At 55.5% G+C, this 60,948-nt stretch overlaps 1 protein-coding gene across 3 annotated transcripts; it reads right to left on the minus strand.

Moving 5' to 3' along the window:
- Positions 1 to 15,579: 15,579 nt before the first annotated feature.
- On the minus strand, positions 15,580 to 60,141 carry SDC3 (syndecan 3). 3 transcript variants are annotated; one of them, XR_004981523.2, is made up of 6 exons: positions 59,931 to 60,141; positions 26,262 to 26,379; positions 25,060 to 25,712; positions 23,242 to 23,512; positions 21,917 to 22,317; positions 15,580 to 21,812 (listed from the first exon to the last, which is right to left on the minus strand). XR_004981523.2 is itself a non-coding variant. In XM_036396896.2 (5 exons), the coding sequence occupies exons 1-5, from the start codon at positions 60,018 to 60,020 to the stop codon at positions 22,151 to 22,153; spliced, it is 1,299 nt and encodes a 432-aa protein (XP_036252789.1). In that variant the 5' UTR covers positions 60,021 to 60,141; the 3' UTR covers positions 15,580 to 22,150. The 3 variants fall into 3 exon arrangements, 1 of the variants encoding a protein (XP_036252789.1); XR_008508787.1 differs by having other exon boundaries at positions 15,580 to 21,729; positions 21,834 to 22,317; XM_036396896.2 differs by having other exon boundaries at positions 15,580 to 22,317.
- Positions 60,142 to 60,948: the final 807 nt, after the last annotated feature.

Consider the following 60,948-nt stretch of genomic DNA (forward strand, 5'->3'; position numbering starts at 1 on the left):
TTAGTTTGGATCCATTTCCCTTCTCCTCTCACTCTCCTGAAGACCCTTCAGAGCAGCCAGAATTCCAGAGGTCACAGCCCCGCTGACCCCACAGCTCAGCCAATCGTGCCACCAGCAGTGAGAGCATTTTATTGGGAACCCCAAACCATTATTGGGAACCCCAAACCATTATTGGGAACCCCAAACCTTTATTGGGAACTCCAGACCTTTGTCAGGAACTCCAAAATTTTATCGGGAACCCCAAACTTTTATTAGGAACTCCAAAACTTTGTTGGGAACCCTAAAACTTTATCAGTAACTCCAAACCTTTATTGGGAGCTCCAAACCTTTATCGGGAGCTCCAAAACATTATTAGGAACTCCAAAATTTTATTGGGAACCCCAAACCTTCATTGGGAACTCCAAAACTTTATTGGGAACGCCAAATAAGCCCTCTCCAGCCCACATTCCCTGCCTTGAGGGATGGCTGCTCTTCCCTGGATCCTGGAGTGGAGCAGGATGAGCTCAGGCAGCCCTGCCAGCCCCACCCTCCCTGGACCCAAGCGGGATGAACCCCCCAGGTGTCACTTCTTGGGGGAATTTGCTCCTGGACAATGTTCCTAAAAGCAAAATCCCCCTCCCAGGGGGTTCACAGCCAATCCCACCCTCTTGAGCCTGTCGCAGTCATATTTTCTGAAAAATCCCCTTGCCCAGGATTCTTCTCCTGGGAAGCTGAGAAGCCTCAGAGAAAAGGAAAACAATTCTTCTCTCATTTGCTTCTCCTGTGCTGTGCTCATGTGGAATGTGTTTGGAGATTTTTTACCCACAGGGAATTGTTCCATTGGATTCTGCTGGGAGTTGTTTTCACTCTTTGGCCAATCAGGGCCAAGCTGTGTTGGACTGGAGAGAGTCACGAGTTTTCATTATTATCTTTTTAGCATTCTGTAAGGATCCTTTCTGTATTCTTTAGTATAGTTAGTATAGCATTCTCTAATATAATATAGTAACAAAAAATAATAAATCAGCCTTCTGAGAACATGGAGTCAGATTCCTCATTCCTTCCTGCCAGGGGCACTCCAGAAATACAGTACTGAGCCCCCTGAGCCTCCCTCCAGCCAAACTCTTGGAGCTGCAGGAAAAGGGAAAACCAAAACAACTTCCCAAAGCTGTGTTGGGAAGCAGGAGATTCTCATAAATCCTTGGCTCCACATCCCTGGATATGTGGGGGTTCTGTCACTTTTCCAGGAGGGATTTCAGCCTGTCCAAGCCCACAGAAGCACAGCCCACATTGCCTCTTAAATCCTGGAGTTAGAGGAATGACCACTTTTCCAGCAGATCCTATCAAAAAATATGGGGAAAAGGGAGGGAAAAAGACAAATATCCCTCAGGAAAAGGTGATTTTTCTACCACACACACAGGAGGGCCCCTCCAGGGATGGGGCAGCAATGGAAACATCACCTTTGGACAGGACTCTTTATCTGCTGCCCAATTAAATCCATGGCCTATTCAGTTAGGGAGGCAGAGCCAGGGCCGGTGTCTCCAGGGGGGTTTCCTGGGAAGCAGGGCTGGTCTTGGGAGAGGCAGGGAAGATCAATTCCAGGCTGCAGGCATGCTGAAGGATTTGGCAGGAGGGCACACACAAGAGGTTTCCCCATGGGAAAATATCAGGATTGTGCAAAGATGAACTGGGCCAGCTTTTAAATGGATTTCTTTTCAGAGCAGAGAGAAATAAGTGTGGTTATTGATGGTTCTGCCCCAAAACAGGACACAAAATTCCTGATGTGCTTAAAGCAGGAGGGGAAATGTTGGGATGAGGAGGAATATCCTGTCAGGTGGAATCTGGGACAAGGTTTGGAATATTTGGTGAATCCTTGGGAGAAGGATTTTTTTTACTTGCACCTTCCAGCAGCACCCACTGGGAGGAAAAACAGGAGCAGCCCCCAGGTCCCACCTCTGGAAAATACTTTGGATTCAGGAGGTCCTTCCACAGGGACAAATATCTCAATGTTATAACAGCCAAGGAACGCTGAGGAGCTACAGCAGTGAAAATAAAATAAAATAAAATAAAATAAAATAAAATAAAATAAAATAAAATAAAATAAAATAAAATAAAATAAAATAAAATAAAATAAAATAAAATAAAATAAAATAAAATAAAATAAAATAAAACCAGGGGCAAAAAAAAATGGGGGCAAATAAAATAAACTAGGGGCAAAAAGAAAAAATCTTACCAGAAGGAAAAGTACAGAGGAAAATGCTTTGAACTCCTCTGGATGGATAAATCCTTCCATGGGGAGAAATATCCCCATGTAACACAAGCCAAGGAATGCTGAGGAGCTGGGGCAGAGTGGGAAACAAATAAATTCATCCAGGGGCAAAAAAAAGAAAAATCTGCCCCAGCAGGAAAAGCACGGAGAAAAATGCTTTGCTGCCTGCAAATCCGAGCAGCCTCTGGGAGAAAGCAGCAGAATTTATCTTTATTTTGGAGATAAAAACAAGGCTAAAATTGCTGTTGAACGTGATCCAAAAAGGCAGATAATGCCCAGATTGCATCTCCAAAGTTTTATAGCCTTAAGCTGGAGGAGAAAGAGAAGGGGGAGCTCCTGGGGAGGGAGATTTGGGTTCCAGGGAGGCAGATTTGGGTTCAAGAGATGCAGATTTGGGTTCCAGAGATGCAGATTTGGGTTCAAGAGATGCAGATTTGGGTTCCAGGGAGGCAGATTTGGGTTCAAGAGATGCAGATTTGGGTTCCAAGGGAGGCAGATTTGGGTTCAAGAGATGCAGATTTGGGTTCCAGGGAGGCAGATTTGGGTTCAAGAGATGCAGATTTGGGTTCCAAGGGAGGCAGATTTGGGTTCTGGGAAGGGATATTTGGGATCCATGGAGGCATATTTGTGTTCCAGGGAAGCAGATTTGGGTTCCAGGGAGGGAGATTTGGGGGTCAGGGAGGACGATTTGGGTTTAAGGGATGGAGATCTGGGTACAATGGAGGGAGATTTGGGTTCCAGGGAGGCAGACTTGGGTTCCAGGGCTGCCCAGAGCCGCATGGAGCCGACTCCAATCTCGGGGATTTTTAATGTGCAGATTGACCGGGGCTCAGTGAGGAGTTTAAGGAATCTGGGAAAAGAAAGTCTGGAGTAATTGAAACTGGCTGCAAGCAAAGGCAGCAGAAGGTCAGGGGCTGAACGTGGGCAAAAAGAGCTGGGGAGGGGCTGGAAAGGGGCTGGGTTTGTGCAGGGCCAGAGGATTTCCTGATGATATTTCCTGGTTTTATTCCCTGTTTGTATTCCCTATTTTATTCCTTATTTGGTGTTTATTCCCTGTTTTTATTCCCTGCATTTCAACCTGCTGCCTCCCCCTAAACCACAGCGGGTGTGTGGGGGATGCTCAGCCCACTCCAATCTGAGATTGCCGGGTTTTCCTCTCCTCCCAAGATCCATGAGATGCTCTGGGCTGTGAGAGGGGAGGGATCCTGTCCCACACAGGCAGTGAGGTGATGCATGATTCACAGAGATGGATTCTGATGGATTCTCCTGGAAGAAAATCCAAATCTCAGCTTCATCCCCTTTGCCCAGCCCAGAGGAGCAGTTAAGGGAACACTTAACCTGCACTGATCTGGGGGATTCCACACTCAGCCCCATTTAAACTCCTTTTTAAATGCTGTTTAATGGTGTTGGCTTTGGTGTTTCTCAGAGCCTGGCATGACAGAAACCATTTGGGAAAATTATTTTTGAGAGTTTCCCCCTGCTTTTTGTGGAGGTGGAGTGTGAAGTTTCCCAGCACTAAGCTCTCTGGTGACCTGCTGGTGACAGAGCAGGGAACAGAAGCACTTAGGAGTGAGATTGAATCACCCAGAACTGAGCAGCCAGGAGTGATCCCAGCTCCAGGCCCAGCTGTGCATCCAAGCCCACATCTGGAAGAGCTCTGCACCTCTTCTGAGGAACCAGAAGTGGCCATGGGACACCTTGGCCACAGAAAGGCAGATTTAATCCAGACTTGACATTAAACCAGCCTGAGCTCAGCCCGTCCAGAAGCCAAATAACAACCCAGTGATTGGGATCATCCTTTGAGCTCAGAGCAGCACCAGGTTCCCAGTGCAAGGACATTCAGAGGTGCCAAATCCTTCAGCTCAGCATCCTCAGACCCTCCCCAGGCCAAACCTGGAGCTGTTTCACCTCCCAGAGCTCCCAGTTAATTCCCAGCAGCTCTGGGATCCTCCAGGTTTGGTTTTACAAACTGAACCCATCTCAGGCTGAAAGATTTACCTGAGGGTGTGTGTGTGTGTGTGTTCTACCTCCAGCTGTCAGAGCTGGGCAGTTCTCTGCTGTTCTTGGGGCAGTTTTCTTGATCTCTCCCCCAGCCAATCCTCCCTGCAGGAGATCTCTGCTGTCCATGGCCACTGAGTGTCCCTGCAGGGCTGATCCAATTCCAGCATCCCATGGGGAGATGCTGCGCCCAGGGCAGGAGCCAAGCATTCCTACCTGGATCCAATGTGAGCCTGGCACAGCACAGCAGCCTTTGCCCAGGGCATTGCCAGAGGAGCAGCTTCTGCTGCCCTGCATGGCCAGAGGGAGCCCAGGCCCATCTCCAGCAGCCCTGGAGCTGCAGAGGAAAACTCCCCCCTTGTGCAGGATCCCTGCTCCAGCAGAGCCACAGCTGGCACTGCAGGAGGGCTGAGCCCCCATGGGATGGGGCTGTGCCACCCCCTGACCCACAGCGTGCCAGGGCCTGCTCTCACTCTGCCAGGGTTGCTTTGTACTCTTGCGTTTGGATTTTTAATTTCCTAGTACAGAACTGTTATTCCTGCTCCCATATCTTTGCCTGAGAGCCCCTTAATTTCAAGATTATAATAATTCAGAGGGAGGGGGTTTGCATTTTCCATTTCAGGGGAGGCTCCTGCCCTCCTCAGCAGACACCTGGCTGTTCAAACCAAGACAGAACCCCAGAAGGTAAGGACTGACCCCTTGGAATTTTACCTCACCAAAGCTGAGCCGCTTTCCCTGAGCTCTTACCGCAGCTTTTAACCCAGGATACCTCAATCCAAGGAGGAAACCCTTGGACAAATGAGAGCTGATGGAAACAGAGGCTTCGCCAGGCAGATTCGGGTGTTACAAAGAGGGGCAGCACCTCCACCCACCCCATAAAATCCCCGTTTCTATGGATTTCTTTGTGCTCAGCCACCGGCACTTGGGAGCCACCTCTGAGCATTAAAATCCCAATTTGTTCCAGGCCCAGCAGGCACGGGAATGCCTCATCCTCTTCTGCAGCACCCCAGGATGCTCTGAGAATGAGCCAGGAGCTGTTCCCAATTCCAGGAGCGCCAATTCCCAGCTGAGCCCTCCAGGAGCAATGCTGGGAGCTGCTGGAATCACATCCCAGGATCTGCATGGGGAAGGATGACTGGGAAGCTGGGATGTTTTCTGTGGATGTGAGAGGCTGCTCAGAGAGAGAGAAAGTGCGATAAGTTTTCCCAGAATTGGCCTGGGAAGCTTTAGGGAACTGGAGATAAACAATGCTAGACAATTATTTAAAACAACCTGCAGGTGGAGTTTTTCTAATATCTGCTTTGCTGTTTTTCTCATAAGGTTGTTTAAAAAGGGGTGTCTTGGTAATTAGCTAATCAAGTGAAATGTATTGATTAAATGACCAATCAGGTCCTGCAGCAAACCTGTAGCAAGCTAAGATATAAAAGAAGAGAGGATGAAATAAATGAGGCTTTTGCCACTTTGCCTTCTGATCTGGCTCTGTGCTACCTCTGTCTCAATGGTGACAGTTTTTCATCCCCTGGGTGCTGCTGATGCCATCAGGTGGCATCTCCAGGCTCTGGCTGGCAGAGGGTTGGCAAACCGAGCTCACTCCCTTTTCCAGGATCTCTCTTTGGTTTTCAGAGGTGTGACCCTAAACTTAAACCAAGCAGTTGATTGATTCATTCCTTGAGAAGGGCTTGTGTCTACATATTTTAATATTCTTTAATGAAGTTAATGTTATAAATATGTCATGAAATAAAACATATGGAAAAGCAAATTCCATCTATCGATTTTTGTCTTATTTCTTACCCTTGTCCTATAAAAATTGAAATCGTATTTTGTAAATTCACTGAGTGTTGTAAAACTCAAAAGGCACTATGTATTTACAGAATCAATATCTTAACATTTCCCATGTCTTTGTTTGATAGAAATGATCACACTAACACAGGTGTGTCTTGGTTTGAACAGCCAGGTGTCTGCTGAGGAGGGCAGGAGTATCCCCCAAAATGGAAAATGCAAACCCCCTCCCTCTGAATTGTTGGCATTAAGGGGCTCTCAGGCAAAGATGTGGGAGCAGGAATAACAGTTCTTTATTAGGAAAGAAAATAAAAATAAAATCCAAATGCAAGAGTACAAAGCAACCGTGGCAGAGTGAGAGCAGGCCCTGGCACGCTGTGGGTCAGGGGGTGGCACAGCCCCATCCCATGGGGGCTCAGCCCTCCTGCAGTGCCAGCTGTGGCTCTGCTGGAGCAGGGATCCTGCACAAGGGGGGAGTTTTCCTCTGCAGCTCCAGGGCTGCTGGAGATGGGCCTGGGCTCCCTCTGGCCATGCAGGGCAGCAGAAGCTGCTCCTCTGGCAATGCCCTGGGCAAAGGCTGCTGTGCTGTGCCAGGCTCACATTGGATCCAGGTAGGAATGCTTGGCTCCTGCCCTGGGCGCAGCATCTCCCCATGGGATGCTGGAATTGGATCAGCCCTGCAGGGACACTCAGTGGCCATGGACAGCAGAGATCTCCTGCAGGGAGGATTGGCTGGGGGAGAGATCAAGAAAACTGCCCCAAGAACAGCAGAGAACTGCCCAGCTCTGACACATGGGGACAGGACACGCACACACACACACCCAGGTAAATCTCTCAGTCTAAAACAATGTAGAAATGTCCCCATCAGCACCGGGCTGCCTCAGTCTGTTCATTTGTGCAGCCACTGGAGGAGTCTGGCTCAGACCTCGGGTGGTTTGCAGAACTCCAGTGGGTGCCACTTGCTGCTTCCCAAGTCAATGATGCTTTGAAGAACCAAATTCACCTCCAGCAAAGCTTTAGGCTTTCTGTGGCTCTGCTCCAACTCGTGCTGGCTTGCAAGGATTTGATAAAACTGTTACAGTGGCATGTAATGGTCTGGTAACACTTGAGATGTGGGGGTTAGAAATTAATTTAGGTGAGGAGTTAATTGAGTTTGCGTTGAATGGGGGCTCTCAGAGCTGTCCCTGCCACCATCCCACTGCCCGGGCTGGATGAGTCTCTTCCTGCGCCATCACCGAGGCTCAGCTCCAGCTGGGAGCGCCGGCATCAAAGGCAGAGCAGCGCCGGCTGCACTTGAAAGGCGAAATCGCTGGGAAAACCCCAACCCCCCTTGCCGGGAGCAGCCCCGACCCCATCCAGCCGCAGCGCTGGCACTTCAGACGGAGCCACACCGCCCTTGGCTGCTGCCCTTCCATGCGGGGCCCTTCCCGAGGCTCTCCCGGCCCCACAGAGCTCCCTTTGTGCCGGGAATGCAATGGGATCAGCCCGGACCCGGCGGGAGCCTCTCCGGGATCCCTTAAACCCCCGGGGCTCAGCCCCGCTCCCAGGGGGTTCCATGGGCGGGGAGGTGCCAGAGGAGCTGGGAATGTCGGGTTTGGGATCCCCCGTCCCCCGCAGGTTTTGCCCCGCAGCATTTCCCTGCTGCTGCTTTCCCGGCCCTCTCCCGGACACCCCAACTCCTGGGAAAACCCCATTTCCTGCGCTTCCCTGATCCATCTGCATTCCAGAGGGAGCTGTGAGCCCAGCCCCTGCACCCTTGGCCTGCCCAGTGCCCGAAACTCCCTGGTGTGGGATCCTCATGGGGTGGTTTGGGTTGGAAGGACCCTAAAGCCCACCCCATTGCCGAGGGCAGGGACCTCCCACTATCCCAGGCTGCTCCGAGCCCCATCCGAGCTGCCTTGGACAATTCCAGAGGCATCCACAGCTTCTCTGGGCACCCCGTGCCAGGGCCTCAGCACCTGCTGTGCCCCTGATCCTTTTTATATCATCCCACATCATTAGCTGCATGGATAAGGAATGTGGTAGGGTTGGATTTGGGGTCGATTCCCTGTTTTTCCCTTGTTTTGCAGAGAAGTCAGGATGAGGCATGGCTGCATCTCCTCACCATCCTCCCTCACAAGCTGCTGGCAGAGTCCCTGCCGTGAGTTACATCCACATGGGGGGTTTTGGGACGGGAAATTCCACCTGGGATGTGGCTCCAAGATGTGTGGATCAGGAAGTGACTGAGGAATGGCCCCTTTGGGATCACAGGAACAGACTCCAAAGCAAATCCCTCTCCAAGGCTTGACATGAAAAGCGGCACTTTGGGGGCCTGGTGTTCAAAGCTGGTTTTTCCCCAGGATCCTGGCCAGGAATGAGAGGAATTCCATGTGGGTGGCAGGGATGTGGTGGGAATGGGAGCCAAATGTCTGGGAAGAGGCATCTCCCTCTGAGCATCCTTATTCCAAAGGGTTCCCGAGTCACTTGGTACTGGGGGATGAATCCAGGCAGAGCAGGAGCCATCCCTGCCATCCCAGTGGGATAAACCCAGGATTTACCCCACAGCCAGGAGTGCTTTGTGCCCTCCAGTGAGATAAATCCAGGATTTACCCAAAGGCCAGGAGCCATCGCTGCCAGCTCAAAGGGATAAATCCAGGATTTACCCCACAGCCAGGAGCCATCCCTGCCATCCCCATGGGATAAATCCAGGCTTTACCCCACAGACAGGAGCCATCCCTGCCATCCCAGTGGGATAAATCCAGGCTTTACCCTGCAGCCAGGAGCCATCCCTGCCATCCCAGTGGGATAAATCCAGGCTTTTCCCAGGAGCCATCCCTCCCATTCCTGTGGGATAAATCCAGGCTCCCCAGCAGATCCAGGAGCTGCCATCCCCGTGGCATTCCTAGAGCTGTTCCTGCAGGTCATTTCTGAAGAGAAATCAGGATCAGGCAGGGATCACTGGGTCCCTCTTGTTTTCCAAGCATCTCTTGTTTGGGAAGAACAGGGAAGATTTGATTCCATAGCAGCACCTCGAGCATCCCCTGCCAAAGGCAGGAAATCCCAGCCACGTGGAAAAGGCTCAAAAGCTTTTTGTTTTGTTGCTGGTGGGAGTCTTGTTCCCCCCAAGAAAAAAAAAATCAAGGAAGAGCCTCCTTTTATTTTCCAGAACTGCCCCAGATGTTGTGGTTTGGGAATTTTTTTTTTTCTTGTGGAAGTGCCTGGTTTGTGTCATGGTTGTTGGAACCTGCTCAGCTCACCCAGAGTGAGGCTCCAAAAATGTTCAAAGGGATCTGGAGAGCAGAGGGGGAAGGGAAGGGAAGGGAAGGGAAGGGAAGGGAAGGGAAGGGAAGGGAAGGGAAGGGAAGGGAAGGGAAGGGAAGGGAAGGGAAGGGAAGGGAAGGGAAGGGAAGGGAAGGGAAGGGAAGGGAAGGGAAGGGAAGGGAAGGGAAGGGAAGGGAAGGGAAGGGAAGGGAAGGGAAGGGAAGGGAAGGGGCACCTTCTATTGTCCCAGGTTGCTCCTGTTTATTCACCTGGAGAGGAGAAGGCTCCAGGGAGAGCTCAGAGCCCTTGCAGGGCCTGAAGGGGCTCCAGGAGAGCTGCAGAGGGACTGGGGCCAAGGATGGAGGGACAGGAGGCAGGGAATGGCTGCCAGTGGCAGAGGGCAGGGCTGGGTGGGATCTTGGGAATTGGGAATTGTTCCCTGGCAGGGTGGGCAGGGGCTGGGCTGGAATTGCCAGAGCAGCTGTGGCTGCCCCTGGAGCCCTGGCAGTGCCCAAGGCCAGGCTGGACATTGGGGCTGGCAGCACCTGGCACAGTGAGAGGTGGCCCTGCCATGGCTGGGGTGGCACTGGAGGGGCTTTGAGGTCCATTCCAACCCAAACCATTCTGGGATTTCATGCCACAGGAGAAGTGGCAGCAGCATGGAGAAGGATGTAAGGATCTGAATAAGGTTTTTTTCAGAGCAGACATGAAAGGTGAGATGGGAAGATTGTGATCCAAAATCCTTTTGGGTGGAGCAGGAGAACAAGGAACACACTCTGGACATCCCACAGCAATCAGGCCTTTGTGCTCCCTGCCCAAAGCACCCTCCAGGTTCTCCTATGGAGATGTGGAGACATCAGAACATCAGGTTTGGGACATCCCTCCCCAGGGCACCACTTCTGAGGTGACATCCACCCTTGTGCCAGGGAACAGGGACAGGAGCAGAGGGAACGGCCTTAGGCTGGGCCAGGGCAGGCTCAGGGTGGATTTTGGGAAGAATTCTCCATGGAAAGGGTGTCCAGGCAGGGCAGGAGTGGATCCCCATCCTGGAGGGGTTTAACAGCCCTGGGGATGTGACACTTGGGGACAGGAGCAGCGCTGGCCTTGGCAGGGTTACTGCTTGGACTCCCTGACCTTTTCCAAGCTGAAGGATTCTCTGATTCCAAAACACACAGGAAAGAAATCTCTGAAAACCAGCTTGTTTTGAGCTTTTTCACAGATTTTGGCTGCTCTTGCCTTGTTTTGCATTCCAAGGGTTGGGCCAGAGCCCCGGGAGTTCCCTGGGGGACAGTAAAGTGGATTCAGGCTGGAAGCTGAGCCCCACTGGGCACAGGACCGGGGGTTCCCAGCAGGAATTGACTCTGGACCACCCCTGCCAAGAGGAAACCTCAGCTCCAGCTCAGGAGCAGCAGAAGGAATCGTTCCCATCCCCATCTGCACCCCCAGCTGATGGCAGGAGGGAAAATATTGGATTAGGGGGATTGGAGAGAAATCCCTGTCTGGGCCTCAGTTTCCCAAAGAAACAGCTCAGCCCAAAAGCCTAAAACTCACAAAACCTCCTGGTTTCAGCAGGATTTTAGGATTTTGCAAATAAAAAATTCCCTCTCTGCCCAAATTCCTTGTTCCCCTCTTCCAGCTGCTCCCTGGGGCCGCCGCAGGTCCCTCCTGTGACCCAGGTGTGGCGATTTGTCACCGATTTGTCACCGATTTGTCACCGATTTGTCACCGCCCCGGCTGCTGGGAGCCCTGTCATTATCCAATTACCTGAAATCGCTTTGAGCCGCGGCCAAACCAAGGGAAAATGCAAATCAAGGTGTTAATTCCCGGCATCTAAAAATAGCCAGCAAAGCCGGGAATGTTTGCAGGAGACACAGGTGAGGGAATAAAGGGGGGGAAAGCACATTTCAAACAGGTTTGGTAGTTCAAATCCGAGCTGATTGCCTCCGGCATTGCTGCAGGATGCTCCAGACAGGGCAGGGGGAGGATCCTGATTCCTTCTCCTGCTGCCCCTCAAATTCCCTGTCCTGGTGGGGGATCCTGCCCGTTCCCAGGGCAGGGAATTCCCTGCCCCTCAAATTCCCTGTCCTGGTGGGGGATCCTGCCCGTTCCCAGGGCATTCTGTGGGAATCCATGGGGTTTTCAAAGGGATCAAATCCCTGATTTGTCGACTTTGAGCTGCAAGGCTGCAACACTCCTGGCAAACATCCCTCCTGCCCTGTGTGAGGAACATCCCGGGACTGTTTAATGTCGTGATGGGCAGCTGGAGGAGACATTTCCACACAGAGGCCTCATCTGACATCCCAAAATGAGCTCCTGCCCTGTTTAAAGGTTCTGGGAGGGGATGGGATCCAGCTGGATCCAGAGGGGTCTGACAGGTGGCTCAAGCACTTCCAAACTTCTCCAGGGGTGTTGTTTAAAGGGAATGCTGAGGATTTCTGGGGTGGGATGCAAGGATCACCCAGCAGCTCCTCCTGCCAGGTGAGTTTGGATCAGACCTGGAGAGATTCCCAGACTGTGAGAGAAGGGGAATGTCCCCTCTGTCATGAGGCTTTCCCAAAAATTCCAGGAATCACAGAATCCTGGAATGGTTTAGGCTGGAAGGAACCTGAAATCCCCTCCAGTGCCACCCCTGCCATGGCAGGGCCACCTCCCACTGTGCCAGGTGCTGCCAGCCCCAATGCCCAGCCTGGCCTTGGGCACTGCCAGGGCTCCAGGGGCAGCCACAGCTGCTCTGGGCACCCTGGCAGAGCCCAAACCTCTCCAACCAGGCCTTGCCAGGCTACAAACCCCTGTGGCAAATGGCACTGGGGGCACCTGGAACCATGCAGGAAATCATTCTTTCCTTTCCTTTCTCCATTTGCTGCAATGGTTTTTGCTGCTGGTTTCCATCCTGGATTGAGGAATGGGAATGCCAGAGTGGTTTGGGTGGGAAGGGATCTTCAATGCCAGCTCATTGCAGCCCAGGGCCACCTCCCACTGTGCCAGGTGCTGCCAGCCCCAATGCCCAGCCTGGCCTTGGGCATTGCCAGGGCTCCAGGGGCAGCCACAGCTGCTCTGGCAATTCCAGCCCAGCCCCTCCCCACCCTCACAGCCGGAATCTCTTCCCAGTATCCAACCCTGCTCCAGTTTAAAGCTCCCTGTGACTCAGTGGGCCGAATCCAGGGAGAAATCCCATGGCAGTGCCAGGAACCCCCATCCACGGTGGGAGCAGCTCAAGTTTCCCTCTGGAATTCATTGCCAGGGAGGAAATGGGCTGGGAGCTTTATCAGGAGCAGCTGTTCCCATTCCCCATTCCCAGAGATTCCGTGGGATGGGAGAGGGTTACAAAAAATGAGGGAGGCAGGATCTGCTCGGAAGGTTTGGATTTGATCTAAGTGGGAATTCTGCGATGGGTTTTGTCTTTATTAGAATTATAATTATCATTGTTTTGTTCCAGGCAGCAGCTCAGGCTCCCCATTATTTTTAATTGGCTTCTTTCCTCATTAGATGGAACACAGATTCATCAGCGGGCACAATTCCTCATGGAATGCAAACCCAGGCACCAAATGTCCGGGCTCCAGCAGTCCTGGATAAACACTGAGAATTTCTATAGTGGGAAATATTCCCTTAGGGAATTCTCTGTCCTGGGGATGTGGGACACGGGCGAGGTGTCCTGTCCCCGCACAGGGATGGATTCAGCCTCGGGGAAAACAATTGGAGGACAGGAAATAGGTGGGAATAGGAGGGACACAATTCCCAAAGGTGCATTCCCGATTGTCCTGGAGCAGGTAAAACCAGGGAATGTTGGCTCAGCTGCTGGAATAACCACGGGGGCTCAGGAAATGTTGGAATTCCTGGAGCACGAATTCTGCTCTTTGCTTCCAATCCTGAACAATGGCCCGAAACTCCTCGGAGTGCCCAGATATCCATCGCTCCCCCGGGCAGGACAAGGAGCTGCATCCGCCCATTCCCGCTGGGATTTCAGCGCTCTTTGTTCTCAAGGGCTTCCTGTCCTTGGAAAGCAGGGGAAAGGGGCCAGGAGCTAAAAAAAGGTGGGAAGAAACACGTGGAGGAGGCTCGGGGAGGAGGATTTGTGGAGCCGCGGAGGGTGGGGAAGAGGTGGGAATGAGGATGGGGAGGGGTTGTTTATGTCCAGGAACGCAGAGGGTTCTGAAATGGGATTTGGATTTTCCAGGAGGCAGGAGGGGACTCAGTGTGTCCATGGAGTGAGGCAGGAGCTTCTGGAATGAGGCCTGGGAGCAGCAGGTTGGCACATGGGATAAATCCCCTTCATTTGGGGTATCCAGAAAGGCTCAGGGAGGATTTGGGTCCCACTGAGGACCCTCCACAGCTCAGGGCTGGCACCTGAGGACCTTCCCAGCTGTGTGTCCCCAAGGTGGTCACCTGGCCACTCAGGTGTGGCTGTTCCCTAAAATCCCTGTCAGCCACCACAGGCTCGGTGCCTTCGGGCCGTTCATTTTCCAGGTGAAATCCCAATCCTGGTGTTATTTTTCTGTGCTTTGCTCACATCACAGAGATTTATAGAGGCTGATTCACAGGGTGCAAAAAAAATCCCAAATAAACCACATTTGGGGTTGTCCTGGTAAATCCTGGGGTCTGCAACAGCCCCGCAGGAATGGAAAATTCCTGTAAGAGCTGTTGGGGTGGAAAATAAATAAAAAATGGGGATTGGGATATAATCAGGGGCTGTTTCCAGCCTTCAGCCCGAATTCCAACACCTCAGGCAGGCAGTTGTTCATTTCTGCTCTGCCAAAGGCGGGAGCAGAGCACAGTGGGGTCATTATTGGGGCTGGGAGCCGGGATTAGGGCCCTTCCCACCGGGAATGTGGAGCTGCTGCTGCAGGCAGGGATTGCTGATGGAACTGCCCTGCTCTGGGAAATGGGCTGAAAAGGGAGGGATTTGGGGCCCTGGTGCTGTGGCCATCCAGGAGGGTTCCTGAGCTGCTTCCAGGAGATTTGTCCCTGCTGGGGGCTGAGGGTTGGGATATCCTGCTCCTGAACCCCTCAGGGGGTGAAGCATTGGAGCAGAGGTGCCTGAGGGAAGCAGGGTGATAAAAACCCATTCCCCAAGCCCAAAGAGAAGGATGTTCCCTGGATTTCAGGCCAGCAGGACATCACTGGGGCTGGGGAAATATTTCTTGGAGCCCCCTGGGCTTTGGCATTGGGGCTGGGGATGGCTCCAAGGGTGGTGTGGGGACACCCAAACCCTGCCTGCTGCTCCAGGGATGGATCCAGGGAGGTCTGGCTTGGCAGAAGCTGGATAAAGACATCCAGGGTGTCCTTAGGAGGCCAAGAGCAGCCCTAGAGATTTCTGGGGTGGGATGCAAGGATCACCCAGCAGCTCCTCCTGCCAGGTGAGTTTGGAACCATGGGATGGTTTGGGCTGGAAGGAACCTGAAATCCCCTCCAGTGCCACCCCTGCCATGGCAGGGCCACCTCCCACTGTGCCAGGTGCTGCCAGCCCCAATGCCCAGCCTGGCCTTGGGCACTGCCAGGGCTCCAGGGGCAGCCACAGCTGCTCTGGGCACCCTGGCAGAGCCCAAACCTCTCCAACCAGGCCTGGCCAGGCTACAAACCCCTGTGGCAAATGGCACTGGGGGCACCTGGAACCATCCAGGAAATCATTCTTTCCTTTCCTTTCTCCATTTGCTGCAATGGTTTTTGCTGCTGGTTTCTATCCTGGATTGAGGAATGGGAATGCCAGAGTGGTTTGGGTGGGAAGGGATCTTCAATGCCAGCTCATTGCAGCCCAGGGCCACCTCCCACTGTGCCAGGGGCTGCCAGCCCCAATGTCCAGCCTGGCCTTGGGCACTGCCAGGGCTCCAGGGGCAGCCACAGCTGCTCTGGCAATTCCAGCCCAGCCCCTGCCCACCCTGCCAGGGAACAATTCCCAATTCCCAAGATCCCATCCAGCCCTGCCCTCTGCCACTGGCAGCCATTCCCTGCCTCCTGTCCCTCCATCCTTGGCCCCAGTCCCTCTGCAGCTCTCCTGGAGCCCCTTCAGGCCCTGCAAGGGCTCTGAGCTCTCCCTGAGCCTTCTCCTCTCCAGGGCAGCATTTCCAGGCTGCACTGGGATGGTCCAGGCTGTGCTGGGATCATCAAGGGCTCCGGTGGGAGTATCCAGGGCTGTGCTGGGATGGCCCTGAGCTGTACTGGGATCATCCCTGGCTGTGCTGGAATGTTCCAGGCTCCTCAAGCATCACTGCAGTTGCCATGGAAACCATTCATTAACCCCACCCTGGTGGGCCCAGGATCAGGCAGAACCTTCTCCCTCCACTCCCGGAGCAGCACCAAGAACTCAGGCCAGACCCTGGGCAGACAATGTTTAAATGACTTTATTTTTTATCTTTTCCTCATTTTATAAATGGGCACAGCACAGAAATAATTAAAAAAAATAGACAGTACCATTACAGTGCTAGATCCATTGGCAAAGATTATTTTTAGAGTCTTTTTTTTTTTTGACATTATTTTTAAAGTTTTGGCCATTGAGTAAGAACAAAAACAATTAACAAACATTTTCTTTTCCTTTCCTTTTCGAAACAGACACTATGAAGCCATTTCAGTACTAAACTCTAGGAGAGTTATGTACATACAAAAAAAAGTTCTGTTTAAGATATGTCTCCTATTAAAAATATTTACATGCATTTTTTTTCCCTCCCGGATTCATTGAAAGCTCCAACATTTGTAGTGTTCCAGATCTTTGTTTTGTTCTCCTATAGGGATTGGAAATCAGCTCCAAAAAAAAGTGAAGTTGGAATTACTTCAATCTTCTGGAAAGGGAGATTTTTTTAATTTTATTTTTGGGATGTTTATCAATGGAATTTTTTTTTTCATTTTTTACAATTATTTTATTTTTAATTTATACAAGAAGGTTCGATGTTTATTTACAGAAGGAGCAGTGGGTGATGGTTTATCCTGGAGATGTGGTTGTGAGAGACAAGGGGGAGAATTTAAAAAGTTTTTCTATCAAACTGCAATGGATTCCTGTTTTTCGGGAGTCTGGTTTGATTGTCAGCTGGGCTGGGGTGACTTTGGCCAGGGGAGACCCTGAACGGGGGAAATTCCTGCAGGAAAAACCCCTGGAGCCCTGGAGGTCTTGGGAGAAGCGCTGGAGTGTGGGGTGTGAAAAAATCGGGGTTTTTTTACCCAAAAAATCAAAATAATGTGGGAAATAAACAGAGAAATAAAAAGTTGGGATCTGCAGACCCTCTGGGGCTCCTCTAAGAGAAGGGGGAGCTGCTGGCACAAGGACTGGGGAGGCTCCGGAGCTCGCGGGGCTTTGGATCCACCCCGGGATCCCAGCCCGGATCTGCTCCGGCCCTGCAGGGATAAAAGGCTCCTGATCCCACCTGGGAGATCCCAACCCACCGAGACCAGGACTGGGATTGGGACTGGGACTGGGATCGAGACTGGGTCTGGGATTGGGTTTGGGATTGGGTCTGGGACTGGGATCAGGGGGATGTGAAGGGCAGGAGGGGAGGGAGGAGCAGCAGGAATTGGGAGCGGTGGAATCCTGCATCCCTTGGGACAGGGAATGATGGGGAATCCCAAATCCTTTAGGACAAGGGTTGAGGCTGAATCCCACATTCCTTGGGACAGGAAATTCCATATCCCTTGGGCAGGGAATCCTGCATCCCTTGGGACAGGGAATGGTGGGAATCCCGCATCGTTTAGGACAGGGAATCCTGCATCCCTTGGGAGTGGGGCCAAGTCTGAATCTTACATCCCTTGGGACAGGGAAAGAGGGGGAATCCCAAATCCTTTAGGACAGGGGTCAAAGCTGAATCCCACATTCCTTGGGAGAGGAAATCCCACCTTCCTTGGGAGCAGGGCCAAGGCTGAATCCCGAATTCCTTGGGACAGGAAATCCCGCATCCCTTTGGCAGGGACTCCTGCATCCCTTGGGACAGGGAATGAGGCTGAATCCCACATTCCTTGGGACAGGGGCCAAGGGCTGCAGAGCCCAGCATGTGGTGCTGGAGGACAAATTCTCCTCCTTTTCCTCTTTTCCTCCTCCTTTTCCTCTTTTTCCTCCTTCTTTTGCCCCTCAGGAGCAGAGCCCCCCGTGCCCATCTATACATCTCTACATATACATTAATTACATACACACATTATATACACACACAGACACCCCCAGCCCTGCTCCTGGCACCCCAGGGAGCTCATTCCCACCAAACCTTTCTGGATTGAAAGCTCAGAGTTACTTCAGAGCCTGGCAGAAAACCTTGGAGCAAGGAAAAGGTCATGACAAGGGTGGTTATGGGAGGAAAAGGGAATTAAAAAATCCATTCCAGTTCTTGGCTGGTGGGTTTGTTCCTGTGGAAGGAACTGAGCTGGGGATTCACAGCACAGAGAGCTCGGAATGCTGGAGCTGGGGCAAAGGAACTCCCAGACAGGGATTGTTGGGGAATGGGGGAGGGAGAGGGGGAATTTGAGGCAGCCCAGCCCATCCTGGCAGTCACCCAGCCCGAGCCATCCCTGTCCCATCCCTTCCCTGCAGCTGGATCCCCCCAGCACAGCTCAATCTGGAAATGTCCAAAATCAGAGAGGTTTTTGGAGCTAAGGGACAACTCCATCCCAACAGGCACCTGGTGCTTTTCATGGAAAGATCCAAGATCAGAGAGATTTTTGGAGTAAAGGGACAAATCCCACCCTGCAAAACCCACCCGGGGCCAGGTCCTGCTGCTGCTGGGCCCCTTCCATGTCCTGCCCTTCCCAAACTCCCCATTCCAGCTCCGGTTTGGGCTCTCTGCTCTTCCCTTCCCTTTGGATGTGGCTTAGGAGTTCCTGGCTGTTCTGCTGGATACTCTCCACCGTTCTCCTGCTGCAATTCCAGCAGGGAGAGCCCCAAGGCTGGCACAGCTGGCAGAGCAGCCCACACCACCCTGCAATTCCAGAAACTCCTAAAATTATCCAGCTGGAACAGCCAAGGTTCTCCCTGCGGCTCCAGCACATCACACACACACAGAAACAGGCAGAAAAGAAGTGGAAAAGCCATGGAAAAATCCCTCAGGGAGCACAGCTGGAAGGACCAGCACATCTGGGCACTGCTCCAGCTGCTCCTGGCTGGGATCAGTGTGAGGGATGGGAATTTGGGCAGGGGAGGGTGCCAGACTCAGCTTTGGGAAGGGAAGATGCTGCAGACGTTTCCACTCGAGTTCATTTTCCCAAAAATCGGCTCTGGGGATGGCTCCTCCTGTGTGGAGCCTCCTCTCCTCTTCCCCATCTCTGTTCCCACCAGGAATCCCTGGAAAGCCCCGGAGCAGGAGTGGCTGCAGGAGGGCACCAGCCCTCGGGGTTCTATCCCTCCCTGTGGCTCTGCTCATGGAGAAATGGCTTTATCCAGGATTTTTTGGGGAGATGGACTTCCCCAAAAATTCCTGCCCATATTCAGCTCCATCCCAGCTCCTTGGAGGGAGGCACAGGCTCACATTCCCCAGAACAAGGCTTTTTTGTTCCCTTCAGACATCGACTCCAACAGCCCCCATGGAGCTGAGGTGACACCAGAGGCTGCGACATCACCGCACAACCACGAAAAGTTGGCTCCAAAACAAAAAACTCTCCTGGAGCTCACATCCCTCTCCTGGCGGAGAACAAAAGTGTGGAAGCAGGAGATAATGAATTGTTTCATCACTTCTGATTAGCAGTTTAGTTGCTTTCACCTTTTTTTGTTGTGTTTATCTCATATTTTAATTACTGCAGAAGCCCTGCCCAGGCTCCTCTCACCCTCCCACCTCCAGCTTCCCTCACTCCCGAAGCTGTGATGGATTTAAGTGCCGGGATTACAACCTAACACCAGCTGAGAGGGACGAGGTTAAGCTTGAGTGAGTAAAAAAATTGTATTATGGAACTTCAAACTATTAAATAGGAGGAAAAAATGGAATGAAGAAGATTAAGGAGGCATCTCTGAAAAGCAGCATTAAAAAGATTAAGCTGGGAGGGATTTTTATTTTTTTTTTTAAGCAAGCTCCAAAGATTAAATCCAGGTTTTCCCAAAAGATGGGGATTTTGGGTGACCTTGGTGACCTTGACTTGTGCCACTCCCCTTTATGTGATCCCAACAGGGCCAAAATCCTCAAATCATCAAATCCGGGAGTCCAAACTTCCCCTGGAGCAGCACAAAGTGGCTCTGGGTTGGCACCAGGCTCCTTCTGAGTGTGTTCCCTCCTTTGGAGCATCCTCATCCTTCATCCTTATCCTCATCCTCATCCTCATCCTCATCCTCCCTCTGGGATGGACACAGAAATGGTCACTCCCAGCACCACCACCCCAAACGTCCAACAGGGCCTTCTCCAAGCTCCAAGAACCCAAACCACGAGGATTTCGAGGCTGACAGCTCAAAAATGAGGATTTAGAGCTGACCCACGTGTGGGGCTCTGTTCCCTACCCCGAAGTAAAGCCAGGTCGTCATTTTGGGTTGTATCCCAGGGAAAAGCAGCCCAAAGCTCCCAACTTCCCAACTCAAAATCCCACCCAAGCATCCCAGTGCACTGAGAGATTCCAGGGATTTCATTTCCTTCCACACCTGTGTTACTGTGGGTGTACAGGAGTGGAGATATGTATTTATATATATTCAGAATATTCTTCTGGCCTCAAATCCCTTCCACAATGAAGCTCTTCCGTCCTGTAACCCCCACCAGGGCCATGAAACCCTAAATCCCCCAACCCTCTCAGGGGCCAAAGTGTCCCTGACTCTGTTAATTCACAAAGCAACGATTTTTTCCCCAGATTTTCCCATTTAAATTGTTCCAAGAGCAAATCAAAAGTCTCCATGGGACCCCATCAAGATCATGACCATTGTAACAACAAAACCCCACAAACAGGGCTCCAGCTAATTAAGAGCCACCTCATTGAACCACCTTAATTGAAATATCTTAATTAATTAATCTGCACCGTGGGCAGCCTCGGAGGGGACACCTGGGGGGCACCAGGGTTGGGTTCTCTCCAGCCCTGTGGGTTGTGCTGGGATTTAAACACCAGTGAAGGGAAACCATCAATCCTGGGGAATCAAAAAACAAAAGAAAACCATCAATCCTGGGTGTTTCCCTCAATTTGGGGATCTTTCCAATGATCCAACCAGCCAGCCCTGGGGCTGAGCCGTGGTTCTGCCTCCCCTTCCTCACCTCGGGGGAACCTTGAGGGGACAGGGATGGTCCCTGCTTGGATTTCCTCTCTTAGGCTGCATCCCATGCTCTGCAGGGCTCTGTTATCCCCTCTGGAAGAGCCAGGCACAGGATTCAGCTTCTCCAGTCCCAGCTCCTCCCAAAGGACTGTCCAGCAAAGCCGAGCTTTAGTGGTCACAGTGAAAACCCAGCACAAGCCAAGTCCTTTCCTGGCCAAACCCCTCAGCCAGATGTGGATCCAAGAGATTGCAGGGGTGATTGGATGGCAGCAGCCTGGGATGCCCCAGTGCAGCTCCACAAGCTCTCCAGAATGTTGATCCAAGGGATAATTCCCAGGGTTTGTATTTATTTCCTTTTCTCCCCACTCCAGGAGCAAATCCCAGGTATTCCAGCCCCTTGTGCTTTTCCCAAGGTTCCAGGAGCATTGGAGAGTCACGTTCTCTCTTCCAGCAGAAGGAGATTCCTGCAGAGCGACCAACCCCATTCCAAAGGAAAACCAAAAAATAAAGACGAGACAGAAGGAAGGAAATCTCCTTCCTTTATGGACAGAAAAAAAAGGGCAATAAATCCAAAGCAAACCCCCTGCACCCCAGGGCTGGCAGGAGGTGTCTGAATCCCAGAGTTCGTGGTGGTGGTGGTGGGAAAAGTCCAGTTGAGCTCCAGGCACTGTGGGCAGCCCATCCCGTGCTCTCCAGGGCATTCCCGGGCACGGCTGCCCTGGCATCGGCTCCTTGGCATCGGCTCCATGTCCCGTCCCTCCCGCCAGCAGAAAGGCCAGCGGTGCTCGGTGTCACCCAGGCGGTGCTCGCTGTGACCGCGGCGCACTCAGCGTCACCTCAGGGTGCTCGGTGTCACCTCAGGGTGCTCGTTGTGACCACAGCGCTTCTCAGTGTGACCGCAGCGCTGCTCAGTGTGACCTGGGTGCGTTCAGTGTCACCTCAGCACTGCTTGGTGTGACCTTGGTGGAGCTCAGTGTGACCTCAGTGCTGCTCGGTGTGACCACGGCACTGCTCAGTGTCACCTCAGGGTGCTCAGTGTGACCGTGGCACGCTCGGTGTCACCTCGGTGCTGCTTGGTGTGACCTTGGCAGAGTTTGGTGTGACCGCAGCACTGCTTGGTGTCACCTCGGTGCCACTTGGTGTGATGGCAGCACTGCTTGATGTGACATGGGCACTGCTCAACGTGACCTGGGCACACTCCATGTGACTGCTCGGTGTCACCTTGGGGTGCTTGGTGTCACCTCAGCGCTGCTCAGTGTGACCGTGGTGCTGCTTGGTGTCACCTTGGCACTGCTCGGTGTGACCTGGGCACACTCAGTGTGACCCCAGCAGTGCTCGGTGTCACCTCAGCGGTGCTCGGTGTCACCTTGGGGTGCTCGGCATGACCGTGGTGCTGCTCAGTGTGACCACAGCAATGCTCGGTGTCACCTTGGCAGTGCTCGGTGTCACCTTGGGGTGCTCGGCGTGACCGTGGTGCTGCTCAGCGTGACCACAGCAATGCTCGGTGTCACCTTGGCAGTGCTCAGTGTCACCTTGGCAGTGCTCGGTGTGACCGCAGTGCTGTTCCGGGCACCCCGTGCCCCCCATGCCAAGGATGCGTTTCCTCCTTCAGCCGCTGTGGGTTTTGCTTTTAAAAATTCACAGTCTGATCCCAAAAAAAGAGAGAGAGGAGGGAGGGGAGAGAGAGAGACTGGATGGAGGAGAGGAGGGGGAGGGTTTGGAGCAGGGAGGGAGGGAGGAAGCGTGAGGCACTCCGGGCTCTCCGTCTACGCGTAGAACTCCTCCTGCTTGTCGGGCTTCTGGTAGGTGACGTTGGCCTGCTTGGGCTCCTCCAGGGTGTAGCTGCCCTCGTCCTTCTTCTTCATGCGGTAGATGAGCAGCATCACCAGGAAGGCGGCGAAAAGGGCGCCCACCACGCCACCCACGATCACCGCTGCAACAACGCACAGGGACACGGCTGTCAGTGCCACCCACGGCTGTCAGTGCCACCCACGGCTGTCAGTGCCACCCAAGGCAATCAGTGCCACCCGCGGCCATCAGTGCCACCCATGACTGTCAGTGCCACCCAAGGCAATCAGTGCCACCCACGGCTGTCAGTGCCACCCACGGCTGTCAGTGCCACCCACGGCTGTCAGTGCCACCCAAGGCAATCAGTGCCACCCATGACTGTCAGTGCCACCCATGGCAATCAGTGCCACCCGCAGCCATCAGTGCCACCCATGACTGTCAGTGCCACCCGCGGCTGTCAGTGCCACCCAAGGCAATCAGTGCCACCCGCGGCCATCAGTGCCACCCATGACTGTCAGTGCCACCCATGGCCATCAGTGCCACCCCAGCTGTCAGTGCCACCCATAGCAATCAGTGCCACCCATGGCCATCAGTGCCACCCACAGCCGTCAGTGCCACCCATGGCCATCAGTGCCACCCCAGCTGTCAGTGCCACCCACAGCCATCAGTGCCACCCATGGCAATCAGTGCCATCTGTGACCATCAGTGCCACCCACAGCTGTCAGTGCCACCCACGGCCATCAATGCCACCCACGGCTGTCAGTGCCACCTGTGACCATCAATGCCACCCACGGCTGTCAATGTCACCCACAGCTGTCAGTGCCACCCCAGCTGTCAGTGCCACCCATGGCCATCAGTGCCACCCACGGCTGTCAGTGCAACCCCCCCCATCCATCAGTGCCACCTCTCTGACCATCAGCGCCACCACTGCCTCTCAGGGTCATCTCCAGTCACCAGTGACCCCTCCCGGCTATAAATGCCACCCCTGGTTGTCACTGCCATCCACGGCCATCAGTGCCACCCCTCTGGTCCTCAGTGTCACCTCCAAACCCCCAGTCCCATATCTCACCTATCAACACCTCTTTCCTCTCCAGGATGTTTTTCTGGGGCAGCTGAGCAGCCGAGTTGCCCGAGTCTATCGTGTTGTCCATCAGCCCTGTCTCCACTTTCCTGCCAGGCCCTGGCCCTGCTGGTGGTGTCACCACAGCCACCACCTCATTCCCGAGGTCGGGACGAGTTGTCTCCTCCTCCTCCCGGATCTCGAAGTCCCCGCTGGGGCCGCTGCTGGCCGGCACCTCTGGCTCCTTGTCGGGGGCTGCTGTCACCTCCCCTGGCTCCATCTGGGAGAAAGGACAAGATGGAGCAGGGGAGAAGGACCCAAGGGTGTCCGCCAGGAGGACATCATCAGACCAAGGACAGGGTGGGGGACATGGGGATGACATTGGGGTGTCCCTTCCCTGTGTCACTGCAGCTGTACCGCAGTGACAACGCAACCCCATGACTTGGTCACCAAATGGCTGAGGCCACCATGGCTGAGCTGGGCCATTCTCTGTCCCCATCCCAGGACCTGTTCCCTGTAGTTTCTGCTAAAGAGACCCCATTCCAGACCCTGCACCCTTACAGGGAAGGATTTCTCCCCAATATCCCATCCCAGACCCTGTGCTGGGCTCTGTCCCCAGAGCACAGGTTGGATGTCACCGCTGGAAGGTGACTCACTCCTAACAGGAGGTGACACAACCTCCATGCCACACCAGCACGGCAAGAGGAAGGATTGGATGCTGCTGGATGAGCTCCAGGGGTCCCTTCCCCCTTCCTTTCCCCCCCTCCTGCTGCACAGGGCGGGAGAGGAGGATGGGCCCCTGTCACCCAGGCCACAGGGCTGTCACCCGGGCCACAGGGCTGTCACCCAGCCCAGCTCCCTGCTGTCCCTGCCCGATTCCCTTGGCAAGGAGGAGGTCCCGGCCTCAAGGGTTGCCTGGGAATATGATTGATCCATGCCACCCCCTCCATCCCACCCCTGATCCATTCACTGCCTCCTGCACATCCCTCGGGACCAAATCCCCGGACCTTCCCCCATGTCCCTCGGCATCCACCAAACTGGAGCATCCCCGAGCCAAACCTCCCCCGGACCCCTCCCTGCTGGGGCGAACGGCTCCGTCCCGCCTGCCTCGGGCACAGAGCAGGATCCGGGACGAGCCAGGGTTCGGGACGAGCCGGGAGCCGTCTGGGGCGGGGGTGGGAGCCCTCTCCATGTCCCGCTGCCCCGGGGCCAGAGCACGGCTCAGCGCTTCCCACAAGCGAGCGGCCGCGTTTGTGACAGGGATTAATTGAAGGTCAGCGAGAGCCCCGAGCGCTCCGAGCACGCATTTGCAGGCGGAAAAGAGTGAGTAGTTTAGACAAATCACTCCACCTTTCAGTCAAAGCGGCTGCAAAGGGCCCCTGAGGGGCTCTGAATGCGAGATGGAGCTGAAATTCCTGCTCAGGACACCCGATGGGCTGGAAATGCACCATCAAGCGGTAATTGAGGAGAGTTTGGGACTCCCGGCGAGGGGCGGGAGCTGGGACATGACACCAAAGCCCGAGGACAGTCGCCGTGTCCCCGTGGGATGTGGCACCGCTGCCCTCCTGCCTGGGGAAGCCGCTCTGCAGAGGGCAGAGCGGGGTCACAGGGGTGGGTGGCACATCCCGGGTGCCCCAGGAGCCTGAACCCCTGCCCGGGCTGAGCTCCCCCTTCACCTCCTTCAGCTCTGGAAGAGCCCAGCCTGCCTCCACCTCCCTCAGAGCAAGTGCCAAGGATGGACGGACACCAAAGGCCTCCCGTGGCCACCACTTGGCTTCCAGGGAGCCCAGGAGCCCCGAGCAGGTGAGAAGGGCTCTGGCCTCCTACCTGGGAGGACTCTGTGGGCAGCAGCGTGGTGGCCATGGGTGGCAAAGCCGTGCTTTTCTCGGGAAGCTCTGCAGTCCTCGAGGTGCTGGGCTTTGGCAGGGCCCTGGGCTTGGCCGTGCTGGTGGGGACAAGGCGCGACGTGGCCACCTCTGTTGGCGTGCTGGTTTCGGGGACGGGCGTGGTGGGGGTCTCCAGGGTGGTGGCCCGGGTGGTGGCTGCCTTGGTGGCCAAGGGGGGCAGGAACCTCCGGATGGTGGTGGGCTTGGCTGTGGCCACGGTGGTGCTGCTTGTGGTGGTGGTGGCCTCCGTGGTGGTGGTGGTGGTGGTGGTGGTGGCCGTGGTGGTGGTGGTGGTGGCCATGGTGGTGGTGGTGGTGGTGGCCGTGGCGGTTGGGAGCTCGCTGGCCGTGGTGCTGCTGGTGGTGGTGGTGGCTTTCCAGCTGGGCACCACCGGTGCTTCTGTGGTCCTGGGGATGAGGAAGGCGCTGGTGGCCTGCCCGGGGGTGGTGTCCTGGGGGGTGGGGAACGGCTCCAGGGGCGTAGCCACGGGCTGGGCAGCGGTGACGGGCAGCGCGGCCGCCGTGGTGGGCAGGGTCACCAGCGTGTCCGTGGTCAGGCTCACGGCCGTGTCCAGCCCCGGCTCCGGCTCGAAATCTGAAACGGGGACAAGAGGGAGGAGTGAAGCTGCTGCTGATGCAATTCCCTGGCATCACCCCCAAAATCCGAGAGCACGGATGGTTCCAGGCTCAGCAGAAACCAAGGGCTGTGCCCGTGTGGTGGCCAAAGCCCTTTTTGGGGTCTGTGGAGGGGCCAGTCCTGCCCAGTAGGGCCAGAGGCTGAACTGGGACATGGAGGCACTGGAGCCCAACTTTCGGGACAGCTCCTATTGCTTTTGTCTCACAGGACAACTCCAGTGATGGATAAAGGGCAATTCCCTCCCTCACATCCCCACTCCAGCCTTCCAACCTCACAGTCAGCCAGACACCCTTCTCCAGAGCCCCCCAACCCCACAGCTGGCCAAGGACCTTCCCAGGAACTCCCCAACTCCACAGCCAGACAAGGACCTTCTCAGGAACTCCTCATTCCCACAGCCAGTTCCTTCCTGGGAACTCCCCAACCATCCAGGGACCAAGCTGGCCAAGAACCCTTCCCAGGAATCCCAGGAACCCCCCAGGCATCCAGGGAGCATTCCCAGTTACTCACAGCCCGAGCCAGAGCCGGAGTAGATGTCGTCCAGCTCATCCTCTCCAAAGGGGTCGTCGTCCCCGGAGCCCTCCAGGTCCACGGGCCGCTCGTAGTTCTCATTGCGCCAGCGCTGAGCCTGTGACCAGAGGGACACGTGAGTGGCTCCAGCCCCACCCAGGTGACACGCCAGCCACCCCCCATGGGAGGGGGCATGGGACAAGCCAGAACAAGGCAGCAGCAGCACAAACAGCCTCCAGCTGAACCACCCCGAATTGCAGCGTTTTCCCCCAAAACAACTCAGAGTGAGCTCACACTGACTCCAGCATTTCCCATGGACAAAAAGGCCTTTTTTAGGGGGAAACCCAGCAATTCATTTTGGAAGCTGTAAGAAAAATGCTTGGCTTGGTTCTCCAGCTGGCTGCTGTTCAGGCTCGATGATTTCCCTGTGAGTCCTGGCTCCGGTGTGACAGCAACACCTCATCAGCTGCCACAGCTTGGGAAGCCTCCAGAGGAAACAACACCAGACTTCAAATATTCCCCTGCCTCCCAGAGCTGCGAAAACACGGGGAGCCCTCGCTAGCAGCGCTCTTAAACATCTTGTTTTGCAGATCAAAGTGTCTCCTGTCGGCGTTGCACGGAAACGCTTTGACACCTCATTACAAGGCAAACAAGGCGGCTTTGATCTGCGAGATCGCATCGTATGTTTCAAGATGTAACGAGCCAGGTTCGAGCTTCAGTTTCAAATCAAGGCCTTGAAGGGTCCCTGTCTCTCTCGGAGCATTTTACCTCCCGAAAACAGCTCGAGGTTTCTTTGTTTTCGCTGTAGCTTGGAGCTTGAACAGTCAGACAGAGAAATTTGGGACCTGACTCGCGTTTTGTCCCCAAACATCCCTTCTCCCACCAGGAGGGAGAATCCAGCAGCTCAGGAAGGGCAGAGGGAGTTGAGATTTTAAGGGTCTGAGCTGTGTCTGGCTGGATCTGTTCCAGCTCTCCCCAGCAGCCACTGGATGTGTCCTGCCAGTCCCCAGCACCCCATGTGCTTCCCAAACCTCTGGGAATATTCAGCCTTTGCCCCCCAGCTGTGCCATCCTGGATTCCAACACCCTCTCACCAGCAGCTCACTGGAATTTGTGATCCAGCAGAACAAATCCTCAGGGATTTGGGAATTGCACAGCCCAAAAATATGAGACAGGTCACCAGAACTGATGGGAAAGCATGGAAAAATGCCAAGGATTGAGGGTGCAGGAAGAAACACTGGGAATCCCTCTCATTTGTCTTTTGATGTTTTTACCCCAGAAGGATCAAGGCTGCCCAAGAAATGAGGAGAGCCTGGCGCTCCCCAGCCCATCCCCATTCCCGAGGGTGGGATTTTCCCTGCATGACCCGCAAAGCCTCTCCCTGATGGGAGCCACATGGCCCTGCTCCCTTTGTTCCTCCTGAAATTGGAACCAGATGAGGCTGTTCCAGACTCTTGGCTCTGGGCTTGGAGCAGGAAATGGAAACAAAAATCCCAGCTTGGCTCAGCAATTCCCATCTGTCCAACAGCCATCTGTGCATCCATGCATCCACCTATCCCTCCATCCATCCATCCATCCATCCATCCATCCATCCATCCATCCATCCATTCCCCATCCATCCATCCATCATCCATCCATCCATCCATCCATCATCCATCCATCCATTCCCCATCCATCCATCCATCATCCATCCATCCATCCATCCATCCATCCATCCATCCATCCATCCATCCATCATCCATCATCCATCCATCATCCATCATCCATCCATCCATCATCCATCCATCCATCCATCCATCCATCCATCCATCCATCCATCCATCCATCATCCATCCATCATCCATCCATCCATTCATCCATCATCCATCCATCCATCCATCCATCCATCATCCATCCATCCATCCATCCATCCATCCATCCATCCATCCATCCATCCATCATCCATCCATCCATCCATCCATCCATCCATCCATCCATCCATCCATCCATTCCCCATCCATCCATCCATCCATCCATCCATCCATCCATCCATCCATCATCCATCCATCCATCCATCCATCCATCCATCCATCCATCCATCCATCCATCCATCCATCCATTCCCCATCCATCATCCATCCATCCATCCATCATCCATCCATCCATCCATCATCCATCATCCATCCATCCATCATCCATCCATCCATCCATCATCCATCATCCATCCATCATCCATCCATCCATTCATCCATCATCCATCCATCCATCCATCCATCCATCCATCCATCCATCCATCCATCCATCCACCCATTCCCCATCCATCCATCCATCCATCCATCCATCCATCCATCCATCCATCCATCCATCCATCCATCCACCCACCTTACCCTAAACCTGAACAAGCCCCAGCCAGGACCAGCACAAACCCCACAGCAGCCCCACAGGCAGGACCAGACCCGGGTGGACCCCACCAGCAGCACAGCCCCAGCCAAGCTCCACAAAGGCCTAAAGACTTGGGAACAATCTCCAGGTGTTCTGGTGCACAGGGACATTTGGGACACTGGGATGTTGCTCCTGAAGAAGCCCCCTCCCCACTCCATTCCCAAGGTGCTGACGTAACCCCCTCCCAGCTGCAACCCCGACAGTTTGAGGTCAGGCTCATGCCATAAATCTTGGGAGCAGTCGGGGTTTATTTGGATTTAGTGCTGCTGGGATCGTTAGTGTTCTGTGTGCCCTGGGCTGTGCCTGGCTCCCCCTTCCCGGGAATGAGGGGCTGCTCCTGGGGCTGCTCCCCTGGGAATGAGGGGCTGCTCCCCTTGGGAACAAGGGGCTGCCCCTGGGGCTGCTTCCCCCAGGAATAAGGGGCTGCTCCTCCAGGGACGAGGGGCTTCTCCTCCTGGTAACAAGAGGCTGCTCCCCCTGTCTGACCAGGATGGAGGGAAGGGAAGGCAGAGTTTGCCAGCCCAGGAAACCACAAATCACTCAGGACAGCAGCTCCCACCTCCCGACCTGGGGCTGCCTCCCCATCCATCACAGCCCCCATTCCTAATCCATCACAGGCCCCATTCCCAGTCCATCACAGCCCCCTCCCAATCCTTCCCAGCCCCCATTCCTAATCCATCTCAGCCCCCATTCCCAATCCATCCCAGCTCCCATTCCCAATCCATCTCAGCCCCCAAGCCAAGCCTCAGCTGCCTGGATTTGTCCCAAAAGAGAAACTTCCTCCAGACTTTATCCCTGCCCCAGGGTGCTCCATGGGGTCAGACCACGGCTGGAGGGACCCTTGGATGTGCCAGATCCATCCTGCAGCCCCTTATTCCCTGGGATGGTGGCAGGGACTGTCCCCACCCTGTGGCAGGAAGGGATGGAGTTGCTGCTCCAGAGAAAAAACCTTCTCCAGGGCATGGATCCCATGCCAGCCGAGGGCTGGGGGTGCCACACCAGCCATGTCCCCATCTCTATCAGTCCCCTGCCATGGCTGGGACAAGGGACAGGCTCACAGCATTCCAGGTGCCCCCAGCAGCCCTCTCAGGTGCTCAACCCAAAGCCGGGCCAGGCAGAGATTTCCTTGGGCCAGGGAGGAAATCCCAGTGCGCTGCTGGCCCTGGCTGTGCTCCCCGTGTCACCCCCTGCCCTGGTGGCACCAGGATGCCATTTATTAGCCAGCTCCAGCCAAGGGCCAGCAGCTCCATCCCTGCAATCCCAACTGCCCAGCTGACAGCTCTTGGCAGGGGTTCCTTCCCCAGCTCAGCGCTGCCTCATTAGGGAAATTAAACCCGGGATTGGGATCACGGCAGAGCTGCTGGAGGTGGGGGGATAAGGCTGTCCTGGGGGGATGCATCACTTCTGGACAAGGAATGGGAAGGTTTCTGTGCGCCCAGGGAGGAGCTGGCTGTGCCCAGGACTGTCCTGCAGCCAGGGAACTGCTCCTGTCACATCCCTGTGTCCCGTGAGCCGTCACTGGGGGCCAGGACCCGGCTCTGGCATCGCCCAGACCCCAAACAACGGCCCCGTTCCCGCTCCCCCAGGGTCCCCAAAGGTCACAGCTCTGCTGCTATAAAAACAAGCCCTGATGAAGAGCAGACTCCAGGGCAGGGCCAGAAAGTCACGTTTCACTGAAAGCTCCCTCATTGTGCTCTGAATGACCCCAAATACACGCCAGACACAAAGGGCTCGGATCTCAGCACTAACATGGGCACTACATCGAGCCAGGATAAGAAACACATCCCCACCCCATCCCAGAGGATCCTTTTCCACCTGAAAGGGGGGATAGGCAGGTGATGATTCCCACCCAGACACTCCCTGCCCCCTTCCATGCTTGGCTGGGCTGGCAGGGAGCGGCAGCCAAGGGACAAGGGACAGGCTCACAGCATTCCCCAGCAGCACAAACCCCACCCAAACCCCACACAGAGCCTTGGGAAGCCAGGGAGGGCTCGGAGCCCTTGGCCTGGCAGCATCTGAGCTGAGCAGGGGGACAGGGAGGCTGCAGCCCCTCTCCATTGTCTGTGCCACCACCCCACATGGACAGTGTCACCCCTCCCTCTCCTCTCCCCTTGGCAGCCTGGTGACACCATTTTACAGGTGAGAAATGTAAATCTGGGCTAAAGGGTCTCACTCAGCCCCTCCAGGGGCAGATCTCCAGAGGATTTGGGGGCTTAAAAAATGCAGAGCACAGAAGGGACCCTCCTGTCACCTTCAGGGTACCAAGATGGTCCTGCAGAACCCTCTGCAGCTCTGACACGTCCTGGAGGACAGTGAGCGCCTGGTTTGGAGTTTCTTAAATTCCTTGTACATCCCTTCTTCCCCAGGCAGGGAGGGTCAGGGAATTTTATCATTTAGGGCATTTTCCACTCCATGGAAGGGCTTTTGCAGAAACAGAGGATTTGGGGGCTTAAAAGAGGTGGAAACCACAGCACAGAAGGCTCCTGTCCCCTCCATGTGTGGCACAAGGATGTTCCTACAGACACCTCTTCATCTATGAACACATCCCAGGGGACAGGGAGCACCTGGTTTGGAGCTTCCTAAATTCCCTGTACATCCCTCCTTCCCTGGGCAGGCTGTTTTATTATTTAGGGCTTTTCCACTGCATGGGATTTAAACTCCCTAAACCTGCCCCAAAACAGATCCCAAAGCAGCTGCCATGGTAAAAGCTCTCAGAGCCGAGTGTTTGGCCTCGGGGGGAGGGAAACCTGGGCAATCAATCCATCTCCAAGCACCGGGAGAGGCCGGGAACCTCCCTGGGATGCTCTCGGGCCCTGCTGTGCCACTCGCCATCGCCACGGCAACGGTCGCCATGGCAACGCCTCCTCCATGGCGACGCATCCCGCCGGAGCCATGGGTGGTGTCCAGCAGCCCGACCCAGGGATGGAGGCTCCTTCCCGCGTGGGGGCATGAAATGGGGTCATGGGGTGGGGTAAGGGGGGAGCAGGGGGAGAGGAGGCACCTCCAGCTCCTGGGGGAGCTCTCCCAACGGGGAGAATCCTGATTTAATTCCGTGGATTCTGGGGAAGGTGGGAGCAGCAGCCCCAGCTCCCGCAGCCCTGACTGGGAGGGATCTGCTGCAGGTGGGAGGTGACAGGGACACCCCAACCCAGGGGTGTTGCCAGCCCTCCCGGCTGCAGGCAGAACCTCAGGAGTTCCTTCCTTGAGGGAATCAGAAAGGAAATCAGGATCTGGCTCTGGAATGTTCCTGAGGAGCTGGGAGCCAGGTTTGGGTTGTGCCTGGAGCTCTGGCTGAGGGGACAAGTCCAGGTGGCCAAGTCCCTTCCTGGCCAGGTTCCCTGGCAGCATCCACAAGCAGCTCCAGAGTGGTGAATCCCAGGAAAACATGGAATTCCAAGGAGCCCAGTCCAGGTCCAGCCTGGGCATCCTGAGGAGCCGACCCATCCCACAGCCCCTGGGACCACCAGTGGTTGGAGATGAGGAGGCTCCTGCTGTGAGAAGACCTGGAAGGGAGAGCTGGGGATGGAAGGGATTTTATTCCATGATAGGAATCCCTGTGTCCATCCAGCAGCCTCTGGAATATCTGGGATGTGTGTTGGGGCCAAGGCAGGAAGAGGGGAGCAGCCAGGTCCACATCCCAAAGGGGAAAGAGGGGAAAGGAAGATGGAATAAGGGTGAAAGCACCTGGAGAACAGGACAGGGCTGTGCAGGTGACACAAGGATCCATTTCCCATCCCATGAGGATCCATTTCCCATCCCACAGATCCCCATCCCTTGGTGCCATGTCCAGGTTCTCATCCCTGTATCCCATTCCTGCCCATCCCACTTCCAAAATGAACAGCAAAACCAAAAACCCAAAATCTCTGTGCTTGTTTGGATTCCAGCCCCAGAGAAGCTCTGGGAATCCCCAATCCATAGAAGTCTAGGAATCCCAGATCCAGACACAGCTCTGGGAAGCCCAAACCTGGAGAAGCTCTGGAAATCCCAAATCCAGAGAAACTCTGGGAATCCCAAATCCAGAGAAGCTCTGGGAATCCCAAACCTGGAGAAGCTTTGGGAATCCCAAACCTGGAGAAGCTTTGGGAATCCCAAATCCAGAGAAACTGTGGGAACCCCAAACCTGGAGAAGCTTTGGGAATCCCAAATCCAGAGAAGATCTGGGAAGCCCAGATATAAAAGAGCCCCGGGAATCCCAAATCCAGAGGAGCTCTGGGAAGCCCAAATCCCATTCCAGCAGCTCTGAGTGCCATGGGGGCACTGGGACAGGACAAGGTGGAAGGAGATTGGCCCTGCCAGGACGGAGCCAATGGATCAGCAGCACCCCAGGCTGTTCTTCCCAGGGAAATGACAGATCTGAGGACTTTGGAAAGCTTGGAATGGCACAGCCAGGGCAGGAATCAGTCAGGAGCAGGAAGATTCTTTCTCCAGGAAAATGCTTCTACACTGAGAATATATCACGGGGCAAATGTTGATTCTTTGAATATTTTCTATGGGATATTTTCAATTAATCAGCCCTCAAAAGTCCTTTTCTGGTGTTTTATACTGAAAACCTCAATAACTCATCCTAGCAAGCAATTTAGGGATACTATAAACAGCTGGAATAATACAAGCTCCACAAAAAGCTGGAATGAAAACATCGTTCCTGAAGTTTAAAAAACTCCACGATTCTTTTCCCACTCCAAAACATCGCTGAATTTCCACTCCCTGATCCAAGGCTGGAAGCTAAAAATAAACCTGTTGGAAAGCTGCTCTGGGCGGGAACCTGGGAAAAGACCACCATGGGATTGGGGACCACCACGGGATTGGGGACCACCACGGGATTGGGGACCACCAGAGCTGCTTGGGATGGAGATCCCCAAGGCAGAGCCCAGGAGGATGGGCTGGAATTTGGGATGCAGGATGTTGGAAAAGCAGTGTGGGTGCCCATCCCAGTGGAGATTCCACTCCCAAGATGTGACATGGGCTCAGCCAGCACCAGCCCCTTGTTTTGTGTCCCTTCATTGTTCCTCAGATTAATTAAAACCCCAATTAAGAGCTCCCCAAAGCCCAGCACATTTGGATTTAATTGGCCACTCATTTTCTACAAGGAAAATAATCATTAATGTTGATGGAGGAGCTGCAATTATCCCAGATTTGTATGGATTCTCCACTGCCAATGAAAGGAGCCAGGCACATCCCAAAAATGGACATGGATGCTCCCGAGTTTCATCATCCCTCAGGGAAAACCAGCTCCACCCATTCCTGCCCAGCTCCATCCATTCCTGCCTCTTCTCCATCCATTCCTGTCCCATTCCTGCCCCTGTTCCATCCATTCCTGCCCTATATTCCTGCCCCTCCTCCATGCCTGCTCCTGTTCTATCCATCCCTCCCCCTGTTCCATCCTTTCCTGCCCCAGCTCCATCCATTCCTGCCCCAGCTCCATCCATTCCATTCCTTGTTCCATCCATTCCTGCCCCATTCCATCCATCTCTGCCCCTTTTCCATCCATTCCTGCCTCTTCTCCATCCATTCCTGCTTCTCCATCCTTTCCGGCCCCTGTTCCATCCATTCCTGCTCAGTTCCATCTATTCCTGCCCCTGTTCCATTCCATTCCGTTCCATTCCATTCCATTCCATTCCATTCCATTCCATTCCATTCCATTCCATTCCATTCCATTCCATTCCATGCCATTCCATTCCATTCCTGCCCCTGTTCCATCCATCCCTGCCCCTGTTCCCTCCATTCCTTCCTTCCCGGCTCTCCCAGCCTCCATCCCAGCTGGAATTCCCCTCCTCCTCATTAGGGAATTGTTTTAATTTGCTCTGCTCCATAATCCTATTGCAGCTTAACGTGCACAACTGTCCTGGGCTTTTCTCACCTCCACCAAGGCTCATTCCAGAGCTCCCTCAGCTTCCCAAAGAGCTCCAAAATAGGAATTTCTTTATGTCTGTCCATTTATTTCCTTCTCGGAGTGCTTGGCACAGGGATGGGCACTGCCTGTTAAACCCTGATGCTTCAGGGTGGTTCTGGTTCCATTTAGGGATTCCCTCATTCCCTGTTTGCCTTCCAGCTCCTCCAGGAGCCGAGGGGATCCACTCCTGTGCTCCCTACCCAAGGAGAGGGAGTTTGGCCAAGAAAAATGGGTTTTCATGGGGTTTTTTAATTGAAATTTTTGAAATTCAGAGCACTGAGGGAGAGCACACGTGCCCAGGGGGAAAGAAGAAATCACTGCATGCCTCAGTTTACCTGCCTGCAAAAAGCTGCAAATGATCCAGGAACAGGGAGCGGCTCCTGTCCCATTCCAGGGGTGCTGGGGACACTTTTCAATAGGGACATCCACGTCCCATCCACGTTTCCCTGCTTTCCCTTCCCCCAGATATTCCTGGGATTGGATATGCACCTGCTTCCTTTTTGTGATGATTTTTTTATTATTTTCCCTTTATTTTTAATGTTCCTTTTCCATTCCAGGAAAACAAAAAATTATCACTTTTCAGTTTTAGACTCCAGAACCTCTTGGTACTTCCCATCAAGGAGACAGAGAAAAAAAAGTTCATTCCCAGCCCTCCTGAGTGGGAAGAAAACCTCAGAAATTTGCACCTGAAAACCTCAAAACCAGAAACCAAAAAACCCCAAAATTCCAGAGCTTTTCAGCAACACCTGACGAACTCCGTGGGAAGATTTGCACACTCAGAAAAAGAAAAAATAAATATTTTCCCATAAAAAGGAACCTGAGAAGGATGAGCTGTGGGGAAGCACTTGCTGGGGAGCAGCCTCCTGTCTCCTAATTAATCCCAAAATTATCCCTGAGAGGATTTTGGTGACCTGAATAAATTATTCCCATTTTCAGGACATTTTCATTCGCTGCCCCCTGCCCATTGCCCAGCACAGGAAGGTGAAAAATCAACATTTTGATATTTTTCTGCATCCCCAAGGCACAGCTGATCCCCGGGGATGGATCCCTGGAATTCCAGGCTCCCAAATCCAGCAGCACGAGCCCTGCTGGGATCCGGGAGGGGTTTGGTGACAGCTGCAGCTCCCGGGAGCACCCAAATCTCCCAGCAGATGGTTGGGCTGATTACAGAGCCAGGGTCACTCCGGGGCGCTTCCGAGGGACAGGAAATATTCCCTCTCCCAGCCTCGCATCACGAAGGGGCTTTTTTCCCCTTTTCCACCACTTTTTGCCCATTTTCAGCCACTTTTTCTGATGGCTCCGTTATTTTTCCACCACATTTTGCCCATTTTCAGCCACTTTTTGTCCATTTTCCACCATTTTTGCCCCTTTCCACCATTTTTCCTATTTCTCACCACTTTTTGTCATTTCCCACCTCTTTTTGCCCGTTTTCCACCGCTTTTTCACCTTTCCACCATTTTTGCCCCTTTCAACCATTTTTGCCCCTTTCCACCATTTTTGCCCCTTTCAACCATTTTTGCCCCTTTCCACCATTTTTCCTATTTCCACCATTTTTCCTATTTCCCACCACTTTTTGTCATTTCCCACCTCTTTTTGCCCATTTTCCACTGCTTTTTCACCTTTCCACCATTTTTGCCCCTTTCCACCATTTTTGCCCCTTTCCACCATTTTTCTTATTTCCCACCACTTTTTGTCATTTCCCACCTCTTTTTGCCCATTTTCCACTGCTTTTTCACCTTTCCACCATTTTTGCCCCTTTCAACCAGTTTTGCCCCCTTTCCACCATATGTTACCATTTTCCACCATTTTTGCCCCTTTTCTGTCACTTTTTGCCCCTTTCCACCATTTTTCCTATTTCCCACCACTTTTTGCCCATTTTTCACCATTTTTACCCATTTTTCACCACTTTTTCACCTTTCCACCATTTTTGCCCCTTTCAACCATTTTTTTTCCTATTTTCCCCCACTTTTTGCCCATTTTTCACTATTTTCACCCCTTTTCCACCACTTTTTTTCCCTTTTCCACCATTTTTCCCATTTTCCACCATTTTTGCCCATTTTCCACAGCTTTTTGCCAACAGGATCCTACTTTTTCCCTCCAACAGCTGAGAAAACACCAACACCCAGGAGCTCCATGGAAAAATCCTCTCCAGGCTCAGTTTTCCCTTCCAACCCCAGCAGCAGGAAAAATGGGGAGGGAAACATTGGGAAGGAGCTTCTTTTTGCCCATTTCAACCAATGTTTGCCCCTTTTCTACCATTTTTTCCCGTTTTCCACCATTTTTCCCATTTTTCATCACTTTTTCACCTTTGCTCCAACGTCTGCCCCTTTTCCACCATTTTTCATCCTTTCTGTCACTTTTTACCCCTTATTTCCACCACTATTTTCCTTCCATTTCCACCAATTTTTTCCCTCATTTCCCACCACTTTTTGCCCTTTCCCCACCATTCTTCCCATTTTCCATCACTTTTTGCTTCTTTCCCACAACTTTTTGCCAACAGGATCCCATTTTTTCCCTCCAACAGCCGAGGAAACACCAACACCCAGGAGCTCCATGGAAAAATCCTCTCCAGGCTCAGTTTTCCCTTCCAACCCCAGCAGCAGGAAAATGGGAAGGGAAACATTGGGAAGGAGCTTCTTTTTGCCTATTTCAACCAATGTTTCTCCATTTTAAACATTTTTTCCCTTTTCCCGCCACTTTTTGCCCCTTTTCCACCATTTTTGCCCATTTTTCGTCACTTTTTGCCCATCTTCCACCACTTTTTGCCCCTTTCCCACTTTTTTTGCCCCTTTCCACCATTTTTGTCGATTTCCACCGCTTTTTTCCCATTTTCCACTACTTTTTGCCCCTTTTCCACCATTTTCCTCCCATTTCCACCATTTTTCCCATTTTCCACCGTTTTTGCCAACAGAATTCTGTTTTGTCCATCCAACAGCCGATGAAATACCCGCACCCAGGAGTTCCATGGAAAAATCCTCTTTCCAGGCTCAGTTTTCCCTTCCCACCCCACAGCAGGAAAAGGGGAGGAAATCTCAGCTCGGGGCTGGTTTGGACAGTGCTGCCCTTGTTCTCCCCTGAGCGGGGGAAACCCAACCCCGCTCCCTCCCTCCTTGCAATTCCCGCTTTCTCCACGTCCCAGCAGCACAAAATTCCTCTAATCCACATTTCCAGCTGCAAAATCCACCCTGCAAAGATGCTCAGGAGCTGGTTGGTGTTTCGCACTCCCCCCAGAACTCAAATTAAGGGAAAAAAATGGAATTTTCTCTTTCTGCTCAGTGCTCAAAGAGCCCTAAACTCAGATTTATCTGCCCTGAGCTGGAATTGTTCAGCTGGAAATGGAATCAACCCTCCTTTAGTGGCTTCACCTCGCCTTCAGCACAAAAACTGGGGGTAAATGCAAATGAAAATGAAATTTAAAAGCAAATCAAAACCAAGAAATAAATGAACAAACAAACAAAAAGCCAAACAAAACAAAAAACCTTCCACAAAACAAAAAAAAAACCCAAAACCACAAAAAAACCTTAACAATTTTTAAAATCCTCAAAAGCCCTAAAAAAACCTAAAAGAAAACCACCAAAATAAACCAAAAAGCAAAATCAACAAAAAATAACTCAAGAATTTTAAAAAAATCACAAAACACACACACAAGAAAACAACAACAACAAAAATCCACTAAAAAACCCTAGAAAAAAGAACATCCACATTTTCATTCATATTTTTCCATCCTTTTCCTTTTTTTGGTCTTAAATTTAATTCAGGGGAAGTGAGGCTCTCTTGCCCATTTCCCACCACTTTCCCCCCTTTTTCCACCACTTCCCCCCTCCTTTTCCACCAATTTTTGTCCCTTTCCACCACTTTTTTCCCCTTTTCTACCACTTTTTCCCCCTTTCCACATTTTCCATTATTTTGTGCCCCTTTTCCACCGCTTTTTTTCATATTTTCCACCACTTTTTGCCTCCTTTCCACAACTTTTCCCCCTTTCCCGTGACCTTCCCCCCTTTTCCACAACTCTTCCCCCCTTTTCCACCATTTTTTTCCACCAGGAGCCTGTTTTTTCTGTTATTTTTGTCATTCCCGAGGGATCCCTCTCAGGTTTCCAGCTGAAGGGAAAAGTCTGGAATCAGCTGAGCCCTGACCTGAGCCTGGCCCAGCTCCGGTTTCCGATCCCGGCCCTGCTGGGCTCAGTTTACCCAGAAAATAAAAGAGCTGAAGCTCCCAACCCCAGAAAAGGGGGAAGAACAATCCCACACCACAATCCCGCTGTTCCTGATGGGGAATGGGGGATTTGGGGGATTTTGGGAAGCGTTTCCAGGTTTTCTGTGGGATGGTGGCGGTGCCGGAAGGATTTGATCAAATATTTATGGAGCTCTCAGAGTTTGCTGCTGCCAGGGGTTTAAAATAACCAAACAACCAAAAAACAACCCACAAAAACAAAAACAAAAACAAAAAACCAAATAAACAAAACAAATAAAACAACAAAAAAACAAATAAAAACAAACAAAACCCAAACCAAACCTGTGGGAAATGAATTTGTAAAAAATTCTCAAAGGCTGACAGAAGGCTCTCATGCATCTCTATGCAAGCATTGAGATAAGAAGTGGTGACTTGAAAATGCCATGGAATAAGGTATTCAGGTAAAAAATAAAATAAAAACAAAAAAAATTTAAAAATAAAATAAAATTTTAAAAATAAAATAAAATTTTAAAAATAAAATAAAATTTTTTCAAAGCACTTCTCAATTACTTCATATCTAAATCAAAAAACCCCATAATCCAATACAAACCAAAACAAAGCAAAAAACCAAACTCACCAAAAACCACCAAAAAACCACCAAAACCAAAATAAAACCACAAAAAACACTCCCCACAAAATCAAAACATCAAAAAACCTACAAGAAACACAAAAAAGAAATCCCAAAAAGTTAGTTCTCATTCCACCACTGCTGTGTTTGTCCAGTTTATCCCCCAAAACCCCCCACAAAAAAATAAACCACAAACACCACACAAATTGAAACCCACCAAAAAAAAAATCCCACAAAAAATTGAAACAAAAAAAAAAAAAAAATCCTACAAGAAAACCCCTGAATCTCTCGCAGGGCAGTGGAGCTGGAGGAGCTGCTCCCACCCCTCCTTCCCAAGGGTAATTCCATGGATGTTGGTTTCCTCAGCTTTTCCAAATTCCATCACATTTTAACAATTCTTCACAAACCCGTTTCCCACAATGGATCCGGGGGGGCAGTGGTGTTCCCACACCTGGCAGAGAGGGGAAGAGCGGGAAACACCTTCAGGTGTCAGCCCCAAAGCTCTGGGGATCATCCCAGGATCCATCCAGGATCCATCCTCAATCCATCCCAGGATCCATCCCAAGATCCTCCCCAGGATCCATCCCAGGATCCATCCGGGATCCATCCCAGGATCCATCCCAGGATCCATCCGGGATCCATCCCAGGATCCACCCCAGGATCCATCCCAGGATCCATCCCAGGATCCATCCGGGATCCATCTGAGGATCCATCCAGGATCCATCCCAGGATCCATCCAGGGATCCATCCCGGGATCCATCCGGGATCCATCCTCAATCCAACTCAGGATCCATCCCAAGATCCTCCCCAGGATCCATCCCAGGATCCATCCGGGATCCATCCCAGGATCCATCCCAGGATCCATCCGGGATCCATCCCAGGATCCACCCCAGGATCCATCCCAGGATCCATCCCAGGATCCATCCGGGATCCATCCCAGGATCCATCCCAGGATCCATCCCAAGATCCTCCCCAGGATCCATCCCGGGATCCATCCCAGGATCCATCCCAGGATCCATCCGGGATCCATCCCTGTTCCCAGGATCCATCTCAGGATCTCTCCCAGCATCCATCTCAAGTTCCATCCCAGGATCCATCTGAGGATCCACCCCAAGATCAATCCCAAGATCCACCCCAGGATCCATCCCCATTCCCAGGATCCAACTCAGGATCCCACCCAGGATCCATCTCGGGATTCATCCCAGGCTCCACCCCAGGATCCATGCCAAGATCCATCCCAGGTTCCACCCCAGGATCCATCTCGGGATCCATCCCAGGATCCCTCCCCGTTCCCAGGACCCCAAAAGCGGCTGGGCAGTGTTTTCCTGGAGCCTGGAATGATCTGGGAGCAGATCCAGCTGTCCTGGCCTCCACCTCACCCAGCCTCTCCTGGAAGGGGGCGAAAAGCCCAAATTTGGGGTGTCTGGGGGTGTCGGGGCCGTGACTGAGGCAGCAGCTCTGCCAAGCACCACACACAAGGCTCCCAGGAAAACAAATCCAAAATAAAAAAGCAGAAAAAACCACCAGAGAAAGGGGGAAAAAGCTTTCAGCTCACCAGTTGGTTTTCTTTTCTTTTTTTTTTTTTTTGTGTGTTTTCAGATGTAAAATTGATTAAAATAAACCCAGAGATCTGACTGAGCTGTTTCTATTTAGGACCTGAATAAGGACTGGTGAGCCCAAAAGCTGATCTGCTTTGGAGCTTTTTTCCCCCAACCGTATCAGTTGCTCTAATAAAAGATCCAGCCTCTCCCTGGCAGCCTCCTCAAATCCTCCGGCTGCCACAATTCCGCACGGAAAAACCTCCAGCAGCACGGATTTCTGCTCAGCAGAGCAGCAGCCAGCTCACCCAGCTGCTGCTTCGTTTAAAAATCAAAATCAGGAAAAAGGGAGAATTTAGGTTCAAAATCTGCCTCTTTCTCCTGGGTTCTTTGCAGGGCTGGTGGTGGTTTCACCTAAAATATTCCCATAAATTGTGGGAGCCGACCCAGTGCCAGGAATGGTGCTGGAAAAGCTGTGGGATGTGGGTTGTGGGCAAAGGGAAGAGCCCAGCCTGGGCTGGAGGGGCTGGGCTGGGCTCACCTGGGCCCGAGGGAACAGTGGGGTGGGCAGGGAAGATGAGCTGAGCTGAGCTGAGCTGAGCTGAGCAGAGCTTTTGGGACGGGAATTCATGGAATCACAGAGTACCCTGAGCTGGGAGGAACCCCCAAGGATCAAACAGCCCAGACACCCCAAAATCCCATCCCTGGAGCGGGGTCCCAATGCTCCTGGAGCGGGGTCCCAACGCTCCTGGAGCTCCGGGAATGTCCCCACACCCTGGGGACCCTGCTGCGCCTGGAATGGCCATCAAACCCCAAACCACAGCCCAGCCCTCCCTGAGCACCCAGCCCCAAATTCCAGGCTGAAAACCCAGACTGGGACAGGCACAGAAAACCTCAGGGCTCTGCCTTTGGTGGATTTTTAGGGTGTAATAAAACCCAGAGAGGCTGAAATGCTGAAATTCCCCATGGGAGAGGCACAGAAAACCTCAGGGCTCTGCTTTAGTGGATTTTTAGGGTGTAATACAACAGGATTTACCTGGAGAAGCTGAAATGCTGAAATTCCCCATGGGAGAGGCACAGAAACCCTTGGGGCTCTGCTGTTGGTGGATTTTTAGGGTGTAATAAAACATGGAGAGGCTGAAATGCTGGAATTCCCTGTGTGATGGGCACGGGAGATCCTCTGGAGGGGGTGATCAATTCCTGTCTGAGCAATGGGACAGAAATTCCTGCTTTTCCCAGGAATCTCTAACCCTCAGTGCCACCCCTTTGTCACCCAGGGGGAAACTGAGTCACGAGGCCAATCCTGGCAGGGCTGTGCCTCCTCTTCAGCAGGAATCACCTCTGGAGTGAGCGGGGATCCCCTCTGCTCTTCCCTACAAACACCAGCACCCCAAAAACGTCCCTGCTGCCCCCAGAGCCCGAGCTCACCCCAGCCCTGTCCTGCCTCCCCTCCTGCCCACAGCCCTGTGCATAATTCCCCTACTTTTAGCAGCTCCTCTCACGGGCTCTGGGACTGGTGGCATTCCCGGATTTCAGGGGGTTCATAGATCCCAGGATGGGGAGGCACAGGGATCCCGGGCAGGACAATGCCCAGGGCACAGAGCTGCCCCTTTCTGGGGTGGAGGGGGTGCCATGCCCTGTGCCAACCTCACAGTACCCAAAATAAAGTGCTTTTTTTGTGCCCTACACTCACCTACAATTATCCCAAATGAAAGGTTTTACACTGGGCTGCACTCAAAATGTGGATTTGGGCTCCCAGCCCAACCCTGGAGTGGGAATGATGGAAAAGGGCTGATGGTTCTGCTCTCCCTGGCCCCAAAACCCCACCAGGACCCGGCTGTGGAACAGGGACCAGCCCCAGTGCCCTCACATCCCACTCGGGGTGCTGCTCCCTGTCTGCACAACATCCACGGGGCAGTGTCCTGAAACCCTACAGGAAAACCCTACAGAAAAACCCTACGGGAAAACCTCCAGGAAAACCCTATAGAAAAACCCTACAGGAGAATCCTCCAGGAAAACCCTACAGCAAAATCCTCCAGGAAAACCATACAGGAAAACTCTACAGGAAAAACCTACAGGGAAATCCTCCAGGAAAACCTTACAGGAAAACCCTACAGGAAAAACTCCCAGGAAAACCCTCCAGGAAATTCCTCGCCCTGGATGCCAGGAGTGAGGTGGGGCAGGGACCTCAAGGCTTTACCCAGGGAGAGCAGAAATGCCCCGACCCCCCTGACGTGCACAGAGCTCCCCCCACCCCAGAGCACCCCCAGTGCCACCATCAGCAGCCCCGAGAAACCGGGAATGTCCTGAGAGGGCAAAGGCCACGCTGCCCCCAGGGTGACACCGCTGCCACCCGGGACACCCAGCCTCTAATGGCCACCCCATGGCTCAGTGCCCACCCCAGGTGCCAGCAGCTCCCTCTATCCATCCCATAACCTCTGTCCCTCTTGTCCCACTCTCCCCCTGCCCCTCTGTCTCACTGTCTCACTGTCCCTCCCATCCCTCCTGTCCTTCTGTCCTTCCTGTTCCCCTGTTCCTCTGTCTCCCTGTCCCCCTGTCCCTCTGTCCCCTGTCCCTCTGCCCCTCCTGTCCCTCTGTCCCCTCGGTTTATCTCCCTAATCCGATTGCGGCGCCGGCCCTGCCCGCTCTGACCCTCCGGTGAGCGCCGGCCCCAGGTGAGGCCGGAGCCGCTCCGGGGATTACCGGGAATTACGGCCCCACTCAGACGGCGACAGCGGCCACACGGAGCCACCAGAGCCGCGGTGACACCAGCGACAGTGTCCAGCCAGGGGAACCTTCCCGGGGATCCAACCGAGCCAGGGGCAGGAGCCCTGTTCCCATGGCAATGGCTGCCAGTGGCAGAGGGCAGGGCTGGATGGGATCTTGGGAATTGGGAATTGTTCCCTGGCAGGGTGGGCAGGGGCTGGGCTGGAATTGCCAGAGCAGCTGTGGCTGCCCCTGGAGCCCTGGCAGTGCCCAAGGCCAGGCTGGGCATTGGGGCTGGCAGCACCTGGCACAGTGGGAGGTGGCCCTGCCATGGCTGGGGTGGCACTGGATGAGGTTTAAATCTCCCTTCCAACTCAAACCATTCCACGAATCCATCATTGCACAGCTCCACAAAACCACGAGGTTTTTGTCCCCCAAGCCTCGGCCCTGATGTCTCATTCCTGCCGCTCCCAGCTCCCGCCCTGAGCCGATCCCGGCTGCTCCTGCCCGCTCCGATAAGAGCCCCTGAACAATGAAAAGGCGAGGAAAAGAGCAATTCCCGTTTTTTACAGCAGCCCCGGCCCTCCCAGCACCCTGGTTCACGGCAGGAACTCGATCCCACAGATCTCCCAGCGCCTCTCCCAGGGAAAACCCTTCCCGAAAAGGCTCTGGGATGTTTGAGGAGCCCCATCCCGGCTCCCTCGGCGCTAGGGAAGGGATCAGGGCGCTCGGACTCACATTCCCGGCTCGATTTCCAGTGGAAGGGGCAGGACAATGGCGCATTGTGCGCCGGGGAGAGGAAAATGGTCTCATGGTGTTGGTGGAAGGAAAGGTTTCAGCTGGAAACGCCTCCGGGCCCGGGGAAACAGCCCCCGTGGAGCCGGCACCGGGAACGCTCCAAAGCCGCTGTTCCCGGAGCGTCCCCGTGGGGAACAGCCGGGACTCGGCCCGGGAGGAGCACCAGGGGCGGTCTGGGGACACGGGGACACGGGGACAGAGCCCGGGGACCCAACCCTGAGCCGGCCCCAAAACCTCCTCTGTTTTCCCCTGGTGACTCTGGAGGCACAAATGCCCTGCTCGGGGGCCACCGCGGTGTCACCTCCTCCCTGCGGGTACAAAGCCATCCCCTCCATGGGGACACCAGCCCGGGGGGAGCTCTCCCACTGCTGGATGCACCGGGACCGCTTTTCCCTAAGGAGACTGGGGGAAAACCGGGATCTGTCCCTAAGGAGCCCCGTGGGAGCTGGGGGTGGCTTTGGGGAGCCAGGGCTCTGTCACTGTGCCAGGGGATGCTCCCCTGACAAGGCAGGAGAGGCAGCTGCGGGAGTAAAAAGCCTCTTAACGACCACAGAACGCAATCGTGGGGCATTTCCCGTTTTATTTGGCTCCTTAAGTGCCACTTCATTTGCTGGGATCGGCTTAATTGTGGTCATGAAGGGGGCGAGGGAAAGGCTGAGCTCCCCAGGGATGGGCTAGAGGAGGGTTCCAGGGGCAGATTTCCCGGAGGGAACATCCTCCAGCCCTACAAGTCATTCTCCTTGCCCCAAATCCTCCCTGATGGCTCCTGTCCCTCGCAGCCGCTGCCTCAGTTTCCCCAGCCCCTCCCTGTGCTGCAGTTTGGGGGCACCCGGGACTGCCCCCAGCTCCGAGGTCCAGGAGCAAAAGGAGTGGCACGATTTAGGGGAATTTGCAGCATGGAAAGGGGGCCTGGAGCAGGCAGAGAGGCCGTGCCCTGTCCCTGCAGGGAGGGTGGGCAGCAGGCCCACAGAGCTGGGGGTGCTCTCTGCTTTAGCAGCTTTTGGGGTGCTTTGTGCAGACCCCACCAGTCCCACATGTGGGAATATCCTTCCTGACCTGCTCAGGGTGGACCAGCCTGGAAATCCCCACTGGCTCCCCCCCAGAAGGGGGAGTTCCCCCAAAGGCATCATCCCGACCCCAAATCCACCAGGAAAAGCTTTGCACATGAGGCTGGAAAAGGGTTTTTCTCTCATTTTGAGGGGTGCAGGGAGCATCCAGGCCCAGCCAGGTCACACATCAAAGAGATTCTAGAATCACTGGTGTTGGAAAACCCCCGATGTTGGAAAATCCCCTCAGACCCTGGTGTTGAACCATTAACCCAGCACGGGGCTGTCACCACTCACCCCTGCCCCGAGTGTCACATTCTTCAAATATTTCCAGGGATGGGGACTCCACCACTCCCTGGGCAGCTGTGCCAGGGCCTGACAAACTTTTCCACGAGGAAATTTTCCCTGGTGCCCACCCTGAGCCTGCCCTGGCCCAGCCTGAGGCCGTTCCCTCTGCTCCTGTCCCTGTTCCCTGGAGCACAGCCCGCCCCCCCCGGCTGTGCCCTCCTGGCAGGAGCTGTGCAGAGCCACAAGGGCCCCCTGAGCCTCCTTTGCTCCAGGCTGAGCCCCTGCCCAGCTCCCTCAGCCTCTCCTGGGGCTCCAGACCCTGCCCAGCTCCCACAAACACATTAAAGCCTGTTAACGTGGGGGTGATGTGTTCAGGCAAAGGACAGAGCTGTCCCTGCCCTAAAGCCAATCCTCACCTGGCTGCCCCTAAAACGGTGCCAGTCCCATTACTGGAGGCCCTCCAGGACCTGTTCTGGTGCTGAGCCACAGCTCATCAACCCTAAGAATGATTAATCAGGAATATTCCAGACTCTCACAGCAGATTTGGATCAGCACCGGCTCCCCCTCCCCACAGGCAGTACTCAAAACCGGGGAAAACCCCAAGCAGCCTTTTCCCTGTGCTCCTGGCGTTTCATTAGGATCATCCCACCCAGGGAGGTGCTTTTTGCCCCAGCAGCAGGACCCGGTGTTTGCCAGCTCCTGGGTGTCCAACAGGAAGGAGTTCCTGCCCACCTTCCTCGCGGTTGTCATGGAAATGCAAAGTGAGGTTGATTAAGATGCTGCCAAATCCAGGATTTCCAGCTGGAGCCCAGCCTGGAGGGGATGGGAGAAACCCAGGGCTGGGTTTGGGGGGAAGCCTTGGAGGGAGCCCCAGCCCTGCCTGGGATGGACTGAGGAGCCTGGAAAAGCACAGCTGCAAAAGGGTTTTTCCATGAGGAATTAACCCCTCCAAGCGCTGAGTGGGATGCACAGGATGGAATCACCCACCCCAGGAGAGGGGCAAAGGTGTCACGGGCAGGAATCCCCGGGGAGCAGCCCCGCAGCTCCATCCCCCGAGCATCTGCGGGGCCGGCAGCGGGGCCGTGCCCGGGGGGGCCGGAGCGGGGACACGGCCGAGCCCGTCAGGAGCGGCCAGAAATAGCCCCGATTTCCATATGTAGGACGGGGCGGCCCTGCCAGCACAGCCACGACCTACTTTCCTCCCGCCCGGCGGGGCCCTGCGCTCCCCGCGGCTGCGGCGGCTCCGCGGGGCCGCCCCGGGGACTCATCCCCAGCCCCTGCAGGGGATGCGCGGCTGTGGCCCCGGACCCGAAGCATCCCTGGGGGTTCATCCCCAGCCCCTGCGGGAGATGCGCGGCTGCGGCCCCAGACCCGGAGCATCCCTGGGGATTCATCCCCAGCCCCTGCGGGGGATGCGCGGCTGCGGCCCCGGACCCGGAGCATCCCTGGGGGTTCATCCTCATCCCGTGGGGGATGCGCGGCTGTGGCTCCGGACCCGAAGCATCCCTGGGGGTTCATCCTCATCCCGTGGGGGATGCGCGGCTGCGGCCCCAGACCCGGAGCATCCCTGGGGGTCCATCCTCATCCTGTGGGGGATGCGCGGCTGCGGCCCCAGACCCGCGGCTCGGAGCATCCCCAGGGATTCATCCTCATCCCGCGGCTCCCGCTGCCCATCGGAGCCCTCAGCTCCTCCACAAAGAGCCCCATGCTCCACAGGCGCGCCCTCCACGCTGTATTTTTAATTTTCTAAACCTTTTTGCAATGCTGAGCGGAGAGCCGGGAGCTTTTCAGGGGCCTCTGGGATGCTCCTGCCTTTCAGGGCTGCACAAACCGATGGGTTTCCGTGTGAACACAGCTTTTTCCATTCAGGGGAAAAAAAAAAAAAAAAGAGAAAATCCAGCCCTAATCCAGCGCTGCTGGGAGTCTTCCACCTGCAGGGCTGCACTGGGGACGGCACTGGGAAGTCCCCGAGGGGAGAAGTGCTGATATTTATTCCCCAACCTGTTGTTTCCCTCGGATATCCGGGCAGGAAGGAGGTTCCTGCCCTTTCCACAGCAGCAGGGATTTTCACAGCCCCAGCCTGCTGTGGAAATGTCCCTTCCTGACACATTTGCTGTCACCTGTCCCAAGCTGCTGAACACTCCCAGCCTTGCTGGGGAATCCAAATTTATTGTTGGAGAGGGAAAACCAAACCCAGCAGCTCTGGGATCCAGCCTGGGAATGGGCGAGGAACAAACAAATTGTGAGGGGGTTTCGCTGCACCTGAGGCCTCTTTTCCCAGAGCAGCTCAGGTCGGCTGAGAGCACCACAGGAGGTGACAGAAGGGAGGGACAGAAATGTCCTGCCCTGCCGCAGAGGGGAAGAGGGAGGAGAAACTCTGGGGTCCTGTTGGGGGGGTCAGGGCAGTGCCCAACACGGCAACGGGTGAGGAACAGGGCCCAGAATGCCAATGGTGGGAATGTCAGATGGACCAGGACCCTGCCATGGGAATGGGCACCAGGATCCTGCCAGTGGATTGGGCACCAGGATCCTGCCAGTGGATTGGGCACCAGGATCCTGGCACAGGCCAGGGGAATGGGCACCAGCATCTCCACATGGGAATGTCAGATGGACCAGGATCCTGCCATGGGCACCAGGATCCTTCCACAAGAATGGGCATCAGGATCCTGCCAAGGGAATGGGCACCACGATGGGCACCAGGAATGCCCATTCTCCACATGGGAATGGGTCCCAAAATCCCCTCAGAGGGACAGGCACCAGCATTTCCATACAAGAGCAGGTCCCAGGATCCCCACATGGGAATGGCTCCCAACATCCCAGGCCAGCATCCCCCAGCCAGGCCTGGCCCAGCCTCAGCAGCTCCACCCCCACAGCCCAGCAGAGCAGGAGGAAAATGAGAGCAGGGAGAGCTCCATGCCAAGGGAATGAGAGCCCGGGGCACCGGGGCTCCCTGGCAGCCTCCAGCAGGAGAAGCTGCTCCTTCCAGCCCATCCTCAGCTGATTCCTCCAGGCTCTGTGAAGAGCAGGGGAGATTGTCTCCTGCAGTCACCATCCCCCACCACACACCAGGTTTTCCTCAAATTCTCCACTCCAAGAGCTGCAGGATCCACCTTGTGCTTGGAAAACACCTCCAGCTCTGACACCAGCAGGAAAATCTTAAGATGGGACCATGGAAGCTCTCAGAGCCCAGAGGGTGAAGGAAGCACCCAGAGTTCTGATTTCACACAGGGAAGATTTTCCCGTGGGTTCCATGGCTGGGGTGACCCCACTGGGAAGGAGCATTGATCCCTGTTATAGATACACATTATGATATTGGCTTTTTGCAAATGTTAAAATGGATTTATATGTGTGGTGTTAAAATAACTTTGCTATAAAGACAGAGATTTTGTTTCTGCTGTTCATTAAGCTCAGTGCAATAGCTGATATCAGTGTGCTGTGTTAAAATGCCTGCTGGGATGGGATCACACCCAGTGCACACAGGATGAGCACACCTGGACACATCTGCCAACCATCAGCACTCACCGGCTGAAGGCAGGGAGGGCCAGGGCCAGAACCGCAGGGGATGAGAATGGACTGAAACCACAGCCAAGGAATTCACAGGCTCTAAAAAGACAGAACCGAGGAGGGGCCGTGTAAAATAATTCCTGGAAAATGTAAACCAGTTTATGGATATGCATAGGGGTCTATGAATATGCAAAGGCTGATGTCACTAAAAGGTATTGAATGGGTACCCCTGAAGATTACAGTGTGCTCTTGGCTCAGTGCCACGATGCACCCGGCCCTAACAACCTTTGCTCTGTGGTCCTTGTCTCCTCTTGTCCTTTATTAAACTTTGCAAATTTTCACAGGAGAGTGAACATGTTTTTCAGCTTCCCAAATCAAACAAAGCCAATTCCTGAGCCTAAAACACCAACTGACCCCTCATTTTCAAGTCCAACCACCCTCATTCCCACCAGCTCAGTTCTTCTCTTCCTTGGCAAACCCATCCCTACACATCAGCAGCACCAGGAAAATGGGTCCCTGCAGGTCCCTGTGGCCACCACCCCCAGCACCCTTCAGCTGCTTCTCCCAGCCCTGCTCCTCCTCCCTGGATTTTCCCCTCCAGGAATTTTCTTTCTTCTTTTCCCCACCAGCTCTGAGCTGTGCCAGACAAGCCCCAGTTCCCAAAACCTTGGGGCAGGCAGAGCCCAGATCCACACCCAGTCCTGGACCCTGAACCTCCTCCTCACTCCAGAGCTCGCTCTGCTCCTCATTCAGCTTCTAACCTTTGCCAGAGAGAAAAAAAAACAATGAAAAATCACCAAAGCCCTGATTTTTATGCGGGGAAGTGCAAAGCTTGAGCAGGCGAGGGTGACCTTCCTGCCCTGCTGCCCTCTGGAGAAGCAGCGGATTTTTCCTCTGGAAGATCCTGGGTCACAAAAAACAGCAGCAAAATTCCCCTGCTCCTCGGGGTTTGGCTGTTTTCCTTCACCTCCCACCCCATCCTCACCCTGGGTGAGGGGCAGGACGGGATAAACCCCACTGAGGCTCCGGGAAGTTCCGATTTGCTGTTTCCCTAATTAGGAGCCAGCAGAGGCGGGCAGGAAGCACCGACCCCGCTCCAAAACCTCGAAAGGAGAAGGAACCCAATTAACTTCTCACTGCCCTCTCAGCTGAGGTCAGAGCTGAGCCTGGGACGTGTTTGGAGAGCCACGAGGTCGGGTCTGGGGGTGTTCAGAGCTTGTGCCATCCCCCAGCTGGGCTTGGGGAGCCCAGCCCGGAGCTGTGACCCCGGCTGAGGACGGCAAAACGCTGGGGAAACACACGAGCTGTGGATGTGCAGTTTGGCTTCTCTCTTTTCTGGTTTTTTTTTTTCCCTCTCCTCTAATTGCTGCTGCTATTTTAACAGAGCCAGGCATTTCCTTGACGATTCACAAGGCCTATAAATGTTTGATGTCCCTTTCCCTCCACGCTCAGGCAGCAACTTCTGCTGGGGATTGGGGGAAGAAAGGCCCGGATTGGAGCAGCGGGATGGGACAGCGGCTGCAGGGGGAGGATCCAGCCCCGGATCCACATGGAAAGGCTCCATCACACCCCTGTGCTCCTGTCCTCTCCTCCCCCCAGTTCCTAGAAGGAGATCCCACTGCCCAGCCTCCGTGCAATATGGCTTTGTGCTGCAGGAGCCTAAATATAGAGCCTAAACCCTCCGGGGGCTTTGCTGCGCTCCGAGGTATTTATAGCTGCAGGCAAACTCCGGCTGGAGCGTTGGGAGCAGCTGGAATTGCGCTGAGCAGGGATCCGGCCCTGCCCGCAGCGGGGATTTGGGGTTTTGGGGCGCCAGCCCCGCCCGGGTCAGCCCCGATCCCGCTGCTCCCTGACCGATGCAGGAACGTGTGGGAATCCCACCTGTGCCGGGGCTGGAGGCAGATTTGGGGTTTTAAGGCCGAACCCAGAGCAAAGAGGATGAGGCTGAGAGGCTCAGGGCCAGCCCAGCTGCTGCTCTGCGGCTCCTCACAAAAATCCAGGCACCAAAAGAATTGCTCCAGATCCAGTTGCTCCAAAAGAATTTTCTGGCAATGGGGAATTCACCCTTGGAGCATCCAAAGTGGAGCAGGAGGGATGAAATGGTCCCTTCCTGCCAGCCCTCAGTGTCCAGCCCAGCTTCTCTCCCATCCCTGCTCCTCACACCCTGACCTGACCCAGCCCACTCGGCTGCAGGGAGGGGATGGGATGGGGAGGCCCAGGGGCAGCAGCCACTTCTCAATACAGGGATGGGAATGAGCTGGGAGCCAACTCTGCATCCCAATCCCACTGCCCTTCCTGCCCTGGAACCCCTGGCAGCATCAGCAGCTGCCTGGCTGGGCCTTGGGAATGTTTTCATCCAGGAGTTCTAGCACTGGGATCACAGAGTCAGCCTTGGCTGGAGCTGGCAGGAGCACTCAGGAATGTTGAAGTGGGATCAGAAGGAAAATCAGCAGGAAAATCCCTCAGTCAGGTTCCTGGGACTCCCCTGGGATGGTCCCAGGCAGACCCTCAGCCTCACCCCAGGCCAGTGGGACCAGCAGCCAAAAAGCTCCTTGGGAAAAAAATCCCCAAACCCTCACAGAAATAAAGGATTTTAACCAAATCTTGGTACAAATGTGCACAGAACCTGCACAGAAGAGCCCACAGGAACGCTCCTCCCAGATCCCTTCCCAGCACAACTCCCAGGTGCTCCAGGGCTGGAAGCAGCCCCCAAAGGTCCCAGTTCAGCCCCAAACTCCTGTGGGGGCTGGGAGAGAGGGCCTGGAGCTGCTGCTCCCTGCAGCCCCATCCACTCCCAGGAGTTCCCAGGAGTTCCCATCTCCTCTTGGGGCAGGAGATCCCTATGGACACAGGGACATCCCTGTGAGGGACAATGTCCCTCCCTGCCCACCCGGCTGTGCCACACTCCCTCTCTCCTTCCTCCTCCTGGCTGCTGAAGAGCCCTTGCCATGGAAAAGAAAAGGATTCAGGATGCTCCAAATCCAGGATCTGCTCCCATCCTGGCACCCCAGCCACAGATCCCACCAGCATCTTCCCACTGCACCCCTGGGCATCGCCCTGGTGGCTTTAGGGACATCTGGGGGACACCTGGGGACACCCTGCCAGGGCCTGGCCATGCAGAGGGCCCAGCCCTCCAAGCTGGAGGAGGACCAATTAATCCCAATTATTATAAATTATTCTAAATAACTAATCCAAATTAAAGGCAGGAGGGCAAAGGGGGAGAACTGGCTGGGCCACCCCAATTGCAAACACCCCAAAATCCAGGGGGTCCTGCCCAGCCCTGAGCCCCCAGTGCTGCAGGAAATGTCCCAGGGCCATGGGGCAGTCCTGGGACCCAGGGTCACAGGGGAATCCTGGGATCCAGAGGGTGATCCCAGGATCCAGAGCCATCCCCTGACCCCGGCATCCAGGGGAGCCCATCCCAGCTCCCACCTGCACCAGTTCATTACTGGGAAGTGAGGAAAATGGCTCCTCCAGGGAAAACAAAGCTGAGGAATTCGGTGGCTCTGGGATTTCAGACCCTGGGTGTCCCAGTGGGATGGGGTTCCCAAATCCCAGAGGAGGCTGCGGGGGTGAAGAGGCCCCTTGGCCAATAAACCCTGCCCAGGATCCCAGTTCATCCCAGTTCCCTGCCCTGGACCCCCAATATCCCCATCAGTGCTCTCCCTAATTAACACCAGGGTAATTAACACCTGTCAGCACAGACGGCACTGCCCTGCTGCCCCTGGGGGATAATTAGAGCTTAATTAGCGCTCATCAGAGCCCCCACACACAGCCCGGGCTGGGGGCACCAAACTGGGCAGGAAATGGGAACGATGGAATCCTGGATTATTTCTGGAGGAGGAGAAGGAGTTGACAAAGGCAGCGGTGGCACCAAAGCCCAAAATCACCCCAAAGTCACCGGGACCTCACTAGAAAAGAGACCCTCGCCCTCTGAGCTGCCCCCAGGGGTCCCAGCTGTCTCAAATCCCCCATTCCATCCCCCAGTCCCTGGCAGCTCTGGGATTTCCTGCAGGGCTGGATCCGGGGCTTTGGAGCAATCCAGGCCACCCCAGGTGCTGTCCCAGCTCCAGGAGATCCCCACACCTCCCTCACCTGGCGCTGGAGCCTGAGGGAGAGGGGAAAGAAGAACCTGGATGATGCCATTCCCCCCAAAATAATCCAAAATGCAGGAAAAAATTATTATTTTATCCCATTTTTTTCCATACATTATCCCATTTTTTCTGCTTGGTTTTTATTTGGTACACGGGGAAGCTCTGCAGGGACACAAGGGTCATTCCCAGCACCTGAAAAAATTGTGAGGGGTCTAAATTTGCCTTAAAAAAGCTGGGAATGGTGGATTAACACCAAGTGTGGGGAAGCAAAGCTCCCTGTGTGCTCCCAGACCTGCTGTCTCTGCAGGGACACAAACACAGCGATTTTCTGTTCCCTTCCAGCTTAACTTGCAGAAATGAGAAATAAATAAGATTTTTTTCTCTTTTAAATGCCCGCTATGGCCCCAAACTCCCACTCCCCTGCCCCAAAACACAGCCCTGCCTTGGATTTCTGCATTTGCTGCCCGAGTTTCCCTCCCAACCCCCCCAAACCCTCAGCCAGGCCCCCCCTTCCCTCAGCAGCTCCTGAACCAGCTCCATTCCCCTCCTCCTCCTCCTCCTCCAGAAAACATCATTTTTTTGGCAAACAAAGTGTTTTGCCAACAAGTTGTGCTCCGTGCTGCCTGGGAGATGAGGCTTTTCCCAGCTTTTCCCAGTTTTCCCTGGCTCCAGCCTCCTCCCCCCCACTCCAGGTGCCCCTTTGGGGCTGCAGCCAGGGGGGATTTGCACCAAGGCTCCCCCACATTGAGGTTTCCCCCTTTTTTTCCTAAAATAATCCCAATTTCTCCCCCAGCCGGGGCAGAAGCAGCAGCCCTGAGGTTGCTGCTGTTATTTTTATCTCGAAAGAAAGAGTTTGAGCTGTGGCCAAGCTGTGCTGAGAGAGGAGGGAGAGGCTTTTGTGTGGCCACAGAGATGAAAACACAGCCGGACTCGTGGGCAGGGCAGAGGGAACGTCCCAGTCCATCCCAGCACATCCCAGTCCATCCAAGTCCATCCCAGTCCATCCCAGCACGTCCCAGTCCATCCCAGCATGTCCCAGTCCATCCCAGCACGTCCCAGTCCATCCCAGCACATCCTAGTCCATCCCAGCACATCCCAGCATGTCCCAGTCCATCCCAGCACATCCCAGTCCGTCCCAGTCCGTCCCAGTCCATCCCAGCACATCCCAGCATGTCCCAGTCCATCCCAGCACGTCCCAGTCCATCCCAGTCCATCCCAGCACATCCTAGTCCATCCCAGCACATCCCAGCATGTCCCAGTCCGTCCCAGCACGTCCCAGTCCGTCCCAGCACGTCCTGGAGGGAGCTGGGAGCTGCTCTGGGATGCTGAGGTGGAAAAGGAGGTTTGGGTCCCCCCAGATCGGTGCTGCCCCCTCAGCAGAACCACACTCGGGTTCAATGCTGGCTCAACCAGCCCTGAATTAACTTTTTTTGAGTCAATTTTAATAAAAATCCTTGAAAGAACCGGCTCTAAAAATGCTTTCACCTTCCCACAGTCACGTCCCCTTCCTTCCTGACCACAGAAGGCCCCAGAACAGAGTTTGGGGGGCAGGTGCTACCCCCAGGAGCCTCCTCAGCCTGGATCCGGCCACGTCCCTCCCTCCCGGCTGGAATTCCCGTCCTGGAGCTGCTCACGGAGAGCTCTGCACGAGGAGCTCGCCTTAAATGTCAAATTAATTAATGGGGAGAGAGGGAGGAGTGGCCACGCAAAGCTCCCGGCTCCAGCTCCGCTCCGGGGGAGGGGAGGGACCGGGGCAGAGAGGGAGACGGGGAACGGCACAGGACGGGGAAAACTGGGAATGGCTCAAAATATGGGTGGGAAACTGGGAATGGCTCAAAACACGAGCTGGGAATGGCACAAAACTCAGGTGGAAAACTGGGAACAGCATAAAACACAGGTGGGAAAATGGGAGTGGTTCAAAACACAAGCTGGGATTGGCACAAAACTCAGGTGGAAACCTGGGAATGGCACAAAACTCAGGTGGAATAGCTGAGAATGGCACAAACCATGGGTGGAAAGCTGGGCATGGTACAAAACAAGGGAAAGTGGGGAATGGTTCAAAACACAAGCTGGGATTGGCACAAAACTCAGGTGGAAATCTGGGACTGGCTCAAAAAACAGGTGGAAAAGCTGGGAATGATACAAAATATGTGTGGGAAATTGGGAATGGCACAAACCATGGGTGAGAAAGCTGGGAATTGGCACAAAACATGGGGGAGAAGTTGGGAATGGAACAAAACAAGAGGGGAAATTGGGAATGGCACAAAACGTGTGGGAAAGTGGGGAATGGTACAAAATATGGGTGGGAAAGATGGGAATCACACAAAATTCAGTTGGGAAACTGGGATTGGCTCAAAACACAGGTGGAAAAGTTGGGAATGACACAAAATATGGGTGAGAAATTGGGAATAGCACAAACCCTGGGTGGGAAAGCTGGGAATAGCACAAAACAAGTGGGAGAGGTTGGGAATGACACAAAACTGGGGTGGAAAAGCTGGGAATGGCTCAAACCATGAGTGGAAATATGGGAACGGCACAAAACAGTTGGAAAAGCTGGGAATGGCACAAACCACGGATGGACAGCTGGGAATGGCACAAAACAAGAGGGAGAAGCTGGGAATGGCACAAAACAAGAGGGCAAAGCCGGGAATGGCACAAAACAAGAGGGCGAAGCCGGGAATGGCACAGAGCACCGGGAGGGCTCCGCTCCTCCCTCCACAGCCGGGCGGTGGCTCCGGAGCCCGGCAGGGACCAGCAGGGACCAGGTGACACCGGGCAGGGCCACGGCCCCTTCCTGAGGAGAAACCCTTCTCCAGCAGCTCCCGAGCCAAGGGAGCCTCGGGCTGGCGGGGGAGGATGAGGAGGGAGGGAGGATGCAGGGAGCATCCCCGCTCCCCCAGGAGGGCCCAGCCACATTTGCAGGGCTCCAATCCCCGCTCTGCATCTCCCAAGCACCGAGAGTGCCGGGACTGAGCCTCCAGGAGCAGAGCAGCGGCAAAACCCACCCAGACCGGGCGGGAGGCGAGGCTGGCACCGGCCCCAGCTCCGGGAGAGCCGGGAGGGGCCGGGACACGGGCACAGAACGCACCGGAGCCGGGTTCGAGGCTCCGAGGGCTCGGGAAGGGAGCGGTGCCCTGTTGGCAGAGCCCCGCCGGGCCCGGCAGGGTTTGGTACCCGGCTCACGTTGCCGGGACCGGCATTCCCCAGCCCCCGCTGCCGTCTCCCGGGGCTGCCGCACATCTCCCGAGGGAAAGGAGCCCTGGGGACAGCCGGGGACGCCACTGCCACTGCTCCCAGGCAGGGGCAGGAGGTGACAGCGGCCAGAGGACCCTGCACCCCTTGGGGACACATTCCTTTATTTACTGATAAATTTTTTTCCTCAGTTTCTCCATGAAAGAGGAAGGAGCTGGGGCTGAGCTGGACGGCTGGACTGGGAGAGCTGGGCTGACCCTACAAACGGGGCTGGGCTGGACCTTGTGTGACTCCAGCTCACACCAGGGAGATCCAACCCAGCCCTGGGGGCCGGGCTGAGCCCTGCAAAGCCGTGACACCAAACCCCAGAGCACCCCCAAAGCTCAGCAGAGACCCTTCCCCATGGCCCCGAGGCCAGGCTGGAAACCAGAGAGCTGCCGAGGCCAAAGCACGGAAATCATCACGGAAATGAGGGTGTTGTGTGACCCCCAGCCCTGGTGGGACCCGGAGCTGTGGGGAGCTGAACCCCCCAGATCCCTGCAGGGCAGGGGTGCTTCACCCCAAAACCCTGCAGGGCCTCTCTGGGGCTGTGTCCCTCATTATCCCTCGGGATCGAGCCAGGGGAGGGTCCGGGGCTGTGGCAGGGAGCAAGGGAAGCCCTTCCACAGTGAAACAGCCCCAGAGTAAATCCAGAGCATCCCCGATCTCCTGCATGCGGAGCCAGGACCTGGCCGGCCCCAGAGCCACCCCTGCAATGCTCCAGGGACCTGGGAAAGGTTGGGGCCAATCAACGCTCTCGGTAATTAAGGTGATGAGCTGATCCCTAAGCTGGGCTCCGACAGCAGCCAGAGCCACAACAAAGCATCCTGAGCCTCACCTTGGGGACCTCAGAGCAGGGGGGCACTCAGGGCTGGCTGCACCCACCCCCTGCATGGAGAGGGGCCTCTCCTGGGGATCTGGGGTGTCCCACGGGGGCTGAGCCCATCCCTGTCCCAGGAATGGCCGATGCAGGAGCCTGGGTGTCCCTTGTCCCCTCTCCCTATGGTCCATATCCAGCTCCAAAGGGATGAGGCAGGACCAGGGAGGAGCCTTGGGAAATCTCAGCCAAACCCAAACCTGTCCACAGCACTGTTGGGAATACCCCACTGGCAGGGACAGGAGCAGCCCCTGTCCCCCGGCTCTCCCACGCTGGCACGTAAAGGGTTACAGGGACTGATCCCAAGGGGATCCATCCCAGCTTCCCCAAAGGCCGGGCCGGGAGGGGTCACGGACTGCCGGAGATCAAAGGGAGGCATCGCGTCCCGGGGACGGGACACAGCCGTGCCCTGTGACACCGGGACAGGGACCCGGCCCCGGGAGCTCACGGGAGCGGTGCCTGCGGGGCTGGGCTCGCTCATCGCGGCTCCTCCGAGCAGCCAGGCCCGCTCCGGGTGCTGCTCCAGGGAAAGGTTCCCTGGCAGGGCCCAGGATCCGGCACTGGGGGAACAGGAATCCCCAAATCCATCCCCATCCCACCGTCAGGGACGTGCCCGAGCTGTGCCAAGCCCCCGCTTCCCTCCCGGTGGCCCAGGGGAGGAGCTGAGTCTGTCCAAGGAGAACGAAGGACTGAAGAGGGAAGAGAGGGGGAGAGGAGAGGCCTCGATCCCATCCAGGTGGAGGCAGCAGCTCCTCCAGCCCTCGGGAGCATCCCTCATCCCATCACCGCCAGCCCGGCACTGAACAGCCCCACAGCCTCCCCTAAACGGACAAATCCCCCCGGGAACGCCAACAGCCTCACCCTGTAACCAGCAACTCCCCAAAAGCAGAAGGGGAAATGCTCGTATGGGGGGGATGAGCACCCTCAGAGCCGCCCCCACAGCCCCGGGGTGCCGGGACACCGGCACAGCCTCACTCACCGCTCAGCACCGCGGGCACCGGGCACGGGGGGAGCTCCCGGAGGAGCAGAGCCTTCCCCGGATCCATGGCAGAGGAATTTCGGGCTGGATAAAGCGCCCTTGGATCCGTGCAAATTCGCCAGAGGCGTTGGAGGAGCGTCTCACGTCCCCTCAGAGACGCCGAAGTTGTGTCTGTGCTCCAGAGGGGCAGCGCTGCTGCTGGGCGAGCCGGGAGAACGGCCCTGGTGCAGAAATGGGGGAGCCAGCCCGGGGCACCCCCAAACCAGAGCCCCGGGAGGAGGGGGATGAGCTCCAGATTCAATGCAGCAGCCAGGCCCTGGGGCTTCTCCTCTTCAAGAGAGGAGGATGACGAGGAGGAGCAACCTTCCTCCCCACCACCCTATCCCGTTGCTCCCGGGCTGGGAGGAAAAAGCATCCTCGGGCTCCTTCCCGGAAAGCATCCCCCAAAAAGCAGCGCCCCAATCCCCCAAACTCCAGCCGGGCTCGGGGCAGGGAGGTTCCCGTGGATCCCTCGGATCCATGGATCCCGGGGGGAGCAGCGGCTTTGGAAGTGCCACGAGCACCCCCGGCCCCTTCTCCTCCGGCCACCCGGAGGGGGAAGAGCGGGCGCTGCCTGCGCAGCCCGGGCTGCGTCTGCCGCCCCCCGCCCCACCGGGGCTGGGGATGCACGAGGGGAGGGGGAGGCGGAGGGGAAGGACGGGGGGGACAAGTTCCCGCTGCCCCCGAGCAGCAGCAGCAGCAGCAGGGGGGTTCCTCCCTCTCCGCCCCTCAGGGTGGTTTTTAAGGCGTGTTTCGCTACGACCTTCAAACGGCAGCAGCCCGCAGCCCCCTCCCCACGGCCGCCACCCTGCCCGGCACCGCCCGGGGGTCGCAGGGGAGGGGACAGCCCCGGGGGCAGCGCCTGCCGGGCTCGGGGGGGCTCTGAGGGCACCGAGGGGCGGCCACGGGGCAGGGGGCGGGGAGCGGAGCCCCTCGGGAGCTGGGGGACCCCACAAGCCGGGTCCCGGTCCCCGGTGCTGCCGCCCCCCCGCCCGCTGCCGCCGCCAGGCCATGCACGGTGCCGGTGCCCCCCCGGTACCGCTGCCGGCCCCACGCCCCCCGCCCGCTGCCGATCCACGCACGGTACCGAGGCCGGTTCCGGACCGGTGCCTCTGCCCGGGGCCGGCCCGTGCACGGTACCGGTGCCACCGCACACACCCCCGCTCCCCGCGATACCGATCTACGCGCGATGCCGGGGCCGGTCCCACCCCCCTGCCCACGGCAGCTCATCCGCGGGGCCGGTGCCGCCCGCTGCCGGTCCCCACTGCCGGTGCCGGTCCCCGCTGACCCCTCCCGGTGCCGGTCCCCGCTGCCCCCCGCCCTGCACCGGTCCCCGCCGCTCCCCTGGCGGTGCCGGTGCCGATCCCTCCCCGCAGCCCCGCTCGGTGCCGGTCCCCGCCGCCCCCCTGGCGGTGCCGGTGTCCCCCGGCCGTGCCCCCGCCGGTGCCCCCGCACTCACCAGCGCGGCGCGGGCGCTGAGCAGCAGCAGCAGCAGCAGCGGGAGGCTCCGCAGCCCCCGGGGCGCCGGCGGCGGCACCTCCCCGGGCATCTTCCTGCCGCAAGGACGCTGCCGGCGGCGGCGGGAGGCGGCGGGAGGCGGCGGCGGGGGCGGGGAAGGGCCTTTGTTGCCGCCGCCCGCGGGAGGCGGGCGGTGGGTGCGGGCGCTGGGTGCGGGGCCGCCGCCGCCGCCGCGCCGCCCTCCCGGCCCCGCCGCGCCCCCCCCGCGCCGCCGCCGCCCCGCCCCGGCCCCGCACGGCCCCGCACGGCTCGGCCCGGGGACAGCGGGAGGGGACGGGGGAGGAGCCTGGGGGGGACCGAGGGGGGCTGGGGTGGATTGAGGGGTCCTGGGGTGGATGGGGGGAGCTTGAGGGGACTTGGGACAGATGGGGGGGGACCTGGGGTAGATTGGAGGGGACCTGGACACATGGGAGGGGTCTGGGGCAGACTGGGGGACCCTGGGGTAGATGGGGGGACCTCGGGGGACAGATGGAGGGGGGGTTTTGGGAAAATTGGGAGAACCCTGAGGTGGATGGGGAGGAGTGAGGGGGACGTGTGGGGGCAGGTTGGGGAGCCAGGGATAGATGGGGGCGACATGGGGTGGATTAGGGAGACCACGGGGACATCTGAGAGGGGTCTGGGGCAGACTGGGGGACCTTGGGAGGGGAGAACTGGGGGGCGTGAGGGGGATTGGGGTATATTAGGTGGCTGTGGGTTAAATGGGGGGAGCCTGATGGGAAGGGGGCACCTGGGGCAGACTGGAGGGTGAGCAGGAACAGATGGGGAGGGATCTGGGGCGGGTGGAAAGGGCTGGGGCAGATGGGGTGCACTGGGATGGGTGAAGGAGTACACCGGGGCAAACTGGGGGCAGCCCAGGGTCTGGGGGGGATCCGGGGCACATCAGGGAGATCCAGGGGGAGGTGGGAGGGTCTGGGGGCACCCAGGATTAGATGTGGGGAGCCCAAGGTGGTGTTTGGGAC

The sequence above is a fragment of the Molothrus ater genome, chromosome 24 (assembly GCF_012460135.2).
Source record: "Molothrus ater isolate BHLD 08-10-18 breed brown headed cowbird chromosome 24, BPBGC_Mater_1.1, whole genome shotgun sequence".
Lineage (NCBI taxonomy): Eukaryota > Metazoa > Chordata > Aves > Passeriformes > Icteridae > Molothrus > Molothrus ater.

Bases quoted from the DNA above. Each gene is read 5' to 3' on its own strand.
- SDC3 (XM_036396896.2), bottom strand. From the start codon at position 60,020: ATGCCCGGGGAGGTGCCGCCGCCGGCGCCCCGGGGGCTGCGGAGCCTC. The intron at 26,380-59,930 runs GTGAGTGCGGGG...CTCTGGTCACAG, and splicing joins TCAGCGCCCGCGCCGCGCTG to GCTCAGCGCTGGCGCAATGA. The intron at 25,713-26,261 runs GTGAGTAACTGG...TCCCCGTTTCAG, and splicing joins CTCCGGCTCTGGCTCGGGCT to ATTTCGAGCCGGAGCCGGGG.